This window comes from Kogia breviceps, chromosome 1 (genome assembly GCF_026419965.1).
Source record: "Kogia breviceps isolate mKogBre1 chromosome 1, mKogBre1 haplotype 1, whole genome shotgun sequence".
Classification (NCBI taxonomy): Eukaryota; Metazoa; Chordata; class Mammalia; order Artiodactyla; family Physeteridae; genus Kogia; species Kogia breviceps.
Window position 1 is genome coordinate 186,971,699 of NC_081310.1, and position 71,074 is coordinate 187,042,772.

The 71,074-nt window shown below is 51.8% G+C and overlaps 1 protein-coding gene across 1 annotated transcript; it reads right to left on the reverse strand.

The window, feature by feature from the left end:
* Window positions 1-7,650: 7,650 nt before the first annotated feature.
* VWA5B1 (von Willebrand factor A domain containing 5B1) lies at window positions 7,651-47,495 on the reverse strand. Its single transcript, XM_059074285.1, is given in 24 exon segments — window positions 7,651-8,145; window positions 9,669-9,786; window positions 10,525-10,594; window positions 11,226-11,300; window positions 13,476-13,589; window positions 16,740-16,877; window positions 18,435-18,749; window positions 19,183-19,384; window positions 23,006-23,190; window positions 24,057-24,190; window positions 24,192-24,238; window positions 26,139-26,314; window positions 27,771-27,776; window positions 28,250-28,368; window positions 28,822-29,021; window positions 30,452-30,454; window positions 30,911-31,021; window positions 34,881-35,057; window positions 38,531-38,655; window positions 39,281-39,412; window positions 40,516-40,661; window positions 43,870-44,126; window positions 45,375-45,547; window positions 47,357-47,495. Coding segments are annotated over 24 exon segments (3,657 nt in total).
* Window positions 47,496-71,074: the final 23,579 nt, after the last annotated feature.

Here is a 71,074-nt window from a genome sequence, read left to right on the forward strand (position 1 = left end):
TTCCTGAAAGAAGTGGGTTTAGTTGGGGGAAGGAAGGGCGGGGGGTTCTACATGGTGCCGGGAGAGGAGGCAGGAAGGGGCCAAGTAGCTATCTCTCCTTTCCAGTCCCAGGTGAGCTGGCCTGGTATCTGGACACACGGGTGAATACGTGCCTGGCACAGCCTTTCAGTGGGCTTCCTAGCCATCACGAATCACCCATTTTTAGGAGAGAAAAAGGACTGTTGACAGGGGACGGGAATAGCTTCTAAAGCCTCCCTTTATCCCTGCTGCTCTTGTTTTTCCAAATGTTGTCTCCCCAGGCCCTGGATCTGGAAGGCCGTGCATGCCCACAGCGCCCTCTGCTGGACGGCGTCAGAACAGGCTCTGAGTGCCAAGGCATTTGTGTAGGCAGCCCCCTGGTTTCCTGCCAGGGAAAAGAGATTCTGAAGTCAGGAATGAAGGATAGACAGGCCCTGGGTCAGTGTCTGGGAGGGTCCATATCTGCAACCTGGAGGATTTGGAGCTTAAGAGTAGTGTAGGGGAAGGTTAGTTCTGCTTGTGGTGACTGAGGGAGCCATGATAGTTAACTTGCCCCCCAAGATCTTATCAAGGGCTCAGGAGCTGGGGGCGGCCATCACCCTGGGTAACCAGGAACCCTCCTCCACCCCAGCGCATGGGAGGACCCCATCCTAGCAGATTACCAATGTCTCATTATATCCTAGAGGATGTGTGTCCCTTTCTTCCTCCAACCTGGAATCTGGGGTGGCTGGAATTTGGGTGGGTGGGTGGTCTGGATGCTTCCAAGAGGGATTGATGGCTGAGAGACTCTAGGTGATGCTCAGATGGGAATGAGGGCCACTGTGCTGGATGGCAGACGAAGAGAGCTTGGCAGAGCTAGGCTGGGTCTCAACTTAGTATTTTCTTCCCTTTTTCAGACCAGGATGAAGATGAATTGAGTCCAAGGGAGCTCAGGGGGCCAGCAGTGCCTTGGAGTGGGCAGGCAACCATAGCACAGAGGACCCAGGAGGCCCAGAGACCCACTGGGCTCACCTCATTCTCTCCTTCTACAGAGTTCCTGGGGAGAACCCGAGTCCCTGCTTTCCTGCGCACGTTTTTCATGGTGTGAGGGACTAGGAGACCCTCACTGCCATGCCAGCAGGGTGCGCACGCGCACACCACCCCAACCCCAGCTTTTTTTTTTTTTACGGTACGCGGGCCTCTCACTGTTGTGGCCTCTCCCGTTGAGGAGCACAGGCTCCGGACGCGCAGGCTCAGCGGCCATGGCTCACGGAACCGGGGCACGAACCCGTGTCCTCTGCATGGCAGGCTGACTCTCAACCACTGCGCCACCAGGGAAGCCCCCCAGCTTTTGCAGGATGCACGATGGGAGAAGAGGACAAAAGCAGCAGGTTGGAAGTTTCTTAGAAAGGTGGAGGTAGTGCCCAGTTCATGTAAGTCAGTGAGATGCTAAAGGGACCTTGGGTCCCCCGGCAGCTTGGAGCTGTGGTGAAGATCAGAGAAAAGGGCTTGTCTATCTTAGGGAAGGCCATTACCTGGCTGAAAATCACCAGTGAAGGCTGCCCGCGAACAGTATTTCTGTTGACATTTAATCTCAGCTTGTTGGCTCCTGGAATTTTTTCTATTAGGGGCTGTTAGCACGTTGTGGTGATGCTTTTGGCCTGTTGGGAATTCCTGCTTTAGTCACTGTTTTCCCTGACTGCTGCAAAGGGATGAATGATTTTTGAGGAAACAAGGCAGGCTGCTAGAGGATTTCCAGATGAACCTTGTGCTTTGTTTTGGGGTCAGTCTGTGTAGATTCCAAGACGAAATGGTGGCTGGTGACAACAATTTCAAAGAAAGATATTTTGTGGGAGCACTAAAGGCTTCTGAGAGAAATCTGAAACGGGGAAGACAGCTCTGCAGAGATATTGCAGCAGGTGCTGTCAGTGCCTGGCTGTATCCCCTCAGCTCCATTCAGCTCAGTGCACAGGGGCTGAACACCTGCTGGCACCTGTCCTTTGCCAGTGGCTTTCTCTAGCTGCAGAAGTCAGCGTGGCTGGTGCACCTGTGGCCAGCCACAAGTAATGCCCTTGGGAGGGAGGGACCCTCAACCAGTGGCTGAATGGAGCTGATGCACATACACTGCATTCCTTCCCTGTGAGCTTTGAGGTGTGCATCTACTCTTGTTCCTAGAGTTCCCCACGGGGATGAGGGTCCACACCCACAGTAGTAACCAGGTTAGTAACATTCCCTTTCTGGGTGTCCTTCCTGCAGCTATTTCAATTCCTCACTTGCCTAGGGTGTTTCCTAGAATTACACAAATACATTATTTGCACTGAATCCTTATCTCAGGCTCTGCTTCTGGGGGAACTACTGTGACCAACTTGTCCCAATTTTCCTGGGATTGTCCCAGTTTTAAAACTCAAAGTCCCACATCCTGGGACCCCTTCCCCCACCAAGTTGCAGGCAAACTGGGGGACAGTTGCTCACCTGAGAGAGACAAAGGTAAGACAGATGCAATCACACTAAGTGAGGCAAGAGGATCACTGAACCACTATTTTGAAAGCCAAGCACTGGCTTCGAGAACAAAAGAGCAGACACAAGTATAATTTCTTCATATCATCAGGTTCACCAGTTTTTATGAGCTAAAAGCCTTTAAGAGAACAGTAGCCACCATTTACAAAGAAGCCACTCCTCTGAGAACAGGCACACGCATACAACCCCAGGGTATGCTTTGCTAATTATGGGTGAACATTAGACGCTGGTGTCTAGGATTCCACAATGTCTACATTACTGGCTACCAGGCAGAAAGGTGATGTGTATTCCAAGAATAAGAAGTGTCACAGGCACCACGGGGACATTACAGGTGAGCAGGCAAGGGGATCGGGTAGCCCGTTGTAGGCACTTGAGGCTGTGAGGGGGACAAGCACCGGCCATGCCACTTGAGCCAAAGCCATCTGGGCAAATAGTGAAACTATGCCGCCGGTGTGCCCACATTCGGCCACAGTGAGACGAGGCGCTTTGCCTTGGAAAGCCGCTGTAAGCTCAAGGCCGCTGGCTCTGAGCCAAGGAGATTCGCAGCATGAACAGGAGAAATCCCACTTTGTCAGGTTACCTGGGCGGCAGTGCTGTTGAGAGGCTGGGGGCCGGGTGAACACATGGGTCAGGGAGCTCCACAGTGGGGACTGGAGGCCTGGCCAGGAGATGCCGCCGAGCTCCTGACCTTGGGACGGATCTCTGCGGATCAGAGCATCCAGCTGCGAAACGCCGCACGCGCCCCTGCCCTGTTTATTTTTACACTGGCACTGCCGAGCGTGCTACAGCTGAGGAATGTGCCCATTTTCGTTGTTTTCTCTAGTCCTTGCTAGATTGGTGGGGAATAAAAGATCTTCCAAATGCCGTGGCAGTGAACCCACAACCTATTTCCTGGGGGTAGCAGAGCCCTTCTCTTTCCCTTCCCAGGGCACTAAGGATGCAGAATGCATTTGTGTCTGGGCACCACCTGTATTCCAATATGAAAGTAGCGAAGGCAGCATTTGGACCCGTCACGGCAGGTGCTGCAGTGTCACAAAGGTTCCAGCCAGGCAGGTGAAGGAGGTGACTAGTCCCTTGGGGTAGGCTGCACACAGATCTCAGGAGACTCCTCCAAATCAGGGTAGGGGCCAACGGGGACAAGTCAGGATTTAAAGGAAACTTGAGAGGTCTTTTCTGACCGCTGTTCCACGTGAACAGCTGGAAGGGAAGAAGAGCAACCCTTGCTTTCTCAAATGTCTGAGGAGCTGTTGAAAACCCAGCAGCAGCAGCTAGTCTTGGGACCAGCTACTCCATTCACAGCCCTAGCAGTGGAGGACAGGAGATGCCATTGGTTTGGTCCACAGGCAAGGGACAGGGTGAGAAAACAACAGTGCTGGCTGGAAACTTATGCTGCTTATTTCCACGTCCAGTGTAAGTCTGCCTACGTGTGGGGTCCAGTTTTCCTGGGATCTGGAGTTGGTCTCCTCAGCCGAGGGGTCTGAGAGCGAGGGCTTTGCCTCTGGGTGTAGCCTCAGGTTGGACCCTTGAGGCAGGGACTCCCCCGCCCCTGCCCCGCTTCACTGGACAAGGAGGCCCACAGCTACCTCCGCCCTGGCTGCAGTGGTCAGTTTTATTCACACACCACTGAGTGTCAGAAAGCTTAGGGCGGTCTTCAGTGCCAGGGGTGCCTGAGGCCACACCCACAGAGGGCAGGACCACAGGGTGGGGGTGTGGCCAGTCAAGACACACCCACCTGGGTGGCCAGGAAGTGAGGAAACGGTTCATGGAGCAGACATCCTTCAAATGCTTCTCACCAAGCTCCAGAAAACACAGGAACACCACCTAATATGTTCACTATGCTGCCCCAGTGTGCCTGGCCTACAGTAGGCTCTCAGTAATGGATTTTTGAATGTCAGTGCCTGAAGAACCCAAAGGGCGATCTAGACCAGCATTTTCCCTACTGAATAACCCGGGGAGAGAGACCTGAATCACCCGATGGAGACTGACAATGCATATTTATATATTCATGGCACTGAGTTGTCCTGACTTCAAGAAATCTGTTTTCCTAGTGTTTTCCCAACATATTTGCCCGCCAGACAGTTTCTCATGAATTGCTAATTCACATATCAACCAAGAAATAGTGCTGAAAATGCTGATCTAGTGTCACCTCATCCTTCTACAAAATATGAAATGGGGCCCAGAGAAAGCAAGCAACTTGCCAGGAGTCGCACAGCAAACTAGTGGTGGAGTTTAGACCAACATTTAAATTCCCCAGCTTTTAGCTCCCCGTTCTTTCCACTAAAGGCTGGGTTCTTTTGGACAGCGCCATTAAGCATTTGTACCCTCCTGATTCTTCAGCCAGGCAGGGCATAAACGTCCTTCTGCATGACCTAGAAAGCAAGGGCTAGGTTAACAAAGAATCCAGATTAATCCAAATCAATCCCGATTGCTGGGGCATCGGTTCACCTACTCAAGAACCCTTGGAACCACATCAGCGCCAATGTATGTGCTAATTACCTAAGGTTCTTCTCTCTTCCTTAAAGCAAGTCCCTTTGGTCCTCTACTTGGCAATCCTGGGGACAGATTCCTGAGACCCATGTCCTCTCAATACCACTGGAGTTTTTAAACAATGTCTCTTACCCAGATGTCCCCCAAAGCCCTTGCGTTGTCTGAAATCAAGGAGCATTTGTTCCTCTGCACCTCTGGGTGCTGGGTGGGGGAATCAGGGAGTGCACAACTTGCACACAAGCAAGTCAGCAACTTGCTTGTGCATCAGAGCCGTTCAGGGCTCCAGCGACCGCTCCTGGGCCAGGGGCTGAGACAGTTCGCTGCAGAAGGGGATGGTGTGCCCTTCTCAGTTCCTCCTTCCAGGGGTCTTGCAGCACTGCTTTTACACTGGGCAGGTACTGGACCACCTGAGCTCTGGTCATTGTCCACACTGAGCTTGGAGACCCAGAAGCAGGTTAAGCAAGAGGCTGGCCAGCCCAGTCCCACCTGGTCACCTTAAGGAGGAAAGAGGCCCAGACAGCACATGGGACTTGTTCAAGGTCACACAGACAATCAAGCAAGTCCATGGTCACTAAGAGGGAAACACCTCAGAGGCAGAGAATCTGGGAATATCAAAGCAGGGGGACCCCCCCCCCCGCCCGCCAACCCTGGCTCCAGGGCACCCAGAGAGGGATAGCCACTTGTCCAAACTAGTGCCAGGCATTTCAGCTCTCAGCTTGACAATATTTCCTTTCCTGGGGGGCCACGGAAAGGGGATGCCACGCCCCTTTCTCCTTCCCCTGAAGCTGGGGCTGCTGGCTGCATAGCTGCACAAGTGTTATTTTGTGGGGGAGGACGCATGCAGGGAGATGACAAGGTCTGGAGCCAGAGCCTCCAGCCCTCATCCCTCTGCGTGGGCGACGGCGCGGTTGGGTTCCTCCCCAGGGCGAGGGGGGGAGGTCTGAAGCAGAACAGTCAGCCAAGCAGCAGATGGGACTTGATCTAAAGCCTCCAGCCCCTTCTCCTCCGTGCGGGATGGGTGACCGGCTTTTCGAGGAGAGCCTCAGAAGGGCTGGGGATGTGAAATCCCCTCGTGGGAGATTTTGCAGCACGGCAGGAGGGTTGGGCAGGGCTGTGCATTGGGGGGCGGGGGGCGGGCGGGGCAGGGTACCGCATCCTGGTGGGGCTGCCTTTTCTCCATAAGTGATGCGTGTTCTGCTGAAACACCCCTCTCTCTCACCCGCTGCTGAAGACTGGGCATTTGTTGAGTTTTCATGAGGCTTCATGAAGGTGTTTGATCCATGGGGTCCTCCACATATCCCCGAAGGGGGACATCTAGGGGGAGGGTGCTTCTCGCCAGGGCCCTGGGGCCAGAAGGGAATCCTTTCCTTGGTTAGGAAAGGTTAGGGCCCTGGAGAGGGGGCTGGGCAAGGGCATGGATTCAGTGTGGAGGCCGAAGCTGATGGGCTGCCTTGGTGACGTCCAGACCCACCTCCAAGGGAGTCTGCAGGACAGAGGTGATGGGGCCCCAGCCACGAGGGAATCTGAGGTTGGGACACACCTGTCCCCACATGGTACACATGGTGGGCCTGAGAGAGGGACGTCCCCAGGGGCTCTCTGCTTTGAAGCTTCGAGAGCCTTTCATTTCATTGAATAAATCACAGCTCCCAGTGGAAGCTGCCATCCCCAGATGCACTGCAGCCAAGCAAGGTTCTCTGCTGCAAAAAAAGCCCGTCTCACAGTGTGCTCTGGCAAGGGAGGGCCCCCACTATCCCCAAATGCAGCTGACACAGGGTGGCTCTCTAGCCCTTCAACACAAGGGGTTGAAAGTGTGTAAAATTACTGAAAGTGTGTAAAATTACTTCAGGTGTCCTCTGGTTTCTCCACTGACTTCTGTGACCATGGCTCTTCTTTGGGGACTGGTTTTGCACAGACTGTGGCTTAATGCTAACACCTTGGCTTGCAGGGTGCCTCCCCTTGTCCCACCCATCTCCTCTTTTTAGATAGGAAGTCACAAATAGTCTGCAAACCAACACTAAAATATATGAAGGGCTTCCAAGCCAAAATAAAAGTTCCCCGGGTGAGTCTTTTAAAGTGCTGGGAAGGATGGTTCTCCAGGCAGTTTGTAAGTGGGATTTAGGGTCCTGGACTGTCGCCATGGAGACGTGCTCATCCCACAACGCAGCTGGCAGCGGTGGTCTCCCTCTGCCTGGATGCAGGCTTGCGGGTCTGGTTACTTTCAGGCTTTGGGGCCGCTCATCCACCCTTTATTTGAGGGGGGCATTGCCCATGTGATCCTCCTCCAGAGAGGAGAACTCAGGCTTAACCTGTATGCTCTCTTTCCCCACGCCCCAGTGGCAGTAAATTCCACGGCTCCCCGGATGTCGGGGCAGAAAGGAACCTCTGAACGTTCTGGGGTTCTAGTCCAACTCCCTCACCTCACCCACTATTTTACAGGTGGTGAAACTGAGGCCCAGAAGGGAGGGAGGGGCTGGCCTAAAGTTGCACGGTTAGGTGGTAGCAAAGTTGGCATTGGACTCAGGCCTCCTGATCGCCAATCCAGGGCTCTTTCTAGCAACCAGTATACTGGCTACAGTTTCAAGAGTCCCCCTACCAGGCACACGTGGTCTCCTCCCTCTCCCCCACTGCCCCAACCCCCCTTCCCCCCCACTACACATAATTCGGGTTATAGCAGAGCATATTGAACTCCAGGTTCTCATCCCAGGGCCGCAGGAGCAAGAACAGCTGGCGGGCGGCAGCCTTGAGCGTGCCCCGTGTGCGGCCCTCGGGCACCTCCTGCTGCTCCAGCCACGAGTTGGCCTTGGCGGCCACCAGCTCCCACTCAACGAAGTAGGAGGCGGAGCTGTGCTCCGGCCACGCCAGCGCCACCACTGTGGCCCACAGCTTCCCTGTGCGCTCTACCGCAGCCCTGGGCTCCCAGCCCGGCTTGCCCTCAGCCAGAGGCTCCAGGGAGAAGCTGTCACAGGAGGGGTGCCGAGGTGAGGGGCTGGTGCACGTCTGGGGACTCGGGGGCTGGCGGGAGGTGAGGGACACTCGGTGGCAGGTGAAGGGTGAGGTCCACTTGAGCTTCTCCATGGGGATGTGGATGGCCTTGCAGAAGGCTTGGTTGAGCGGGAAGGCTCCGGAGGCCAGCCGCAGGGATACCTGTGTGGGGGGGAGCCCCTCAGTGGGCCTCAAAGTTTTTAGCCCATGGAGCCCCAGGCCATGCCCAAGTCTGGGTGCACACAGCCCGCTGGTTCACACCTCCCCCAGCCAGCTCGCCCCACCTACCCGGGGGATTTGCAGGATACCCAGCCCAGCCGAGCACCGCCATGCTTTAGCCCCCTGGTACTTCAAGTTGATGACTTTCCAAGCCCAGCTCAACATCCTCACTCCAGACCTGCCTCTCGTCCTGGGCACATGGGCCCAGCTCGGCCACTGGGACCATCCACTGCCATCCAACAGACCCCGGGCAGCTAACCACCCTCTTCCTCCCTCCATGTCAATCGGTTACCAAGTCCCAACGGGTCCCACTTTCTGAACAGCTCTGCAGTCCGCCATCTGCCACTTCACGCTGTCCCTGCCTCTACTTCCCTCCCCTGTCCCCCCACCTTCACCCCATCTTTCCTGCAGCCTGAGGGGTCTTTGTAAGGCAGAGGCCTTGTCACTTTTTGGAGGCCACCGGCTCAGTAGTTTCAATTTCCTCCTAGAATAAATCCAAGCTATGATTTCCAAAGAGCTGTTTTGTCCTTGTCTCTTTCCCCTCCACCCATTCTCCAGCCCCCAAGCTCGCCCTCTCACGTGTAAACTGTCGGCTTAACCATGTAACTTCAGCACGTAAACTATGGGCTTAACCATTACATTCTTCTGGAAGTCATGTGTCATTCCTCCCTGACCTCAAGCCTGGAGTAGGTTTCCCCCTCCCTCCCATCCCCCCCACCAAGCCCAACTGCTCCCATCACAGCACCTAACGATCAGAATTGCCCGGTTTCCTTGGCAGTGCCGTGATTGCAGCACCATCTTCACCTAGTTCAAGGTTGTCTCCCAGGGCTAGCGCTGGGCCTGGCTCAACAAATCCTTGCTGAGTGAATACATGCCTCCTGCTCTATTGCCCGGGATATGTGGGAACTCCAAGTGACACTAAGCACTTGGGTATGCAGGGGCTGCAGCGGGGCAGTGAAGCTCAAACCGTGTCCCTCCTTTCAGCACCTCTTGATCCCCAGCCTTGCTGAGCCCCAGATGTGGCAGGACCAGGCTCCCTTGCTCCTCGATTCAGAGACACCCACTCCCGACCTGGGTTTCTCTCCCTGCCCGTCATGCTGGGGCATCTGCAGAGCCACTTGCTAAACACGTTGCATGTCCCTGGGGTGTTCATTTTACTTGCATGTGAGTCATTTCAAGGCTTATTTTTATGTATTGAAAAACAGACGCACAGAGGTGGTGGAGTAGAGTGCAAGATTCCCGTGAATTTTTAAAGCGAAGGTGGCAGATTGCAAAGACTTTTCACGGTGCTGGCGCTGGCTTTTAGCATCACTCCTAAACCCCAGATGGGGGGACTCAGGCAAACTCCCTCTGCGCGGCTGCTACGTGGGCGGGAAGGTCTAGGTCTTCCTCCCTTGGTGGAGGGGGAGCAGGGGGCAGCCCCTCTGCTGAGTGCAGGCCTGAGGTCTGGGGTCTGGGGCACTCACCAGCGGGACGTAGTCCAAGCTCTGGCTCCCTGGGGCTGCCTCTGGAGCCTTGGTCAGTGGTTTGCCCAGGAAGCCCTTGGCCGCTCGCGTCAGCAGCCTGGACTTGTTGAGATTCAGCCTGTGTGGGTGGAGCCGGGGAAGAGTGACCACCGCTGCCCCCGTGGTGTCCCTGGTCATCCCCCCCGACCCCCGAGCCCACTCAACAGCTTCTGAAAGTCAGGGCTGGAAAGGGATCTGACAGATGACCTCCTCATTTGACAGTGCATTTCCCCGGAGGCACTCAGTCAGTTAGCAGCTGCCCGGGGCGAGAGGAGAGGTAGTTAGGACCCTCTTTTTTATTTTTTTTTTTTTTGGCGGTACGCAGGCCTCTCACTGTTGTGGCCTCTCCCGCTGCGGAGCACAGGCTCCGGACGCGCGGGCTCAGCGGCCATGGCTCACGGGCCCAGCCGCTCCGCGGCATGTGGGATCCTCCCGGACCAGGGCACGAACCCGCGTCCCCTGCATCGGCAGGCGGACTCTCAACCACTGCGCCACCAGGGAAGCCCAGGACCCTCTTTTGATAGCGTGTTCTTGTTCAGCCCAGTGGTCAGAGAGTCTCATGCTGGCCCTCTCAGGGAGACTTGCATTTGCAAAGACACTGTGAACCCGTGAGAAGTGAACTTGGGGCGGAGGTGGTTTCAGCAGGGTGATACCTGAAGACAGTGCTATCTCTGGGCAGGGGTCCTTCTTGGCATCCTTCAGGTTGTTGATTTTTGTGTAAGTGTCAGCCTGGACCTGCCTTTGGCCTTCCAAGCTAGGGACAGTCCTGGGAAAACGGGTGGCGGTAGAGTGAACCCCCCGTGGAAATCCCATGTACCTGGATCCAAAGAGAGTCTCTGAGGCCTTCAAGGAAGAAAGGGTGTTGGTGGCCAGACTGCGCAGGGGACCTGGAGAGCCACAGAATGACAGTTAGGTCTTGACAGATGACCCTGTGCAGCTGTTCACTACCCAGATGGGGAAACAGAGGCCCAGAGAGGGGCAGGGGCTTGCCTACACCCCTAGGGATCTGAGCTAATGATCGGGCTGCAGGGCTGTTCCTGACCCAGTTGGTATGGGGAGGGGAGAAATATGTGGGTCCATGTGTAAAGAGGCAGACCTCCAAGTTCCCTTGGCTGGTGGCCCCTGGCATCTTCTGGAAGGTTACCTGTGGGGACAGTGACAATTTCACAACAACCCCCTTCAGCCCCAAGTAGGGACATTGAGTTTCCTCAATGGGCACATTGCTTGAAGATTCTCGGCAGAGGGAGGTGGTAGAATGGTCCCTCAGCTGGGAATTGGGGGGCCTGATTCCTGGCCTAGCTCTGTCACCAACTTGCTGTGTGACCTTGGGCAAGTCACTTCACCTCTCTGGGTCTCAGTTTTCTTCCTTTAAAGTGTGGATACTCCTATTTATCGTACATGGACCTGTTTTGAGGAATAAAAGAACCAACAAGGACTTTGTTGGGTTAAGACACTCTCTTGGCCCAAAGATCTATCACTATTTTAATTAAAGGGAGAGCTGGCAGACTGCCCGCTCACCTTCAGGAGCAGCGTACTTCTCGCCGCCCAGGGATGTGTTCTCACGGAAGGGCGCAGTGGGGCTTTCCTCCACATCTACAATAGAGGAAGCCAGCGAGGCCTGAGCTTCCCCAGCCCTCCCCATTGCCTCCGATCCTCCCAAGGAGAGTGCTGGTCTGAATTCACAGTACCTGGGGATGGGCTGGGAGAGCAAGGTCAGGGTTCCACCCCTGCCTGGATGGGCCTTCATCTCCCAAAGATCCCACCTGTGCTCCACTGTAAGGGTCCGACATGCCTGGGTTCAAATCCCGACTCTCCCAATGATTAGCTGTGTGATCCCAGGGCAAGTTACTTGCTTTATAAGTTTCAATTGCAAATCGGGGATAATAGTATTGATCTGTGTTGTTGTGAAGGTTAAATGAGATAATACACAGATAGTGCTTAGTGCCTGGTCCATGATAAGTGCTCAATAAAGCCGCAAGCTACAGACCCAGCAGGGAAGCAGGAGCAGGTCGGAGGCCCGAGCATGGTGTTTGGAGGTGGGCGGAAAGGTGGGTTCATGCCAGCTCTCCAGGAGGCATCAGAACATGGCATTGACATGTCAGAGGGCTCTGAGCCTCAGTTTCCCCATCTGTAAAATGGGGATAATACTTGCACATCGTTCGTTCAAAATATATAATCAGGATGATTATTCTTATGACTGTTATACTATTTCAATGGCTGGAGAGTGACGGGCATATACACTATATAGGAATGATCCAAATTATGGAGAAAGCTTCATGAACAGATTTGTTCTGCAAAGCCTCTGTCTCCTTTATGAGACCGTTAGTAGCTCTGTGAGGGCAAGAAACTCTGATTATCACTGGGTGCTCTGGGGGCAGCACAAGAGTGAACCAGTGACTGAATGAATGAGGCAACCAGCAGGCAGAGAGCATGGTGGTTAATTAACCTCATGGACTCTGGAGCCAGACACGGCTTGTTCAAATCTCGGTTCTATTGTGCATCTGCGGTGTGACCTTGTGTAAGTCAATTAATCTCTCTGAGCCTCGGTTTCCTCATCTCTTAATGCGGAAAATAAAAGAAACCCTCTCCGATGGGTGTGAGGAGTCGCGGATAATTAAAGCAGCGCCCAGCACACAGAAAACCCTCGGTGAGTGTTAGCCATTGTCACCCTTGGGGAGGGAAAGGGCTTGGGATAGACTAAGAGTTTAGAAGTCCTACACACTGTGTATGAATCAATTCAAAGAAGGGATTCAAAAGAAGGGATTTGTGATTTTGATGGAAGCCATGGGCCACCAATTGCTGAGCTACAGAGAAAAGAAAGGGTAGACCAGAAGTTTCCTCTAGACTGGTAACCCAGCTTGACTCAGGGGTAGAGCAGGTTCCGCTTGGTTTTGGAGGCTCTGAGGGACCAAGGAGCTGGCAGAACTCCTTAATTCTGAAGAGATCCTCATCGGGATTTTCACCTCCTTACAAACTGTTCCTTTTTTAACCCATCAAAGTCTGTGAGCACTTTCTAATCCCTCAGACAAAACATTGTTATGATCTGGGGGTCGGGGCTAGTGGCCAGGTGGGACCTCTGATGTCCTTCCCACGCACAGAAGAAGGCAGGAGATGCTCATTGTACACGTGAGGGCACGTAGGAAGGGGTTAGGACTAGTGCAGCAGTTAGGCTGTCTTTAGTGGGACAAAAAAGACATACAGACATCCAAGACACAGAGGATTAAGGCAATCCTGTGAATTAGTGCAAGGTCACCAAATGGTCAAATCATGGGTCTTCAAGGACCCAAGCTGCAGGCACAATGAAATCAGGTGAAGGTGGAAAGGATGCTTTTGGGAATCCTGGAAGAAGCAGAAGGTGGGATGGAACCGCCTCTTTGCTTTTTCCTTTATTAGGTTTCCTGGCATTCAGTGCCTGGGAGGACTCCGAGGTTGGAGGTGGGAAACAGCCATTGGGGTTGGTGGACCTTGAAAAGGGAGAGGTGGGGGATGGTGTGGGCACGTGGGCAGGGAGGCCAGGCTGCTCTCTGGCTCCCGGTGGCTCTCTCAGCAAAGCTGTGTAAACGATGCATGCCTGGGCCATGCTGAGCCCCCCTGCCCATCTCAGGCCTCAGAGAATCCAGGAAACCTGGCCTTGCTCTCACCCCATAAGGCCCAGAGTGAAGTCTCAGAGAGAGTCCTTCAGGGCCTCGGCCATGAGGGTGCAGTGGCTCAGGGGGCCAGGCTTCAGAGTACACCAGAGGCAGCTCTTACTTAGGCTCTGAAATTTGCCATCTCCTGCAGCTGAGTCTTCCCCAAGCATCGTCTGGGACCGCCTGAAACCAGCAGAAGTGCCCCTCGACTGTCGGGTCAGCACCCGAGAGCTGACCATCCGCAACACAGCACCTTTATGGGGACAAGGAGAAGGGGTCAGATGGGTACAACTGTGCCAGTCTTTTTCCTCTTCCCCAAGGCTGGCAGGAATGATTCTGGCTTCACTCTGTCAATTATCTAAAGGCAGGGAGGCATTGCAGAAGGTAAGACCATGAGCTCTGAGCCAGAATGACCTGGGTTTGAACCCCAGCCCCATCTCTGACTAACTGGATGGGGTACTGACCACTCTGAGCCTCAGTTTCTTTACCTGGAAAATGGGGAGAATAATACTGACCTTGCCAGGTAAATTCTATTGCTGAGATAATGTTCAGAAAGCACCAATGTTTTCGAGTTAGTTAAAAGGCTGGTTTTCTCAGAAACACCCCATTTCCCTTCTCTCTCAGTTTGCTGTCTCAGAAACGGAGGTCCCAGATTCCTCTCCCACAGGGCAGGGCCCTGAGTCCCAGAGCATCACTATCAGGGTATGAAGATGAAGCTACAGCACCCAACAGTGTGTTTTGGGAAACTCCATTCTCGGAGAACACTAGTTTGGAAGTTGTTCCTTAAAAAATGAAGAGTTCCATTGGAAAATAAGTCTTGAAGAAGCTTCATACTGTAGTCCATTCTCTGAGCCTCCTGATGTATACTAACACCCTAAAGGCTCTGAGAAGTCCTGCAGTAAAGAAAGCTTTTAAGTTTTATTTAATCCAGTCATTCAGAAATGTTTTTTCCTAATCTGGTATTTCCTATTTTTGTGCTGAATGGCCATTAACAAGACACGGAACCGGGGTTCTCGTTTCCTGGAACACACTTTGGGAAGTGCTGATCCAAATCTTAGGGGGCTGTGGGACTTGGGTTAAGATATGTGCCTGGTCCTTAAAACTCCCAGACTGCGGCTACAGAAGCTAAAAAAAAAATGGTCCGAGATGAGTGGGAGGGGGTGACATCATTCAGGGTGACAGTGCCCAGTGGGTGAGAAGACCCAGTGGAGTGACAGCCTGAGCTGCTGGCCAGAACCTGAAATCGGAGGAACTGAGGCAGAGAGGGAGGGAGGGAGTGGGTCGTTGAATATTTTGGTACCAGATTTTTAAAAAGCAGGGTGGGGGGAGGGCAGAGGAATCAGAAAAGGCATATTTTGTTTCCAAACACAATTATTTCAGGAGGTCTGCTTTAGAAAGAAAAAAGAAAAAGCTGCTGCAAAGAACAGAAAATGAATTGATAATTCAGGAAAGAAAAAGTACATATGGTCCATAAACATGCGAAAAGTTTTCAACAAAGAAGCTAAAGAAATTCCCCGAAGATACTTTTCTCCCCTCTCAGTTTAGTAGGTTTAGAAAGATAAACAATTTTCAGTGGTGGTGAGGGTAGAAAACCTCCCTCATGATAAACTTTGGGGGCAGGGTCAGTTTGATAACATACATCACAGTAATTTAAAATGGGCCAAACTCCTTGATATGCAATCTTAGTTCTGAATGTCAGCCCTGAAGAGATTACCAGACAGGTGCACAGAGATGTTCTTTGCAGCACAATTTACAATAATCAAAAGGGGAATAAACAAAAGGTCTAATAATAGGGGGCTACATTCTGATAAACCTTAAGAGGCGGTGGAGGGACATCCCTGGTGGTCCAGTGGTAAAGAATCCTCCTTCCAATGCAGGGAATGTGGGTTCGATCCCTGGTTGGGGAACTAAGATCCCACGTGCCGCGGGGCACAACTACTGAGCCCACGCGCCTCGGCTAGAGAGCCCGCCTGCCGCAAACTACAGAGCCCATGCGCTCTGGAGCCTGCGCAACACAACTAGAGAGAAGCCTGCACGCCACAACAGAGCCCGCGTGCTGCAACTAAGTACTGATGCAGCCAAAAATAATAAATAAATAAATTAATTAATTAATTAAACATTAAAAAAATAAGAGGCAGTGGAGAGAAGTAGGAGGGAGCACAGACTCTGAAACCAGGCGACTGGGAGTCAAAGCCTGACTCGGCCCTTCACTGCTGTGTGACCGTGGGCAAGTTACTTAGCCCCTCTGCCTCTGCTTCCCCACCTGTAAAATGGGGGAAACAGTATCTTCTTTGCAGAGCTGTTTTGAGGATCAAATGATTTAATGTATATAAAGGACTTTGGAACAGTGTCTAACTGGCTGTTATGATGATGATCGCTCCCTGCAGTGGGGTACCTGCTGCTATTAAAATGAAAAGACGGAAAGATATTTCCCACACCCAGAGTTCGTAAGATATAGCACATATTGGTATGATCCAATTTATGCAAAATGATCTGTCTTTTGATTTCTCTACATGTAGACACCTGTAGAAAGAAGTCTGGCAGGATGGTCACACCAAGGGATTAATTAGTACTCATTTCTGGATGACTGTCAGTGCCAGTCACTTTGGTTTATTTTATGTCTTTCTATATTTAATTTTAATTTTTGTTTATTTTTTTAATTGAAGTGTAGTTGAGTTACAATAGTGTGTTAGTTTCAGGTATACAGCAAAGTGATTCAGATTTATATATATATATATATATATATACACACACACCCATGTATATATTCTTTTTCAGATTCTTTTCCCTTATATTTTGTTATTACAAAATGTTGAGTAGCGTTCCCTGTGCTATACAGTAGGTCCTTCTTGGTTACCTGTTTTATATATGTGTGTATATGTTGATCCCAGACTCCTAATTTATCTCTCTCCCCCTTTCCCCTTTGGTAACCATAAGTTTGTTTTCTATGTCTGTGGGTCTATTTCTGTTTTGTAAATAAGTTCATTTGTATCTTTTGGTTTTAGATTCTACATATAAGTGGTATCATATGATATTTGTCTTCCTCTGGCTTATTTCACTTCATATGATAATCTCGAGGTCCATCCACATCTTTCTATATTTTAGACTTTTCTACAGTGAGCACATACCAATTGGAAAAATACAGTCAAGTCGTATTCATTTAGTGGGAAAAGGGGACTGAGATGGTTTCACAGCCCTCTGTGAAAGAGTAGTGGGATGGGGGTTCATCTGCCCCCTACCCCCTGGTGGCCAAGCCATTCTGCTGGGGGGCCTTTTAGCTTCAAGGCCCTTCCCTGACCCCCTCCCCACCAGTCTAGGCTCCTTTGTATCCCAGTCCCCCTCCTCTGGCCCACTTGGGAGTTGCTTGGCCCTCAGAAGAGCCCTGGCCATGCACCTGCCTTACCAGAGTCGGGGTATCCCACGACGGTGGGCAGGTAACGGCTCTCGCTTCTGTCCACAGGCACGAAGGCTGTGTACTTGCTGACGATGTTGCAGGCTTTGCTGGTGTGCACGGCGCTCACTTGGTAGCGGCGGCTGGACCCTGCAGAGGGAGAAGGGGGGGCCACTGTGTGGAGTCGAAAAGTCCGCCCTGACATGGAAGCTCTGGAAGCTAAAAGGAGGGCTAGATCCATGGTCCCATCTTTGGAATTAAATAAGCCCTTAAAATTAAGGAGCTACCAACTTGCCATTAAGGTCATTTAAAAGAAACCCTCAAGATTATTAAATCCTCCACCATCACTTCATAAAATAAGGATATTTTAATGTAAAAGAGGTAAGACATCTAATAAAAAATGACAGTTACTTTCCTTAAATAACTTTACTGCTATTAAAAAAACCCCCCAAATCTCTGTTGTCAGTGTCTTCTATTTTCAGTTTGCAGCTCTCTGATGAGAATCTTGCTGTAGGATTTCACAGGTCCCCTGGCCGTGTGGGGACCATTGGTCTGGCCCATTGGGACAACCTTGCAGAGACGAACCAGAGAGGGAGAGTGGTGAGCGTAGGGTCACACAGCAAGTTAGGAATGGACCTGAGATGGACCTGAATGGACCCAGGATGGTCCCCAAAGCCCAGGCTCTCCCTACTGAGCGGGTGAGTGGTCTCCTTGGTATGAAGGATGGACAAATGTCCTGTGAACTGTAAGGTAAAGTGCTCATGGGAAGAAAACAAAATAACATTTACAAAAATACAAATAATATAAAATATAAACCATGTAGTATTGTTATATAAATAAAGCATAAACTATAACAAATAACAGAAATATTCTCTGTATCTCTATTTATCTGTTCTCCAGGTGTGTTCCATCAAGATCCCAGGGATCACTGTCTTGAAAGTTTGCCCCAATTCCTGAACTAGATTAGCCTCCCCAGCATCCCTTTTATACAATTTCTTGGATCCCTGTGTTTCTTCTTAATAGCATTAGGACAAACGCACTCGATTAATTGTGTGCATTTGATTAATGTCGGCTGGCTTCCCTGCTAATCTGTGTCAAGCACTCATAAGTTAGGACGGGGATGGTGGTGGCCACTGCACTGCTCAGCCCTGAGCCTGGCCCCCAGCTGATCCGTACTCAGTAAATGGCCTTGACTGGTTACTGGGTGGACCGATGAGATCTAGGGGTTCTGTGGGAAGATAGGTGTGCTCCCAGAGGAGCAAGGCAGGTGGAATAGGGCGATCTCCACGCTTCTGTCTCGGGAGCCCTACAGGGGCGCTGCAGGGAGATGCCCTGAGAAGTGAGGAGGAGTGAGGGCCCTGTAGCAGAGGAAAAGGAGGGAGGAGAGGACTGGTCACCGGGTGGGTGTGGGAGGTGTGGAGGAGCGTGGGGCTGGGAGGGGGCAGATTAAGCAGGGGGTGGAGCCCTGGTACGCTGTGTGTGTGTGTGTGTGTGTGTGTGTGTGTGTGTGTGTGGAGGGGGACTGTGGGGGTCAAGGGAGGCACTTGGGGGCAGCGATGGGGGCGGGGAGACGGAGCACTGGGCGGTGGCAGGGCAGTGGGGAGAAGGAAGGGGGTGGAGCCAGGGCAGGAGGGCAGTCCCTGGGGGAGAGGCAGGGGAGGGACATGGAGCGGGGCTGCGAGGAGCGGGCGCGCCCGCGGCTCTCACCTTGCTCGATCTCTCCCTCGCGCTCCGCCAGCTGCTCGAAGTCGCAGATGATGGCGCGGGCTGCCAGGTGGTGGAAGGTCTCGCTCCACAGGTCGGGCTCGCGCGCGCCGCCCCTCTTGGGGCCGGGAGGCCCCAGATCAAAGCTCACCTCCCACTGCAAAGGCTGGCTGTCGCGCAGGCCCTTGACCACGGCCTTGCCCAGCACGGGTCCTGGGGTGGGGGGCCTGCGGGGACTGGCCTGCTCCTCGGACTCAGCTAGGGGCTCCCAGTCAGAGGACATCTCGGTCTCCAAGGCGGAGGGGTGATGGGACAGCTCTGGGGGCGGAGGGACAAGCGGGCTGTGATCTGAGCTGCAGGACAAGGGGTCCATTCCCAGGCGACATCATCCCTCCCCAGGATGCAGACACCCCTAAGCAAGGACAGTCCCCCTCCCCCCTCCCGCCCCCAGGGAACACACAACTCTTTCCTTAGGAGAGCAGGGGTGGCACTGGCTTGTCCCCAAGAATAGGGCAGACCCACCTCTCAGGAAGCCAGGACCTGAGGGGGCCAGATAGGGTGGCGGGTCACTCCACAGGTGGGACAGCTAGGAGCCTCACAGGCAGCCCAAGGGCCAGGGTGGTTGGGGGAGAGGGATTGGTGAGGTCCTCCGGGAGGGATGGGCCACAGCAGGTGCCCCCCTCCCAGGCTGGGCTACAGCCTAGGATTCCTCCCTGTCCCCAGTCAGGTCTTGGACCCTGTGGGCACTCACCCAGGTCCCCAGGGCTGCAGCTGTCTGAGGCAGGCTTCAGGCCAGACCCAAGATCCAGCTCTTTCATGGGGCTCCAAGCCCGGGTCTCCTGGCCAGAGGGCAGGAAGGGCTGGCAGCCTTGGGGCAGCAGAGAGGGCCTGAGGGCCCCTGGACGCCAGAGTCTGGGGCCCCGGCTCAGGTCCGCGCCACTGTTCAGCAAGGGCTAAGAATGCAAGAGGAAGGGGAGGTGGCTGAGCTCCTGGTGGCGGGCCCCCTTCCCTCCACTCCCAGCCACAACTCTTTCCCTGGCTACTCCAGCTCCTCCTGGGGGACTGCCCCTGTAGTATCCAAGGACACACGACCTGCTCTCCATTACCCATGAGAAACATCAACACGAATAATCCCACACCATGGATAAAGTCCAAACCAGGAAAACCGTGGAAAATCACATACCATGGATAACATTCTAAACCCACCTTTTTTGGTTTTGGCCATAAAGTTTAAAACTCTGTGTGTGTGTGTTTGTGGTTATAATTATCAGCCTTTTCCCTTATGTCTTCTCATTTGTCATGCTTAAAACGTCTTTCCTACTAAAAAAAATTCTAGAATTTTTGTGATTCTATTTTTGTTTGTTTAAATCTTTGATTCACAAAAAAATTTATTTTGAGGTAAGGAAATAGAAAACAGCCTTTTCTTTGATTTTATGAAGAGTACAGACGTCATCACCACTTACTGAATACAGTTCATACATTGAGTCCCTACAGCTTGTCAGTTCTCTACCTCTATCCTGACAAAGCTGTCATGTATATTTGGTTTTACTTCTGGACTTTCTGTTCTGTTTTGTGGAGTTAATCTGTTTAGTGCTAGTACAAAACACTTCAAAAGGCAAGGAATAAACTGAGAAACATATTTGCAACACGCATGACAAAGATCATTTTCAAGAAAATGCTCTTATAAATCACTGGGGTGGAGGAGAAGGGAGATAAACTCAATAGAATAATGGGTTAAGGGCATCTGCAGGCGGTTCATAGGAAGAGGATTCTATAAGCCCATGAAAAAATGCTCAATCTCATGAGCATTGCTCTAAATTGAAATAAGTTATGATTTTTTTAAATCTTCTGGATTAGCAAATATTTAAATGTTTGATTAACAACCAGAGTTGTCAACAAGGAGACAGTTTCTCATGGACTGTTGGTGGGACTCTGCACTGAAGCACACTTGTAAAAGAATGATTTAGCAGTGCGCTATCTCTCAACAAAATGCACAATCTCCTTTGACCCAGCGATGCCACTTTTAGGAATTTAATTCTGTGGTAATACACAAGGATGCCAATATCCGTGTGCCCGTATTGTATATTTATTACGGTACTGTTTGTAAAAGTGAAAATCTGGAAACTGTGTAAATGTCCATCGCTAGGGGTTGGTAAATACGTTATGGTACATCCATGCAATGGAACACCATACAACAGTGAAATGAAAGAGGTGGATATTTTCCAAACCAATACGGGAAGATGTCCAAGATAAAGTTTATTTCAAAAAAGTAAATTGCAACTGTTCTATATTTTGATTGTGGAGAGAGTTACACGACTACATGCATTTGTCAAAACACATAGAGCTGTTCACTGAGAAGAATAATGTTACTGCATATAAAAAGGGAATTAAAAAGACATTTAAAAAGTAAATTGGAGAGTTTATATATGTGATTGTTCAAAACATATATGTGTGTCGCATATGTGTGTTTTTTAGTGTGTGTAATATTTCTGGAAGGAAACACCCAAAACCAAGTGGGTCAGGGCACGGGGGAGGGGGACTTTTATTTTTACTTTATATTCAACTGAACAGTTTGAGAGTTTTTCTATTGAAAACCCCGAGTACGTATTACTTTTGTAATTAAAGAATATTAAATTAGTTAAAAATAAATTTTGTGCCTCTGGGAACACATACATCTGCCTGGAAGGAGGAGGGGATGGGGGGACGAAGGCACTTATTAGGTGTATCCGAGAGAAAAAGTGCCTCTCAGTTTTTAGGCTAACAGTTAACCATGGGGTCTTTTTCATCTCTATCAAATATTTACTGGAAAGAGGACTGTGTCTCCCCATTAGATGGGGTCTCCTTGGGGCAGGGGCTAGATTCATCCTTCCTGTTTCCTCTGGGCCTGAGGTCCTGGGATGGTACAAGGGTGTGGGAGATGAAAGGGACTGCTCCTTCTTAGGACGGCCTCAGTGGGAACTGGTACCCAGCCAAGGCTGCTGGGTCCCAGGGCATCCCTAACCTCTTCACCACAACAGAGACTGGGACTCCCCCTAACCCTACCCCACCATCACCAGCACATTGAGAAACAGAAGCTGCTACAGTTTCCATAGCAACAAGTTAGTCTAAGATACAGCCCCCTTCACCCAGCCATAGGCTGCAGGGAGTGTATGTGTGTGTGTGTGTGTGTGTGTGTGTGTGCATATACATTCACACAAGTGTATTGGAGATAGATTGTGGAAGAAGCCAAGCAGCGAATGGGGAGAGATGAACAAAGATGGGCCAGAAGTGAGGAGGAGAGCTGCCAAGCTACCCAGAGCTCTCACCAAGTAGAGTTGCATTTAAAGGACACCTACTGTGTGCCAGGTGCCGCACTAGGCACTTCGTCTTTTATCAGCCAATGCTGCAAGAGTCCTCCACCTACAGTGGGCTCCAAGTAAACATCTGTTGATGACTGTTAGCTCAATCATCTGACAAGCCATTCTCGTCATGTCATAGATGAAGAAATTGGGGGCCCAAAGAGGTTAAGCAACATGCTAGAGGAGCAGAGTCTGCCTGACTCCAAGGTCAGTCAGTCTCTTCCAACTGCATCGAGTGGTTCCTGGCTAAGCACAGAGAAGAGCCTTCAGGGGCAAAGTGGCAGTGTCCCCGCCGTTGGGGAGCCTAGGGGGCTTATGTGTATTTGGAGGCGGGGAGGGATGGGGGTTATGGGTGGGACTGGGAGAGCGAGAGGCTACTTTTACGGAGCCACAGACTCACAATGACAAAGCTACATAAAGCCCATTCTTAAGAAAATGGGATAAGGCATACAGATAATAGCAAATAGCAATTTGGTGTAGGACAGTGATTCTCAACCTGGTGATTTTGCACCCCTCCCCTGGGGACATCTAGCAGTGTCTGCAGACATCTTGGGCTGTCCTGACTGGGGATGGTATTGTTCCTGGAATCCAGTGGATAGAGGCCAGGGAGGCTGCCCAACATTCCACGGTGCACAGGACCGCCTCCACAGCAAAGAATTCCCGTGTCGATAGTGTGGGAGCTGAGAAACCCTGGTCTGGCCGGACACTGGATGACTGGTCCTGCTGTGCTTCTAACTCTGAGATGATCTCTGCCCTGGGTGAATGTACAGCCTTGGGATTTTCAGAAGGTGCAGAAGGTGACAGAGAGGGGAAAGGAAGGGCTTTTCAGGAAGAAGGTCCTTCGCTGCAATCCCCTGACTGGCTGTGTGACCCTGGGTAAGTCACTTTACCTCTCTGACCCTCAATTTCCACATCTGTACAGAGCGGGGGTAGCTGGCCCCCACATTCCCTCCTTTCCAAGGGGTGCTGTAAAATCAAGTGAGAGTGTAGATGGGGGTGCTCCTTGCCAACTGGGAAGTCCTATGAGCAGAGAATGGGTGATGTCATTGACCAATGGGTATCATTATTAGGAAGTTGTCATTGGAGGTCAGGCAAGTGAAGATCCAGAAAAAGGAGGAAGAAGTGACTCATTTCACTGTAAATTGTGGTCAAGCTCCATCCTCATGGCTGAAGCAGGAGACAGAGCTCTTCCCCATCCACGGCCACCCCCAACTCCAATATGCCCTACTTGGGTACCTGCAAATCAATCTGCCACCGTGGAGCATCCAGGCTGGTCTGCTTGGTGAGTTCCTGCAGCTTGCTTTTCCTCAGTGAGTATCTCCTGGCAGCTGTTGTGGGGTCGCTGGCCGTGAGGGCCCTTGGAGAGGGCTTGTGGCTGGTGATCTGGTTGGTGCTGTATGCCCGCCGTCGCTGGGAGAAGTCTACACTTAGGCAGGAGTGGTGACAGGGAAGCCATCAGGGTGCAGGACAGTGGGGAGAGAGAGAGGGGCTTGCATACCCCTTTCTCGCTTGGAAACTTCTTGAGTTTTCCACTGCTTACCTATTGAAATATGTGCAGATGCCTCACCTCACCTGGCATTCAAGGCCTTGCCTAACCGAGCTCTAATCTATCCACCCAGCTACTCTCCTTTCTGCTCATTTTTCAAGGTATTATGTGCTCCAAATATACCAGCTGTGTATGCGTTTTGTAGGTATGACCCCTCCACATCTTTGCTCAGTTTCTGCTGCCTGGAATCTCCTCTCCCTTCCCACTTCTAAGAACCAGTGCCCTCCTTATGTCTTTGTTAATATCCTCTCCCAGATGTTCCTTCCCCTGGGATCCTTACAGTTTGTTAAACTTTCTTGTGGCCCACGTCATTCTGCTTTCTAAGAGAGGTAAGGCCAGTTGTATCCCTCTCACTAGATGGAGAACTTCTGAGGGACAAGTGCCATGTTTGAGTCAGCTTTGCTTCCCACACTGTGCTCAGTACCTAGCCTTAGTAGGTCATCAGTAATTACCCTCTGAATGGAAACTAAAACCATAAAGAGGTTTTGGAGGAAGACACGTCTCAACTCTTTATCTGTACTCTACCTCTCTCAAGTTCCATGAGCTCAGTCACGTTGCTAAAATTCTCCAAGTTTCAGTTTCCTCATCTGTAAAGTCTGTATGATAGTACCCACCTCCACAGCTGCTAACTGTTCAGTGAGATTGTAAAAAGTGCTTAACACATGATAAGTGTTCAGTAGAAATGTAGCAATCATGGCCTCCCTGGAGAGGGGAGTGAAGCGCAAAGAGCAACTGACTGACCAGGATTGGTGGCGGAGTGTCCGCTGGCCAGCTGGGCATCTTTGGCCTGCCTCGGGTCGAAGGGTGTCCCCAAGCTCTTGGCACAGTCTCCACTGTCTGGACTAGGCCCCTCATCCTGGCAGTGGTAGAAGACAGCTGCCGGACTCCTGAGAGTATAGTATGCTGTATCATCTTCTCTTGTCCTGGAGGGAGGGAGAGAAACGAGGGCTTAGAGTGAGGCTGGATGTCAGGAAGGACATCCAAAGGGCAGAAAGGGGTGTGAGAGGAGATGGTGGAGGTTCTACCTTTGAAGAACCGAATTTTTTTGCTTGCTTGGGGAATTTCGGCAGACTTCTGCCTAAATTTAAGAGATGGTGAATGGAGGAGGTTTTTCATATCACATATGTTGTTTATATTTTAAATTATATTCTTTATTAAATGTTAAAAAAAGTGTAATTCTAAATGCTACTGCTGTCTCCAAATAGATAACCGAAAATAACAGCATGAACCATCTGTTCCTTTCGTTCCATTCTCCATGATATAAACATATATAAAAACATAAGGGCTTTGGGGGGTGACCTTGTGTTACAAAAGCTGGACCGTATTACTTACATTTATCAGTAGCTTGAACTTCGCACTTAAAACATTTTGGAAATCTTTCACATCAACTATTCTTTTAAACATTGGCTGTACGATATTCTACCACCCCTTTTTATTGAGCATTCGCTTTGTGGCCATTTATTTTTTGCCACTGTAAAAAATGCTACAATAAATCCTTGACCATGAATCTATTACATCACTTTTATTTCTATGTGTTTGATTCTTAGGAAGTTTTTCTGGGTTGAAAAGGTATATATTTCTAATTGTAGTAGTTATTTCTAGATCACCTTCCGGGAGGGTAAGTCACAATTATACCCTTACCCAACAACTCTTCTAGTAGTAGGAGAAAGCACTGCCAGTCTCATGGGTAAGGAGAGGAGAATAGATTTGACCTTACTACCTGCTAGTAGTAAGGTCTGTGGATGATCTGCTACCTCTCAGACCTCCAAGAAAGGCCTGGACTGTGCAAAGTCTTGACCAGCGTTTTGTTTAGCATGTTCTCCCTGCAGTTGAACACTCTTCTCTCCAAAACACTTTTACCATTACTGACCATGGTTCTTAAGAGATCCCATGACATTTTAAAATCTGGAAATTTCAAATAAAATTCTAACTTCTCTTGAAAGATTGGAAACACATTTAACACAGGGCCCACATTCTTGCATGGTAACTGTGTGTTAGGGCCGAGTAGGGGCTGAGCATTTAGACAGAGTGTGTGCTCTCCAGTTTTCTGTATTCCTCAGCACCCCTTCTTTCCTGTATATGGGGAATGTCTGCTGTCTCTCATGACATTTGTCCCTTTAATTTTTACAACAAGCCCATTTCGTTCATTTTATACCTGCCCAATCCCTCTAGGCATTGAGTTTGTGACTCCTGCTTAGAAACAAAACAAGACAACAAATCCTTTAAAGGGGAGTGGAGAGACTTACTAACGAGGGAAGCTAGATGAGGAAATAGCATCTCAGGCAGTCTTCTACATTTTAGCATGGATTCCACCTCCCTTTGAGAAGTTCCTCACTTTTATTCCACTTCTGCCACCGCATACAAGAGAATTATCCATGTAAATAAATAAAACACAAATTCATCTAAGGAGATAGGATCTTTCTAGAGTGTTCAGGGAAAGAAATCTGAGTGCGATTGTTCTGAATTGAACTATTTATCAAAATCCCTTGGAGTAGATTATGCAAAATGCAGGTTCCTGGGCCTTCTCTTCAGAGATGTTTATTCAGGGGACCTGGGTTGGAGCTAGGGCTCTGCATTTGAAACACGTTCCCCAAGTTCTCCTCTTGCAGGGGATCTTGAGAACCACATATTGAGATGGTAGCATTTACCCAAGCAGCGTCACCATGACTGAATGCCCATGGCCTGACGACTATACCCCACAAGAGTAAACCCAGATCCCACTGGCTCCTAGCTGCCACAGATAAATTGTCTTTCCAGCCAAGGATGGCTTTGTGGGAAGGGTTCTGGACCCCCACTGACCCCTGGAATTTCTAAAGTACTTACAGTTCTGGGATTGGAGATGTATAAGGAGGCATCACATACAACGCCATACCCCACCAGCCGTTCTCCAGGGAAAAGGGAGCTGGTGCTGACAGGTGAGATCAGGACCTCGGTGGTCTCAGGGAAGACCCACTCCACGGTCACGTCACTCAGGACTGGGGCCATGGCCTTCTTCAGGGCTTTTTTTTTTTTTTTTTTTGCGGTACGCGGGCCTCTCGCTGGTGTGGCCTCTCCTGGTGTGGCCTCTCCCGTCGCGGAGCACAGGCTCCGGACGCGCAGGCTCAGCGGCCATGGCTCACGGGCCCAGCCGTTCCGTGGCATGTGGGATCTTCCCGGATCGGGGCACGAACCCGTGTCCCCTGCATCGGCAGGCAGACTCTCAACCGCTGCGCCACCAGGGAAGCCCCTTCTTCAGGGCTTTGAGCATCTGTTGGACAGGGTTGGAACACAGGCTGGGGGGACGTGTGGATGGAGACATGCACAGATGAGGAACGTGAAGACTATGTAGGTGTGAGCACGAGAAGCGGCATCAGGGAAGAAGTGACAGTCGACTCCGGGCGGCTTACTCAGCAGCAGACATGCCTCTGACTTTCTTAGACTCCTAGAACATCAGAGTTGGAGCAGATCTTTGCTTTCACCTTCTCTAAGCTTAGCACTTTATAAATGAGAAAAACCCAAGACTCTGAGTAGGGCTGTGATGAGCCTGTGACACACAGAAAGTTTGTCTCAAAACATGGACTGAATAGTGATCTGGAGCAAGTCAATTTACCTTCCCGGGCCACCGTGTCCCCTGCTGTTAAAGGGAGTTAGTGATTCTCAACTTTCAGCGTAGCTGGGAAGATTACCTGTAGTTGGGAAGATACTGCATTTGAAGTATCTGCCACATGATAGGCATTCAATAAATGACAGCTGGTTTAGCACTTCGACAGTGGTTTAACATCCCCTAGGATGATTTCCTCAAATGTACTGCAAAGCTGGAGAAAAAGGATTTGAGGATAGTGGCAGCCATAGAGGTGCACTCTCAAATTTCCCTTCAGGAAAGACTGTTCAAGGGCTTCCCTGGTGGCGCAGTGGTTGAGAGTCCGCCTGCTGATGCAGGGGACGAGGGTTCGTGCCCCAGTCCGGGAGGATCCCACGTGCTGCGGAGCGGCTGGGCCCGTGAGCCGTGGCCGCTGAGCCTGCACATCCAGAGCCTGTGCTCCGCAACGGGAGAGGCCACAGCAGTGAGAGGCCCGCGTACCACCAAAAAAAAAAAAAAAAAAGAAAGACTGTTCTTTTGCTGCAAGGAATGCAGTTAGATGACAGTCTCCAAGTGCAGTGCCTCAGCTTTCAAACCAAGTTCACACCTCTCCCTGGAAGCCCCCAGGCAACAAATGAGCACGGCAGGGATATTAGTGCCCGGTCTTTCCACCCAAAAGAGACGACCTAATGGGCAGTTCTTGCTCCAGAGATCCCTGGTGGGTTGGTTGAGACCCTTTCAGACCTGCACTGCAGTCTGAGGCCCTCCCTGACCAATCCTGCTTCCCTCCTTCCCTTTCACAAGTGTTGCATCTGCACGTGGACTAAAAAGTCTTCCCTCCTGTTTCCTCCTCTTTTCCCTTCTAGAGATGTTATCCCTCAAGAAACCTCTTGCACTCTTAACTTCAGCTCTGTTTCTTGTTCCTGGAAGATCTGGACTGACACAGGGATTTTCTCACTGTTGGATCATTTGTGCCGATTATGCAAGACATGGAGAGAAGACTATAACTGCCTTGAGTTCTGGGTCCTTCAGATTCTTCTGAGCCATCATTTGTCATCATCAGGAACATGGCCAGAAATGTCCCCAAGTGCAACTCCTATCCATAGAGGCAGTGACTCCTTTGGGAACCCCAGTCCTGCCCAGCCAGAGGATGGAGCATATGAGCCAGTGGCTGGAGACCAGGGCATCTAGTGTCCTGTACTAGCTCCAGGAAATGTCCACTCTGTGGCCTCCAACTTTGATTTTCACTGGGGTGCAGTGTAGCCTAGTGGGGTGCTCAGACTTGGGGTGAAATCCCAGCTCCACCACTGAGTTGCTGTGTGGCCAGTGTGGGCCTCTGAGGTCCCAGCACCAGAAGAGATGGACGCCCTTCTGCCTAGCTTGGGTTGCAGCTGCTCCCCCTCCACCAGGAACTCAGCACTGCCCTCGGACACAGTTGCCAGCCCTTTCACCAGTCTGTGGCAGACGTTGGGTCCAATTCCAAAGCTATAGCACCTGGAGGAGGGGGACAAGAGAGGCTGCTACTTCCCATCCTCTCTGCCATTTTTGTCCCCTCATGGGGACAGGGGTGGATCATGACCCAGCAGAGCTACCTCAGAGTTGGCCCCCGTTTCAGGTAGAGGGTGAGGGATCAGGGGGCACCCACATTCGCACACGGACAGCCCATCACCTCCCACCGCAGCACAGAGTCGAAGCAGGTAGGACTTCCTCTGCCTAGACTGCTCTCTGAGACCTGGATGCAGAGGTGTGGGCATCTTATCCCTCCTGAACCACTGTGGGGGAAAAGGCGAACTTTGAAGTTGCCCACACCATCCCGGAAGCAAAGCGCTGTGGGAATTGTGGGTCCCCTCTTCTCCTCCTGGCATTTTCCACGTTGCCCCAGTTCTGACATCCCCAGCCCAGGGCAGCCCAGAATAACCGAGCCCTAAACCTTCAGCCTGTGCCCACCTGGTGGAGAAGGCGTGGCTTCGCACCAGCTCCAGCACCTTCCCGGTATTGTTGACGGCACCATCTGTGATCAGGAAGAGGAGGCTCGGGTGGCCTCGGAGCACTGGCTGCCGGATGATCCACTTGAGCGGGGAGAGAATGTTGGTGCCGCCCATGTCAGCTTGCATTCTCTGGATGTTGTCACAGGCCTTGGCCAAACTCTCGTGCAGAGAAGGGTCACGGGCAGGGAGATCATCTCCAGGGTCATTATGTGGTGTGGAGACTCTAAGCCCCTGAGAGGATGAATCCTTTGTTTCCCTGGATCTTAGTTCAGCCTCACTGGAGCTGATTCATGTTCCCAGTTTCATCTCGGCCCCACGCACAGGAAGAAGAGGTGGCCACTTTTCGGTGTGAGTCTGCACAATAACACCACCTACCAATGTCCCAAATGCCACCATTCATGATGTATTCACTTCCTGTTGTCCTTTCTTTCTTCCTCTTTAAACATATAAACAGCCCTGGAAAAGGTAAGCGCATCAAGCCCTAACTGCCCAGCACAAATGAGGTTCCCTTTTCTGATGAGTGAGGCAGGAGGTATGGTGGAAAGACCACTAGAATAGAAATCTTAAGGCTTGAGTCCTGGCCTGACTGTGGCACTAAATCCCTATGATACTCTGAGGAAACCATTTCCCCAATCTAGGGTTCAGATTTCCTCCCTCCTGGACCAACGCTGTGAAACCCAACTGGCCAAGTATTCCTGACACTGGATGGATGTCACCGTAGCAAGGACCGATCCTCACTGGATATCAGATGTTTTCCTGCTCCTGACTCAGGAAGATGCCCTACCAACATCCACACTTGCAGTAATGGAATATAATAAAAGTCTTAAAATGTATATGTACCTTTGGAGCCAGCAAGACTAGGCATTTATTCCAAGCAAATCATTAAGGATGTATGCAAAGTATTTGTCGCAAAGATAACTAAATAGAAAAACATGGAGGCAACTTAAATGCCCACCTGTAGAGGTTTAGTTAAATAAGTCGCAGCCTATCTGTGTCGTGAAATAGTAGGCAGCTATTGAAAATTATGTTGCAGACGAATACTTACTAGCATGGACATATGCTCATGATAGGCTGTTTTGTTAGAAAAATAGGTTACAGAAAGTATGGGAGGTCTAATCCTACCTTTATTGAAAATGTATGTAAATGCTCAGAGCAAGAAGGGATTTATACTAAGCTCTTAACAGTGGTTTTTCTTTTTTTCTGACTGATCATGGGAGATTTTCAAATTTTTCATTTTGATTATCTAGATTTAAAAATTGTGGGACAATCAATATATATTATTTCTGTATTTAAAAAACCGACAAATCTGTTATTTTTAATGGAAAAGTGGCTCCTATGCCCTTCTTTCCTCCCTTCCCACCCACCGACTCTCTCTCCCTCCCTTCCGTCCCTCCCTCCCTTCCTTCCTTCCTGTTCCTAGACCTGGGTAGGATGTCCGCCAGTCTCCTGCCTTTTTTTTTGGCTGTGCTTCATGGCTTGTAGGATCTCAGTTCCCCAACCAGGGATTGAACCTGGGCCACAACAGTGAAAGCCCGGAATCCTAACCACTAGGCCACCAGGGAACTCCCTAGGATGCTCCCATTTTGAACATCCTATTGGGGCCAAGGGTCCTCTTGTTACAGACTGTTACCTTGAGCCGTGTGAGCGCCGTTCTTAGTCCACTCGCCCACCTATTCCCTCCTCTATCCCTTGCTATTCACTCTTTTAGCTCCATCTTGCATGAGTCTATCATTCTAATGAGATGGAGGCTTCAGTGAGTGGGAGGCCTAAGATATATCCTCTCCCTATCCCTTCCCTCTACCCGCTCCCAGTGTACATCCATACTTTGCCCCACCTGATCTTTATTTTAAGGAGGGGGGAGGCCAGAAGACTGCCTACATGGAGATAGCCTCCCTTTGGTTCTCTGCTCCTGGCATCATCTAGGTTCTATACGGGTGAACAGGTTCTATGAGGGCAGGCCTCGGGGTTACCTCCTCTTTCCTTTTCCTTCCTTGCCTCTGTTTCTCACCACCTGACCCCCTCTGGTCCCAGCCATGGCCCCTCCTTACCTCATTGTAGGTCTGACTGGAAGGGAAGAGGGTCTTAAACGTGGATCCAAACCCAATGACATTGAAGAGACAGGCTGGCATGAGGCTCTTAGGAGCCACCAGCATGGCATCCTGCCAGGTAAGAGAGGAATTTTTAGGACTCAGGAAGGAGTTCTTACCTTGGCCACCACACAGCATTGTTTCTCATACCAGCACGGAAGCAGCCTCCAAGTGGACCTTTCACCCTCTGTCTGCACCCAACATCACTTTCTCCCCCAGATAAAGACACGTGCTGATGTTGACCAGAGTCTGAGCCAAAGCCATCATCATAAAACTCCTCATCTGTGTAGCGAGTCTGGTTTCTCAAAGCCATCCTATTACAGTTTTCCAGTTTCGTTTCACCTCCTACTGACCCTGAGCGGTAAGGAGAGCAGGGAGGGGAGGGCCCGCCCCTACCCCCTTCCACCAAAACAAAACTGACGTCTAAGGGAGGCACGTGGCCTGGTCCAGGTCCCACTGGTGATGAAGCAGCCTTCTGCTTCAAGGTCTGTGAGCATTAAAGAGTCTTAACCTATTTAATTATGCGACACCAGGAGACTTTGGTCAAGGTATATTCTAAAAAATAATGACAATGAGAGAAGGTGGAGGAGATGACAAGAGGGAAAATGATATTGATGATAATGATGTTACGATGCAATGATAAATGTCAAGCAACTACTATATGCTAAGCACTTTATCTTCATTATCTCATTTAACCTCTGTAACATGTATTATAGCATAGTGGTTAAGGAGATACACTTTGAAGTTAAACATATCTGGGTTTCAATCTCACCTTTGCTATTACTAACCTGACATTGGGCTAGTTATATCACTCCCCTGAACCTCAGTGGGGCACACAATAAACAATCAGTAAATGGTTATTATTACCAACTCCATGAGATACGTATTAGTGTCCATGCCTCTGTTTTACAGATAAGGAAACTGAGGCTCAGAGGGTTAAGGAATTGCACTGGATCATAAAACCTGAGAATAGGACTGAGGCTTTCAAAGCATAGCTCCGAGATCTTTATTTATGTTGGCTCTGCCTTGGCACAGAACTCAGGAATGAGTGGTCTTCCCTCATCCCTATAGAGTTCATTGATGGCACCCCAGAGATCTCAGCATAGTTTCAGAGAAACAAACTGTTATACTCCAAAATCTTGAAGGAAACAGCAGCAAGTAGATCCTGGCAACTTTTACACCATATGGTCTTCCAGGCTCCACAGCCCTGAAGCCCCTCTTCCGTTCCCCTCTGTAAATATTGACATTAATGTTCTGTCCATCTCCTTGTGTTGTTTGTGTCAATAGGTTTTGTTGTTCTGCAAAAGAAGTCTCAATATCTGTTTATTTTTTCGTTAGTTACTGATGTGTATTGCTGCTAGGAGGAGACTGCTGACCCCTACGGATTGTCTCTGCTCACACCTATGAGAATTTTCAAGCCATGTTTTTGGCAGCAAGTGGCAGCTGAAGAATGAGACCAGCTGCAGGAAATTAAATTGGCTGAACTTTCCCCTTTGGCATGGCTGTTTGGATTTCTATTCTCTCCTACCTCCCTAAGCCTAGTTTTTCCTAAAACGTCAACCTAATGAGCCACCTAATGACTCAAGCAACCCCTCAATGGCCTCATTGTCAGTGGGGAAAGGGACGTGTGCCCTGAGTAATTTCTGCAACTTTTTCTAAAAGGGGCGTGTTTAGCAGGATGGACCGTGCCAATGCAAAGCCATTTGTGAAAGGATGACCTCGAGCTCACTGAGCTGAACTGGAAAAGAAAGCAGGAGCGACTCCAAGGGGAAAGGGACTGAGACGTGAACCAAGTTCTTGCCAGAGAATTCTGACAATGGGTCTCTAGTGCAGGAACTGGATTTCTACTCATAAACCAGCTCCATTTAACTGGTAGTAAGTGCCTGGAACACCAAGATGAGAAGGAGGTAGAGACTGAATCCAGGCTCAGCACTGAAAAAAAAGTGCCATGGTCAATTATTGATGTCTGTCTGGGCTTGGAGGAGGGGAACAGAGCGATGTGTGACATATGTTTGCCCTCCCTGAATGAATCCTTCTTTCTTATTTCACAGAAAGAATAAATGAAGCCAGAGTTGAGAATCAACTTGTCCAAAGCCACATAGCGAGTCAGTGCTAGAATTGACCCTGGAACCCAGGAATTGTTTTTCTCAGAGCCGTGTAGCAGGAATGACAATCAGAGAAGAGAGGTTTTCTCAGTGGAAGAGTCTGTATAATTCCCTCTTGGCAACGTAAGGAAAAGGAGCACTGAATTAAAATACAGAAGGTTCAGGTTCCCGCACCCGCTCTGTGATGTTGAGAAGAACATTTAACGTCCTGGAGACTGAGTTTCCTTACCTGGAAAATGGCAGGGAAAATGGATTAAATGCTCTCTGAGAGATGTTTTAGGTCTGCGATCCTATGATACGTTAGAGTAACTGAAGAGATGTCTTACAGATTGGTACAGCTGTGGAATGGAATACACATGGCCACACAGTCCTGGAGCAGCTTCAGCCCTCCAGCACTGTGGATAGCTCCTCACTGCAATGCCTGCCTTTGGTGGTGGGCAGGGGTGGGGAAAAGGTACCAACCAGTCCTGCAGCCCAATGTCAAAAGGCTCAAACAAGAACTTGGATGTCATATATGACTGCTCTGTCATACTTCAAGACCAAACCCAGTCATAGCAAGGCTTAGGAGATAGCCGCCATCACGGATCCCACTTAACCCCATTCCTCCTGGCTCATTCTTTTGCTCTGGAAATAAGAGGGACAAGGTAGGGAGAGGGACAAAATTTCAGGTGACAGCAGAGCCCTCTCCTTGTTCTCTCATCCCTTGTCCTCTTGAACTGTGATCCTTTACTCAGTTCAATAAACAGCAACCAAGGGCTTTTTATGCATAAACACAGAGCTAGACCCCATGGGGAGAGACAAATGAGAAAGATCTGGTCCTCTTCCTTAATGAGTGGATAATTCCAGAGGAGGAGAGAGACATCTGCACAACTAAAAATACAAGGAAGTGTTGGATAATGCCATCATTGTGGTGAATAAACTCCTCATGGAGATGGAATGCTTCTGGATGTGGGGGGAGGGTTTTATCACTCTTTCCCCTGCGCTCCTTCAGAACCTTCCAAAGCATCCAGACCATGCTCCCAGGTGGGCTTGGTTAACAGGGCTATGCCCCTCACTTGACTGGGAACTCCTTGAGGGCAGGAACTATGTTTACAAACTACTGTCTTTCCAGGTGGCCACGCACAGGGCTTTGCACATATCAGGCATTTGAAAAAAGAGAAAAAAGGATGAACCAAGTCATTTCTACTGGATTCTACATATCCCTTGATGGCAGGGGCCATGTCCAATGAATCTCCAATGTCACGTGGTAGAAACAGTCAGACAGACAGATATGGGTTTAATTTTAGACCATGATCTTGGGTACGTTACTGAAACTCTCAGGATGGGTTTTCCTGTTTGGAAAATGGTGACAATTTGACCAACCTCATAGGATTATTATCTGGATTAAACACCAAGCTGTGCATTAACTGGCTGCACAGTATCTGACCCACAGTAGGCCCTCAGCAAATGTTAGTTCCCTTCCTTTTTTCTCTGTATCCCTCTCCACTTAGTACCTAGTGAGGTGCTTTAGCCAGAACAGGGACACAACAAAGGTGTGTAGAATGCCAAGGGAAGCTACGGACCACTTCTTCATCCCTTGTAAATGGACAGCAGTTAACCTCTGCTCAGATCACTTCAGGGCTTTATTTTGGGAGCAAGTTGAGTTTGGGTGGGGTTTCTGTTTAAACTGACATGCAGAAAAGTTGTTTGTCATTTCTCTTAGCCATGGATAGTCATTGAAGGAACTGGTTCAGGTGTGGAAGGAGGGATGCTTGGGACAGAAAGTGCTGAGAAGCTGTGTACCCTGGGACCCTAGATCCTGGGGGTACGGGTTCTCTTAGGGGTACCTGGACTCGGTGGAGGCTGGTCCCATTCATGCCGCCACTCCTGTCGATGAGGAAGATAAACTTGCCATGGGTCTTCCTTAGGTTCGGCTGGACTGACTGGAGGTCAGGACAGAGGTTGAGCGTGATGACAGAATGGTGGGGAATGTCCTCGTGGAGACGTTTCCGGATGATTTCTGTCTGGAAGAGAAAGGGAAACTCTCTCACTTGGGCGTTCAAGGGGTCCAGAGCTACTCCTGGGGGTCGTGCTGGTCCCCCATTACTCTCCAAGTCTTGTCAGGTTCCCACTCACCCTCTGTGTGAAAGACTTCCAGGTTGACCCTACCTGGCTCTTCTGCTAGACCTTCACAGGTCGCAACAACAGAAAGGCCTAGGTCTGGATCCCAGCTCTGTCACCGTCCAGCTGTGACAAGATCTTGGGCAAGACCCTCCTCTGGGTCTGACTCTTCTTTGTAAAACGGGGCAGATAATGTCCATTTCTCAGGGTGGTTCTGAGGATGAACTGCGCTGGCATGCAAACGGGAAGGTCCTGGCACACATGCAGGTCCTCGGTTGAATAGTGGTTTCTTTCCCTTTCACACCCAGGGGATAAGCCACTCTGGCTCGTTTTGGCTGTGAACTTGGATTCTCTGGTTTGTTGATTCTCTCCCACTGATAACTTCTTACTCACGCTTCAAATTTTACCTCTTTGCAAAACCTGCCCCCATCTTCCTGGTGGACTTAATTACTTAGTTTCCTCATCCATGAAATGAGGCCAAGAGTACATACCTCACTGAGTTGTATGGACTAAACGCAATGCCTGTGAGACGGCTTCCCAGCAGAGGAATTGTCTGCACAGCAACCATCTACGCTCTTGCTGCTGCTGTTGCTATTTGTCACGGGGACCCAAGCATTTCTCACACCGTGAGTTCTTGCTCATCTCTCTGTCTCCCCTCTAGCTTGGGGGCTACTTGAAGGCAGATCATGCTTGAGTCTCTTGCATCTCCAGGGCTTAACATAGAGCTTGGTGCAGAGATGGGTTCAGTAAACATTAAAGGAAGGACAGCACCAGAGTTCTGTATCTTTCCACGTGTTCTCTTAGTTGGCCTTGTCACACCACTACTGAACTGTCCTTGACTCTCCAGTCACTTTGCACCAGATCTCATTTCCTCTCTCCTCACTGTGCCACCCTCTCTCTACTTTCTCTGTCTCTGTATCTGACTGTCTCTGCGTGTACATACCTCTCTTTGTCTATTTCTCAATTTCTGTCTATTTGGGTCCCTTCCTCAATTCAGTAGATGACATCATCACCCGCTCAGGTGTTCAAACCAAAGACCTAAGAGTTGTCCTTGATTCCTCTCTTTTCCTCACCCCACGCATCCACTCCTTCAGCAGAGGGCTGCCTGTTCTGCAGCTAAAATACATTCTGAACTTGTCCTCTTCTCTCTGTCTCCACTGCAATCACCCAAGCGCAGGACGGTACCATCTCTTGCCTGGATCTTTGCAATAGCTTCTTCTTGGCCTCATTCTTCTACTTTTATTTCCCCGTGGTCCCTTCCATAGAGAGCAGGCAGTGTGATCTTTCTTGTTACTCTCTTGCTTAAGCAATAGTTTCCCCTCACACCTTCTACCAGGGCTCATGAAGCCCCCCTAAGGACTGACCCCTGTCTACCTGTCCACCTCACGTTTGCCCTACATTTCAGCCATTCTGGGGATCTTTCTGTTTTCCAAACACATCATCATTATTCTGCTTCCAGTTATTTGCACGTTCTTCCAATGCGTCACAATCCACCGGGTCTCATATTCAGACAGGCTTTCTCTAAACACCTGGCTAAACAGCACCCGGTACTCATCACTCATTATCATATCGTCCTGTTTTGTGTTTCACAGTCCCCAGCGCTCACCTAAACTGATCTCGCTCATGCGTTTGCTTCCTGTCTGTTTCCCTGTGCTAGAATATAAGCCCCACGAGGAAAGGATGTGTCAATTTCAGGGCTTTCTTCCTAGTGCCTAGAACCTATTGGGCACTTAGTGTTTGTTGAATGAATAAATGACAGGATGAATCTGTGTGGGTCTTTCTGTCTGCTACTGACCTACGTGCATCCGTTTTTTTTGTCTCTGTCTCTATTTGTCTCTGCTTCTCTCTGCATCTCCATCTCTCATACATAGTGTTTCCCCCGTGTCATTTGCCCCCTCTTTGCTAAATTGCAGTTTTTGACAGCTTGTCTCACTCACTCTACCTGATTGATGCCTCCGGATGCCCTCCTCCCTCCAACCGGGGGAGCTCCTTTGCCAAAAGCCACTGCCCAGCCTGGCCCTTTTGACGACAGAGCCCAAGGCACCAACAGCCACATCTGGTAGTGACAGGAGCCCGATTTTTGCCTCTCCGAGGCGTGGGGTGGGGGTCCGGGCGCAGGATCCTCTGATGTGTCGAGCTCCCATTATCCAGTTACAATAAACTCATCACTTCTTAGCAGCTGTGGGTTGATGGCTGTCATTCCTGGAGTTCATGAGAATACAGGGTATTTGCATAACCAACCCAAGCTGGCAAATTCATTCTCATTTGCTTCAGTGGTCCCAGAGCTAACTGATTTAAGGCTTGGCAGGCAGGCCTGGGAGGCTCATTGCCGACACCCCTTGCCCACGTGCTGCAGTTCTCAGAGCTGAGTGACACCCCCGGCATTCCCACCAACATTCTGAGAGCCTGTCTCCAGCCTCTTCTCCCAGCTGACTCATCTGGGTGAGGAGGCACCTCTGGGAGGACAGGTGTTTCCAGTGGGGTCTCTACCAAAGGGAATGATGTCATCAGCTGTAAGTTATCTCCGCGTTCTTGTCTGTCCCTCTCTGCCAGTCAGGCCAGCGGGAGCGGGGGGCCCTTACATCCGGCACAATTGCCCCACATGAGCAAGGCAAAGTCCTTAGCCTCTTTGTCACCAAAGCCAACTCCCTTTTCCCAGCTCACCAGTTATTTTGGGTGCTAAACCTCAGTGTTCTCATCTCAAAAGGGGAGACGATAAAAAGAAGGATCCCGCGATTCTTAAGCCTGCCTTGGCTCGATGTGCAGGGTCACGAGCAGGAGGGAGACTGCGGGGGTGGCTTGTGGCCGTGGCTCCGCGTCCTCCTACCCCACTTCCCCACCCCCAGCCCCTTGCTGATGGCGCCCTTATCCTTGCACTTCGTGGGGGAGGGGCGGCCAGAGGGAAAGGATCTTTCTCGGGCTTTCCCTGCTCTGCCTTTATTCTTTACCTAATAGCAAGCAAGGATCCCAGAGGCAGGAAGAGCAAGAGACCCATTCAGCAGGTGGGAAAAGGGAGGCCCAGGAGTAGAGATGGAGCCGGGAGGGCACCCAGCTGTAGGGTCCTTGGTGCCTCTTGGGGGTGGATTAGCCTGGAGGAGACCAAGGTTGTTTCTGCCACCAGCCTAGAATTTTGCCTGGCTTAGGCACCTTGGTGGCACTAGGAGCAGGTGACCTGGCAGGAGACAGGAGGGCAGCGCCACGGTGACTGCCGCATCTGGACATCCACTTTCCCTCTGCCACCAGCTTGCTGTGTGACCTCGGGCAAGTCACACCCACCCCCAACCTCAGGTTCAGGCTCCTCATTGGTCCAGCGAAGACCAAGTCCCCAGTGCCCCCTCAGTTCTGCCACCACTGATGTTGCTTCAGTCACCCTCACCTTTCGCTCTGCACTGCTGTCCTTCTTCACCCCTTTAATGAAATCTGTTCTTCCCTTCAAGTGCTGGTCAAACTCTCCCAGGGTCATGTCCCCTTTCTCCATCAGGACGTGCGGCACGTAGGGCTCTGCAGAGATGAGATCAACTCTTGGCACTCGCCCGAGGGTGAGGGTGATGCTGGGGGCCTCGGGGCAGTGGCAGATCTTCACAGTGCCGAGGACTCCCAGTTGGAAGAGGGGGATGCCATCCCTGGCTGCTTGAGGCAGTGTGGGACCCTGAGAAGACTCCTTAGCTGGGAGGCAGGAGAGCCTAGTGGCTGTGAGAGATTCATTGCCCCTTCCCGGGCCTCAGTTTACCCATCTGTAAAATGGGAGTGATTCTGGGCTCTGATCTTTTTGCATCTAAACATTCGATGAATTCTTAAAGAGACAAAAGAGTTGCTCCCTGAGAGTTCAGAGCTGCCAGGGTATCATGGAGCTTAGGGTTTCAAAGATCTCTGCTCACTTGGCCTGGGGGCAAAGTGCACCCACCACTGGGTGGATGGGACCCTGGGGTCTCAGGAGCTAGAATGGGGCAGGAGACACTCAGTTCTGCCAGTTAGCGCTAAGTTTCCCAGGAGGCAAGTAGTTGGTCTCCTCTCCTCTGTCACGCGCCCCTGGCCACTGGGTGGGGGGCCACGTGTCTGTGCCCCATGGGATCAGCACCTCCTCCCTCCCACAGGCATCCCGGGGGCCCCGCCCGGTGCACAGTACCGCTGGGGTGGATGAGGATCTCCACGGGCCTGTCGAAGGTGTGCCTTTTGGCCAGGGTGATAATGATACTCTTGGCGGAGCGTGCGGACGGGGCTGCATCGGCTCGGATCTCGTGGGTGGGACTCTCCACCCCTGAGTGGCACAGAAAGGTGGGATAGGCTCAGGAGTCCCCGGAGAGAGAGGGGCTTGGTGGGGGACCCTAAGACTCAGGCCAGAGATGACTGGTACTCCAGCCCCCTCAGGGGCTCCTGACCTGCCGTGTAAAACCGTGGACAGGCCTTCCCAGTCTCCCCGTCTGCAAAAGGGGGGCTTAGCTAGATGGGGTCTAATGGCCTTTCCTGCCCTGACCTCAGGATCCAGTGGGGGTCAAAGGAATGGCTTCCTCACAGGGCACAGAAAGACAGAAAGAGCTCCATGCTCCATCGCCTCTTGTCTTGGGATGTCCTGTTGCTCTGGGAGAACCCTTGTTGACAAGAAACCACATCCTAGTGTCTCTTTAAAACCTTGACTGGGTGGGGGAGGGGAACCATGAGAACAATGGTACCCGCCTCTGGCTGCTCCGGAGAATCGCCTGGGAACTTTTTTTTTTTTTTTTTGCGGTACGCGGGCCTCTCACTGTCGTGGCCTCTCCCGTTGCGGAGCACAGGCTCCAGACGCACAGGCTCAGCGGCCATGGCTCACGGGCCCAGCCGCTCCGCGGCACGTGGGATCTTCCCGGACCGGGGCACGAACCCGCGTCCCCTGCATCGGCAGGCGGACTCGCAACCACTGCGCCACCAGGGAAGCGCCGCCTGGGAAGTTTTAAATGTTCCAATGCCCAGGACTCACCCCAGACCAATGTCATGGGAAGCTCTGGGCTGGGGTCTAGGTGGCGGCATTTGGAAAGTTCCCCAGCCGATTCTGTCACGCAAGGGGAAGAGCAGGAAGCAGCTTCGTGGCTGTGGCTTCCAGAAGAAGACCGAGGACCACGGACTTCGGACGGCCGTGCGCTCGTGGACATTTCCCCAGGGAAGCCATTGAGGTGAGGGTGGGGACAGCCTTGAAACCTGTCCTTGGGAAAGACTCACCTTGGGCCGCATGTTGCGGAGCAGGAAACGGGGGCGGAGGGGCATGCGCTTCGGGCTGTCTTCCATCTGGGCTGGCCAGCTTTCCCTCCTTCCCCTTCCTTTCCCCGCCCCTCCGTGGCCTCGAATCTTCCTTCCACCCCCATCCGGGTCTAGCCAGCTCCCTCTCACCTGCGAGCAGGCAGGGCCCACGGATCTCCAGCTGGAAGCTGAACTCGTATTCCCTGGGGTTGGACACATCGGTGTCCAGGAGAGTCGCCAGGCACAATTTGTTCCAGGAGTCCAGGGCCTGGGGGCCGAAGCAATGCTTGTCTTTGCTGGGAAGGGGGCCGAGAGGAGGAGGAGGCAGCCAGTCAGGGCTGAGGCAGGGGGCCAGCAAGAGAAGACATGGAGAAAACGGCAAGTCCCACTCAGCCTGACTGCAGGGAGAGCCTGGATTCAGACCTAAGGTACCACTACAGGCGATGGATGGGCCAGGCACCAGGCATGGGGGCTCACGCTGTTCTCACCACGCCCCCAGAGGAGGGCCTCAGAGCCCTCATCTCCCCCCCTCCCACGTGGGGAAAGCGAGGCTCAGCAAGATGAGGTCACTAGCCTAAGCTGCCACCACTGGGACTCAGCAGTGTGCATTCTCACCTGGGTCTCTCTGGCTCGGCCGTGAAACATTTTACACTATGTCACATCACTTCTGGAATACCTGCTCTGTCTCTGCAAGCTGGGAACCCTTGCATAAAGCCACTTCTCCGAGTCTTGGTTTTCTCATCATTGAATGGGGATAATAATGACACAGCTGTCTTGAGCAAGCGCTTAGCGAAGTGTCACCTGCTGAACGCTCAAGTCTCTGGCCCTCTATCTTTGTCATCCCTCACCCTGTCTCTGATCCTGCTCTATTTCCCTCCCCTCTATGGTCATGCCTTCTGAGGTCTTTGATACATGTTCTGAATATGGACATATTTTTGTAAAACACACCATGACTTTTGGTTGAAAAGAAAGCATTGTATTAGGAATCTCATTCAGTTGCTCCCCTTTTTTTCACCCAGCACTGTGTCTTTAAGCTCTGTCCAGGTGGCTGTCTGCAAAGCGAAGTCTTTGCTGCTGACGTGCTAATGGCTTGGGGCCATCTGCTATATTGTACTGATTTGTTCCTGCCTTCACCTCCCTGTGTTCACAGACGCCAGCACCACGAACATCCTCATCCACGTGCTATTTTTGGATGTATAAAAGGATTTCCCTGGGATCCCTGGGTCAAAGGGCACACACTGAGTATTGCCCGAGATTGCTTTCCAGGGTGGCTGGGCCAGTTTCCACTTCCACAAGCAATGAATGAGAGTTTCCTTCTCTCCTCATCCTCATGAACACTTGGTATTATCTATTTTTCTTATTTTTTCCCATGTCACTCTATGTAAGCAACTTTGAGGCTCAGCAGAATTTGATGCAGGTGTCTCCCAAGAGCATCTCTGTTAACTCTGCCTGCTGGAACAGGCAGGAATTAGCTTATCAGGGCCACCTCAGGGGCACCAGGGACTCCTTGGCCTCTTGTTCCCTGATCCACCGAGGTCTTGAATGTCCCCAGGTCTGCTAGGTCCTGCCTCTCCCATGCAGCTGGCTTGGCGCCTATGGCAGCATTTACATAGATGACACACGTTCCCTGGCCTGAGACTGGCTGGTGCCACCAGCTTCTCTGTTGTACCAACAAGTGTCGTCACTCTAGATTTCGAGGCCCTACACAGTCTGACTCTCCCACTTTGCTAGAGTCTTACTAGCCTTGCAGCTGCTCTTCCAACACACCAAGCCTGTTGCTGCCTCAGGGCCTTTGCACTTACTGCCCGCTCTGCCCCCTGCCCTGAATGTTCTTCCTCCAGTATACTTCCATGGCCAGCCCCCTTCATTCAGATCAGGACTCAAATCTTGCCTAAGCCCTGTCTATTCTAAGAAAACTAGCACCCACCCCATCCTGTCCCCCTCTAGCCTCTGTAGCATCTATCTCCATAGAGCTCATCACCCAACATATGACATTTTTGTGGGCTTATTACTTTATTGTATGTCTCCCCCCCTTAGAATGCTAGCCCCACAAGGGCAGGGACCTTGTCTGTCTAGTTTACTGCTGTATTCCCAGCACCCAAAACAGTACCTGCCCCACGGTAGGTGTTTAATTACTATTTGTGGTGTGGTTGAGGAGTGCCCTCTGGGCTGGCCCCACGCACGCGGGAGGCTAAAATAACCCCTCCCCATCAGGTCACCTTGAGGTCAGCACTTTAACTGGTGGTGTCCAGGGGTTTGCTGTCACTGTCCTCTGTGTCCCAGTGGGCACGTGCTCCCAGCTGTCCCCATAGCCCAACCAGGGTATGTATGAAACTCCTAGATACATATGGTACATCTTCCCAGATTTCAACTTGGCTCAAAGATTCAGGCTCAAAGCTGGGGAGGGGGAGTTAAGTAGTTTAACTGGTAATTAATTCAAGTGTTATTTTTCTACCACAGTGGTGCTAATATACTGTGGAACAGATTTTTTTTTTTTTTTATGACACGAATTGAATGATAAGGTACACGACTTCAAGAGACATCTCCTGTATGCATCAGGCTACTTTAAAACTGGCATCCTCTCTCTCCCTGCAAAGGAAACGCTAGTCCCCCTGGGCTTATAGGTGGGAAAATGGGAGGAGCCCCATCTCAGCTGCAGGTGCCTCAGGCCGTGACCCACCCCTTTTTCCCTCCTCCCCCACCGGGGGAGTACAGAGAAACTGTCCTGGAGTGTACCCTCCCGGCCCTGCTGAAAACCCTTTTTAATGACTCCTTGTTGCTTTGGGGAGAAATCCAAAGTCTGCCAGGGCCACAGGGTGTCCTGTATCTCTGCAGCCTCATCTCATGTCACCTGTCCTTCAATCCCCCTCTGTGGCCCTGTCCTTGCTGCCTCAGGGCCTTTGCCCCTGCTGTTCCCACCTATAGGAAAGCTTCTCTCTGTGCCTATATCCATCCCCCTCCTGGCTCAGGCCTCAGCTGAAATGCCACTCTTCAGAGAAGCCTGACCAGGCCCCCAGACCCCCCAGGTTGGGTCCCTCTTTTATACTCTTAGCCAAGGAACCTCTCCTTTACTGTCCTTTTCACATAATTAATTATGCATGCAGGTTCATAAACAGTTCACATTTGTTGTGTTATCTGTTGGATAATGATCTCTCCCACCAAGTTCCAAAAAGGCAAGGGACCATGTGGGTTTCATGTCCTCTGGGTCCCTAACACCCCCTCCCCAGTGTCTAGCACCTAGGTGCCCTGAAAATACCTCTTGAGTGCATTAAAGAAAAAAGCCTGGAAATTCTGATACCAAGCTGTCCAAATCCTAACACTCCTGACCAGTACCAACATAGAGCATTTCAGGGAGATTCTTAAGTGCTTGAAATGTGAGCAGGGGAGGGACAGTTACTGAGACGGGGGCAGCTACAGAGCTCAGCCTCACCTCCTATCCTTCCCACCCGCCCAACTCCCTGCTGCACCCGGGACTCTGGCCTTGTTTGCGCGGGGGCTCCTCACCCGTGGGTCTGTTGGTTGGAGGGCCCAGTGCTCTCGGTGCAGAACTGAGGCACGGTTGGGGCACAGACAGACGGCAGCAGGACCCTCACAGCCCCGCTGGGCAGCGTCGGAAGCTCCGAGGAGGTGCTGACAAAGATGGTGACGTTCTCCATAGGGGCGATGGTCCCCAGGTTGACCACAAAGAGGGTCCGCTCCAAATCCTCATCCAAAGCCACCTTTCCAGGTGTGCAGGAAGGAGGGGTGATGCAGAATGTTTCCTAAGTGCCAGTCCTGGAGTCAGGGACTGTGCATACATTCTCTCCCATCCCCTCTAAGCTTGCTGTGTGTTAACAGGTTAGAGCAGTCTGTTCTGCTGATGGGAAAACTGAGGCTCAGCGTGTGGGTGCAACTTGCTCAAGTTACTCAACAAATAACTAATTTATTGAACCAGGATCTGAACCTACGTGGGTCTGATGCCAGGCCTGTGTACTTTCCACCGTATCCTGCGGGGATTGGGAGACTGGGACCCACAAATCCCCGACAGAGGGTCACATCTCTATCCGCAGACTCTATGCACCCCCGAGAATCACGTTGGAGCATTCCCCCCCCGCCCCCAGGATCCATGCTCTCTCCTGTCAACTGAAAGGCCCATCCCTCATTCCTTCTTAGTCCATCCTACCCATCCATCCAACCCCTCCACAGAAACCTCCCTGGTCCCTTCTGGACCGCTCTTTCCCTCCTCTGACATTATCTGGACCGTTTTTGGCATAGCCACTGTCAACTACCTAGTGTGGTCACTACCGGGCATGTCCTAGCTATTCTTCCAGGCTGGGAGAAGTCCTAAAATCTTGGGGGAAACTTTGCATCTCACACTGTGAGTGTTCATTTAAAGATTCTTGAACATCTCAATGATCAGGTGAACAAACTTCACCTCCATCATAAATCTAATGGCAAGAATCTCGTATCATATGATCCTTGGTCTGGACTCAAGCCTTGGCTCTGCCACTAACATGCTGTGTGACCTTGGGCCAGTCACTCACCCTCTCTGAGACTCAGTATCCTTAATAGCAGGCATCAGTGGCCATGCTGTGAGTACTCACTCTGTACCAGGGACTGTGATGAGTGTTCTGCATGCTCTTTGTTGAGATTTGGATGCATAGGATTATTAGTTACAGTTTACAAATGAGGCTTAATTTCTTATCTAAGCTTGCAAGCAACAGGATAGCCAGTCAAATCCTGGTGTGACCCATTCTACAACCTCTGAGCTTAAATGACATGCTCTTCTGTTTTTTAGAGATATCTTAACAATCCTTCTGTGGCCTCCTTTGAGCCTTACCACTCTTTCCAGGTGAGAACAGAAAAAAATTACCTCTATTTTCAAGATAGTAAGGTGAGGTTCAGAGAGGTTAATTATTGGCCTGAGGTCACACAGGATTCCTGACTCTTAGTGTAGTGCTCTCTCTACCCTATCCCATTGCTGCCCTTTCAGTCTGCCTGAGACTCCAGCCACGCCCAGGTCCTGCCACAGCCTTTCTGGCCTTCTTACCTGTGACAGTTGCAGCTCGGAGGCCAGTGGCATCTAAGTGGCCACCCTCCATCTTGGCTTTGTCCTTGATCTGTACTGTCACGACTCGGTCGGCAATGACTGCCTCAAAGCCGATCACCGTGGTGTACTCATCCAGTGGGTATACAAAGAGACCTGCCAGAGCAGGGCCCAGCATTGCGGGGTGCCCCAGACCCACTCTGCATGCCCCACCCCGGAGAAGGGACTGGAGCCTTTGGTCTGCCATCCGAGTGGATGGTACTCACTGCCACTTGGAGGACTCCAGAGAGAACTTGGGCTGGGGCCTCCTGGTTCTGGGGGCTGGGCAGGAGGTGCACAGCAGCAGGGCAGCTGGAAAGGGACGGCTGCACCCCTGTCCCAGGCAACTCTTACTCTGCTGGCCTGTGAGGCCAGTGTGACCAGGGCTTCTGATTTTTCAAGAGAGAGTGGAAATCTGGATTTTTATGTGACCTGATATGTGGGACTAATAAGACACCTCTGTGTGGTGGTCCTGTGCGTGGCGCCCAGGAGCTGGGACTTTGGAGGAATAGGGCTAGGGTTCTAATCCTGGCCCTGCCCCCCTCCCCAGTCTGGTGACCTTAGATAAAAACGTTTAGCATCTCTACGCCTCACAGCCCCATCTGTGAAATGGGGATAATAGAGCCAAACTTAGGGTTGTTATGAAAATGGAAAAAACAGCCACCACTTATTAAACTGTATCTCTCATAGTGCGTGCCCTACATCTTTATATCTCAGTGCTTCTCGAACTTCAAGAGCACATGAATCACCTGGGGGTCTGGTTAAAATGCAGATTCTGATTTAGTGGTTCTGGGAAAGGGCCTGAGATTCTGCAATTCTAACCAGCTCTGGGTGATGCCGATGGCTGGGGTACCACCACGCTCAGAGGATCAAGGTCGTATCTCATTTTATCTGCCCACTAACATGAGGGCAGCACAGTGCTGGGCCCGTGGTGAACTCTCCACAAATCCCAGCTTCCCATCCCTCAGTTTCCTCATCTATAGAATGGGGAGACTGTTCTTTCTGCACGTGGAAAGCCAAAGGACTGTCCCAGAGCTGTTCAGTAATTTAGTCCCTGGGTTCCTCGTGGGTCTCACTTTAAGCCACCCTCTATAGGTGTCCTTAAACAGAGGAAAAGTGTCGTCTGCTCTGCCCGGGAGATTTCCGCAGGGAGGAGACGTTCCCTTGCAGGTTTCTTTTGGGAATTGAAAGAGTTTCAGAAGCTCAGGTCAGGCTGGAGGGTGGTGCCCCGAGACATGAAGTTTTGGGGGTTAGGAGGCCCCCATCACTGTGGATGAGAAGGGATGCTAATCATAACAAGCCTTTACGCAGAACCCTCCTGGCCAGCCTTCCCATAACTCCCTTCCTTAAGCGCAAGGAGAGGAGTGTAATTTACAAACACCTCTTGCAGGGGAACGCTGGTCCGCACTCCTGACTGCCTTGCACTGATGATTCATATTTGCAGGCTGTTTTCCATTCCACGCTGTCCTTCCTCATGTATTACCTCCTCTGTTCCTCCTGCAAACCCTGGCGTCCAAACAGGTGCAGGAGCACCCTGATGTCAAGAAGGACAGTGGCTTCCCCAAGGTCACGGGGACGAGAGCCACGCCTACGACTGGGAGCCCCTGGCTCCCACTGAGTCTGGACGCCTCTCCTACTGTGAGGCTCACTGGGGAAAGTGGAGGACTGACTATCTGACACAGGTGGGCATGTCTTGTGAACATAAATAGGGCTCGGACAGTGGGCTGGGGCCGAGCCCCAACCTGGGTTCGAATCCTGACCTGACTTGCTACCAGCTTTAAGACCTGCAGGGCAGAAGTGGTATTCCTATTTCGCAGATGAGGAAACTGAGACTCAGAGAGGTTGATATGACTTGTCCGGTGTCAATCAGGGGATTCTGCTTGGAGGAGCAGGTGGTCCCGGGGAAGCCCCAACAGGGATCCTTACCCTGGAAGGGCTGGGCTTCCAGGTTGCCATAGGTGAGGGAGGGGGTGAGACCCAGGGCGTAACCACTGACAAAGGAGGTGACATAGGATGCGGTGAGGGGCAGGGCTGCCCCTGTGATCTGGTTCAGCAGACCAGACATCTTGATGGCTACTCAGCCTTCAGGGCCTGTAAGAGACAGGAAGGCAGGAAGTGGGGAGAGGCCCCCCCATCCCTCCCCAACTCAGTTCTCCCACTTCCGCCCCCACAGGAAGTCAAAGCATTGTTCTCGTCATTTCCCCCGACTGCTTCCCATTCAGTGACCCACAGTGACACTTGACCACCCCTCAGAAGAGAAGGAGTGGTCATTCCATTTCGTTCCATTTCACAGTAGAGAGACTGAGGCCTAAAGCCATGTGACCTGCCCGGATTCACTCAGTGGGTGGAAGCGCAGGCAGGGTTAGGGCCCAGGCAGGCTCGTGTCCAACCTGAGCTCCCCCGTGGGCAGTGCTCTGCTAGCTCCGGATGGGAGTCCAGGGGCTCTGATTCCATCCCTTTGTCAGTCCTGTGACCTCTGAGCCTTAGATGCTTCCTCTGCAGAACGGGACAATTGGAATAGCTCACTAAGCCCCTCCTTTGCTGACTTCAGTGAATCTACCCACTACAGTCAACACTTGGGGTGTAAGGGAAGTGAGAAACACCCACGCCTCCAAAGATACTAAAGTGAAAAGAGCCACCATCCCTCCAGGTGTGCAGACCAAAAGCCTGGGGGCCGTTCTTGCACCTCTTTTTCCCACCCCCACACCTAAGCTCTTGCCAAAGATCATGATTTATCTCGGGGAAGACCCTGGCATCCATCTCTGCCTTTCCTCCTCTGCCACCGGCGTCCCTGTCCCACAGCCATCACCGTCTCCACCTGGGCCGCAGCTCCTAACAGGCCTCTTGAATACACTCCTCCCCCCCAACCCCAGAATCCATTCTCTACCCAGTGGCCAAAATGAACAGAGCAACACACAAGTTGGACAGATTTCCATCACCCCCGCCACCCTCTCTCACCCACCAATGGTTTCCTATTTCTCCTAGAATAGAGACCAAAACCCTTTGTGTGTGTGTGTGTGTGTGTGTGTGTGTGTGTGTGTGTGTGTGTGTGTGTTACGCGGGCCTCTCACCGTTGTGGTCTCTCCCTTTGCGGAGCACAGGCTCCGGACGCGCAGGCCCAGAGACCATGGCTCATAGGCCCAGCCGCTCCACGGCATGTGGGATCTTCCCGGACCGGGGCACGAACCCGTGTCCCCTGCATCGGCAGGCGGACTCTCAACCACTGCGCCACCAGGGAAGCCCACAAAACCCTTTTAAAATTTTGGCCTGGGGCCCTGTGTGATCTGGCCCTGCCTGCCTCTCTAGCTGATCTGTCATGTTCCCAACCACACTTTGTGTGTCTCCCAGCTTCTGTGCCATCCCTCAGATGCATCCTGTGCTCTCTCCACCTCTGTACTTGCCACAGGCTACCTGGAAGGCTTACCCCATGACCCCCTGTAAACTAGTGACCTCCTCTTGTCCTTCAGTGTCAACTCAGGGCCCCCCGTTGCCGGGAAGCCAGTCCACGCATGCCCAGCATCCTTTCTCTGCCTCTTACAGAGCCGAGCTTCTCTCCCTCTTACAGAGCCGAGCTTCTCTCCCTCTGAGCACTTCCATTAGCTTGTAGGGATGCATCTTGTTGCCGTGAGATTACTTTATTCATGTCCGTCCTCCCATTTGGAGTGCACGCCCCTGGAAGCCAGGTCCATTTTTGCTGCCCATGGCATCCTCAGTGCTGACTGAATACATAAAAGAATGTATGACTGTCGTCATTCCAACGCCAAAGACTGCGGAGCGCTTCTCAGGGCAGGGTATCGATTCTCTATGAGGTTCCTGAGACCCTCCCAGGCAATCACCTGCCTTCATGAGGTGGGGTGGGAGTGGGAAGCAAAGTCTAACAAAGGGTGTGGAATACGAATTTGAGATTCTTTCTGGGTCTTCCTCTCGGTGATGTACGTGCCGGGCAAAGCTGCTGCGGGCTGGTAGCCTGCTGCCATTTATTTGCAAGGCTGTTCAGTGAGTGTCGGTTACTGTGCCTTTTCTCTGAGAGGGGAACTCTTTGCTTCTATGTCCTCCTTGTGTCCCCGGGCAAGGATCCTCGGGTGCGCCCTCCCTCGCTGCCAGGCCAGCAGTGTCTTTTTAATTATGTTCTCTCTGTGGCTGCGGCCCAGACAGCTCTCAGCCCTGGCTTATCTGCAGTGGACTGGCTGACAGCAGGAGGAAGATAAGGAGCTGGGAGGGAGCAGCTGTATCCCCAGCTGCCTTCTTTCAGGAGTTCTCTGTCTCAGGAGCCTGGCCAAGCCCAGAACAAGATGGTGGAGGTCATTTCCTGACAGAGCCTCATCCCCTGCCACCCACGCTTCCGCCCCCCTCCTCCTCCTCCTCCTGGTTCCCTCCTGTCCAGAATGCTGATTGGGAACCAGCACCCAGACGTGTGGTGGACTTGAACTTAAGCTTCAGTTCAACTCGAGGTAGAGTTTTGCCAAGGGCATCTCCGCCAACCCACTCATCCTCCGCTGCCCCTGTGCCCACCCACCCCAGCTTCCTGGGGTGACTCTCACCCAGAGAGTAGGGCTTGGGTGAGCGATGTTGATGACACAGGCAGACTCACTCAGCACTGACTCTGTAACAATGTCAGCCCTCTTGGGGAGAGTAAACTTGACATTCTGCAGGGCCTAATTCACGCAGTCTCCATCAATTCATCCAGCATTGATAAGCACCTACTGCGTTCCAGGCCCTGAATTAGCCCCTAGGCATACAAAGATAGGATACAACTCTGTCCTTAAGGAACTTACAATCCAGAGGCAGAGGAGTGGGGGAGTGGGGGAAGATAATGGTAAGAGCAGGTGGAATTTGTTGAAAATTGAAACTGTGCCAGGCACACATATTATCTCATTTAATTCTCACAACCTTATAAAGTGTATTGTTTTGCTGGTGAGGACATCGAGGTCTCAGATGTGTTTGGTTTTGCGCATGCGTTTGGGGTGCCCCGAGGACATACTGGTACCCAGGGCGCGTGTGTGGGACTTTCTCCTGGAGGAGCCCAGGGTCATTCCTGCAAGAGATGGGGACCAGAGCAAGTGATGCTGACCGTTCTCCCTCCAACCATCCCAACCTGGGCCTCCAGTGGGCATCAGGCCACAGGAAACTCCTAGGAGAGACCTCACAGGGAGGAAGCCACCAGCATCATCCCCAAGACAGTGTGAGAAGCCAGGCTCGGCCTCAGGAACAGTGTGGTGTGAGCGGGGCTGAGGTGGTGACAGGGGCTGATCTTAGTGTGTCAGGGTCAATATTTCACTAGGCATTTACCCTCCTCACTTCCTTCCTGATTGACCAGACGACCTGTCTTTTCCCAGGTCTTTGACTTTTGGGATGCAGAATCTGGGCTGGTGAGGTGAGAGAAAAGAGAAAGGGGAGTGAATGGGCTGGGAGAAGGGATGGAAGGGGCCACTAGACCTTAGAGCAGCCGAGGGGAGAGTGAGGGGGAGGGCAGGAAAGAGGATTTCTAAGAAGTGAGTGAGCCACTGTAATCCCTGGGTATTCATCCCCTCCTTTATAAAACAAGGTGAGTGGGGGTGGGGGGCAATAGCTCCCATCTCATCAGCACTGTGAAGGTTAAATTGAATAATGTGTACAAAGTACCCAGCACAGTACCTGGCACATAGTAGGAGCTCAATAAATATTTGTAATGGGAAATGAATGAATGAATGCCGGCAGCCTCCCAGGGTCACTAACATTTAGCGGTCACCTAGGTGCTGGGAGACAGGAGAACAAGGCAGAAGTGACATATAAACTCATGGAGGTGACAGATATATTAAATGAAGCTGCGAGCCAACAGATTCAAAACCTGACTCCTTCCTGTCACCTCCACTGCTGCCACCCTCTTGTCCCTCTACTATTCCCAATGGAGCAGCCAGAGTGATCCTTTGAAGACGTGGATCCAGTCATGTGGTTCTAGAGTTCAAACCCTTGCCAGCTCGCCTCGCCGCTCAAGACCCCCTGGTCTGGGCCCCATGCCCTTTCCTTTCTGATCTCCTCATTGGTGACTCTGCTCTGATTCTTATGCCACAGGGCTTTTGCACTGGCTGCTCTCACTTCCTGGAATGCTTTTCCCCTCACTATCCACGTGGCTCTCACCCCCACTCCTTCAAGTCTTTGCTCAGATGGCAGCTGCTCAGGGCAGCCTGGATTTCAACTTGCAACCTGTTCCCCCAGCTTCACTTCCAATCCCTCATCCTGCTTTTTAATTTTTCCCAGAGCACATATTACTAACATACTCTATCTAAAGCATTTATTATGTTTATTGCTTATCACCTGTCTCCCCTTCACAAGGGCAAGGATTTGGGACCTGTTTTTCTCAAGATGTATCCCAAGTGCCTTGAGGAGTGCTTGCATTATTAGCAGGTGGTGAATAAATATTGTTGAATGAATGAATGGATCAATACATATAATCAGAGTGCAAAGCTGGCCATTTCTGGGTTTCCCATTTTTCCAGCTGAGGGCAGCTCCCCAGGGAAGGTGTCGGAGTTAAATCCATCATTTAGGTTTTCAGCCCAGTTTTTATCAGTCAGCAGCCCAGACACACCCTCTCCGCCAGCACGGAGGTCCCACCCATCTTCGAACAGACCATCCGTCCATAGGGGATGCTCTGTGGTTCTGCGCCCCTGAGCCAGCCCCTGGCCCCCTTCCTCCTCTTCTAACCTCCCACTATGCCTTCTGCAACCACCGCTCGGTAGCCAGCGGGCTCCCTGAGAGGCTCTCTGTGTCCTTGCCTGAGGATCTGCTTCCCCTTCTTCCAGGAGGGGCTGCTATTCCTTGCACCCTTCAGGTTGGGAGGCTGATATCTTTTAGCTACACCCCACCCCCGCTTTGTTGCTTGCCATCTTCAAGGTCCCAACCACACCCTCCTTTTAGCAAACATTTGGCACCTGACTCCTGGCTTCCCTGCTCCCCAAGCCCCGCCATCACCTGGGGTGACTTCAGCGTCCATGGGAAGGGTGCACCCAACACACTGAGCTGTTATCCCCAAACTCCCGCATCTCAGTAACCTCTGCTACCCTCCAGCTCAGCCTCCAATTTCCACTCATTCCTTGAACTTGAGATGCCATTCATGATTGCTCCATCTCCAAAACCTGAGTCACTCAGGCACTTAGGTCGCTCTTAAAAATTGCAACCTCTCAACAGTTCGTAGCTCTCTTTTCCTGCTTTTTCCTTACCAGTTACCACCATCTGATAGACTGTATATTCTGCTTATGTATCTTGTTTAATGTGTCTCCCCAACTCTCTAGATAGAGTAATAAACCCCAGTGAAGGCAAGAATTTTTAGCTTGTTTCTCAGCTATATCTGCCACCCATAGAATAATACCGGGGTATAGTAGATGCTCAATAAATACTTGTCAAATAGATGAAACATCATTCCAAGTGCTTTACCTATAAAATTGGGTAGCACCCCTCAGAGGTAGGTACTCTTACTGTCCATGTACTACAGATGAAAACACCAAAGCTCAGAGAGGTGAGGTAACTTATCCAAGGCCACCCAGCCAGTAAGTGATGGGGCTGGGAGTTAACTCAAGCAGGAGGACCACAGAGCCCATGTCCTTAACCATGAGGCTACATTGCTTCCTGCATTAAGCTTCTCCCCAAGCCTTGACATTTCTGCCTGAATGCTCTCCCGAAATCCTCCTCTGCTCTCCATCCCCGTTGGGGCTGCTACATTGCTCTCTCCTGGGCCATCTCTACCAGCTCGTACCTGGTCCTTCAACCTCCAGGCTGTTTCCCTTCCCGTCCCCTCTGTCACCCCATGTGTAGGCACATGCGTGCACAGACACACACACAGACACACAGCAGTCTCCCTTTCCCCTGAGCTTAACGGCTCCCATTGTTTTTGTCCAACAGGGCAGGTTAAACTCCTAGCATGGCATTCAAGGTTCTTCCCCATCGGTTCCTTATCACCGTTCCGTGTCACCTCTTGCCATGTCCTACATGTTCACTTTGCTCCAAACACATCGACCTCACTATGCCTTTCCCACACTGGAGCCTTTTCCTGTAATGATTGTGGCCTTCTTCTCTGCTTTTCAAAGTCCTATTCACCACTTAAGACCCAGTTCCACTGTCACCTCCTCCACGAAGCCTTCCCTGATACCCCAGCCCATCAGACACGCCCTCCTCGGTACCTCCACAGCTTCTTGCCTGCCACATCACACATCACAAAGCTCCGTAACTGCCCTTCTGTGATGGCTTGTCTCCTCCGCAGGGCTGTGAGCGAGGTAAGGACAGGGGGTGCCCCTCCTCCTTTGCCTGTGCCCCAGCTCCCTGCCAAGGCTCAGTTCAGAGGAGGGATTCAAAATGAAGGCACCCACCAGGGTCTAGTGCTTGGCAGTCATTGCTAATGCTAACACTCCCTCACGTTACAGGTAGGGAAACTGAGGGGGACATCCGGAAGCCAGGATCATGTAACTGGTGAGTGGTCAGGCTGGCTGGGATAGGAAGCAGCCTTCCTCCAAAGCCTGTACTTTCCCTCCCCCAGCTGCTTCCTGGTCCGTGCTGAGCACAGGAGAAAGGGAAAGAAGGGAGGGAGGGAGGGGGAGGGGGAGGGAGGACCAGGACCCTGGTGAACTAGGGCTGTGAGCCTCAGGGACCCTGGGTTTCCCCTGCTCTGATGCCTCTCAAGGTGGGGCTGCGGACCCGATTGCACCGTGAACCCTGCCAGCCCCCGTCCATCCTCCAGGCTCCAGAGATGCCTCTGGGGAAGCCCGGGGCCCAGGCCCTAGTTTGTCCTGGAACAGCCTGGGGTGCAGTGTTCCAGGCTGAGCACAGAGGCTGGGGGCCAGGTGCCTGCAGCAGGCGCGGTGTGACCGGATTTAGATGCGATGAGGGAAGGATGTGCAGAGAAAGAGCAAGGAAAAGGGTGCTGGGCCCTGCCTGGCTTCAGTCTTCCTGGCAGCAGTATAGAACTCCTGCGCTGCGGTCCTGGGGTCAAGGACCTCACGCTTCCCTTGCCAGGGGATATTTGCTTTTCAGAAAGGGATTTAGAACGGGAGAAACTTGCTTGTGGGGTAGCAGCTATGTCCCAGGTTCTAGAGTACTGCCTGAGGATAGATTCTCCAGACAGCCACTTCCTGGTAGCCTTGGACCAATTACTCGGCTGTGCCGTGCCACGTACGTACTGTGTAACCTGGAGCAAGTTATTAACTTCTTTGTGCCTTAGCTTCCACATCTGTAAAATGGGACCTTGACGGCACCTGGAAACTGCACGGGAAGCGGGCAAGTCCTGATGGGGCTGGGGTCTTCTCCCCTCTGCCCTCCTCCGTTGGCCGTCCCTGTGAGGGCCACTTCCAGGGTTGGGTTGACCCCTGTGCAGACCACCCAGCTGGGAAGGTGCTTAGGTCTCTGCCCAAGTGCCCGTCTCAGTAACTCCTCTGATTCTGCCCTTGGAGCTGAAGTTCCCCATCTCCTTTCATCCCCAGGTCATTTTTGCCCCAGAGACATTATAGCAGGGACAAGCGAGGCCTGGAAAGCCATTTCTCTGCCTGGAAAGCCATTCTGGAGGCCTCTCACCCTCACGCTGGTCAGATCTCCCCCAGATTGTATCCACAGAGTTGGAGACCCCCAGCCGCTCAGCCAGGCCTGGTCAAGATGCAGACGGTGAGCCGGCCAAGCAGTTCTGGCCTTGCCCCCCTCCCACTCACCTCGGGCTGGGGGGTCCTCATTCTCTTCCCTGTCACTGACACTTCTAGGAAGTCCATGCTTTCATGCCCTCACTGGGAGCCTATCGTCCAAGGACCACCCCACCCGCAGACCAACACGGACGCTCCCATCAAGTGGGGGCCGAGTCAATGGGTTCCCTGGATCCCAGCTGATTGTTCTGAGCTTCTAGAATTCTGGGGCTCTCCAATTCTGGTCTGCTTCCTCTAAACCTCTCCACTTTGGGCTCCTATCCAGCCGACGTGGGTAAACAAACCCGCGCTTGTGACACCCCCTCTCTCCCCTCATTCACCCCATGCTCCAACCAGGTAAGATCACTTGAATTCCTCCAATCAGGCCTGATTTTTCCTGCTTCCACATCTCTTCTGATGATGCTGGTGCTGCTGGGAACACCATCCCCTCCTCCAGAGGAGATCTGACTCATTCTTTAAGGCGCAGCTCAAATGCCACCACCTCCATGAAGACTTCTCGCGGGTCCTATGCTGAACAGGACTGCTCCACACCCACCCAGCAGCACAATTCGCACCTGTCACCTTAGCCATCTCATTACCCGCATGTTGTGTGTCCTCTCAACAAGTGTGGACCCGCAGACAAGGACTCTGCCCCGAGGAAGGGATTCCACCCACCCCAGCTGGGAGGCTGTCAGCTCCTAGAACTCAAAGCAAGAGCTCTCTCTCCCCAGTGTCCGGCATCTAGTGGGCGCTCAGCAATGAACTCGATGAATGACGGCATGTGCTCCATTTGTGGAATAAATGAATGAGTGGGTGAATGAATGCCGGGATGGATGCGGCAGGAGTGGGAAGGGGTCCTGGCAATGGGTTCATTTAAAGAATCGAATAGTAGAGGAAATCCCTCTGTTTCAACCCAAAGCCTGGAGGATTCCATCCCACAGACAGCTGCAGTCTCCCTTTGGGTGGGGATCTGGGGGGACAATCAGAACAGGACGGGAGCAGGCCTCTCAGCACCCAGCGCGCCTGTGATGCCCGAGGGACCTGGAGCGTAGCCAGTCCGGGCGTCCAGGACGGTCAGCCCCGCGCGTGGCTGAGGCGGAAGCCGCCCACGCCTTCTGAGGCTTCCAGCTAAGAGGCTGCGTCTGGACCTGCTGAAGGAGAGAGAAAGAGGCACATCTGGATTCAAAAACTCCAGGTCCATGCGGGCTGTCAGTAGAGTTACTGATAAGAGTCTTTGTTGTACGACATTGGGGAGAGGATGCTTTAGATACACATGCGTGGTGCTGGTCGGCAGGTGGACGGATGCCTGTTCTCTGGGGGTCCAGCAAGCTTCCAGCATTGCAGTCTCTACCCGCTGAGGCGAGGGGTCACTCAGAAATGAGCTCCCACACCGCTGGGAAAACTAGACTCCATTTCCAGAAATTCAGTTTATACCCATCCTTCCAGGGGCACATTTGCAAGATGAGCACCCCTGGCTCATCTGCCAGCATCCTTGTGGCCCCATTGAAAGGCACCGAATGGATTCTCCATGTGGCTTCGGCCTCATGCATGTATCTCCAGGCCATTGTTCCCTGTCTGCTGAGGAGCTCATGGGATGATGGCACGGAGGGAAGGCTATTTTAGAAGCCGCCCTGTAAACCTTTCTCTTCTGGAGCTGCTCCCTTGCCGTAGGGAACTGTACCTAGGCGTCCTTGTGGTGTGCCCTCCCCAAACACCTCTAAGTGGTGAATGACAAACAGGGAAGCTAATTCCTGCTCCCGGAACCTGCCTTTCCTCCTCTGGATCCAACACTTTCTCATTGGTAACATCTTTGAAACTCAGTTTCACCCTCTGTATAATGGGCATGTAAAATGGTAGTTTATTCTCCAGGGTTATTGTGAGGATTACAAGTGAGATATTACGTATACAGTGCTTGTTCCAGTGTATGTCCTTGTCTCTTTGGGATTTCCTCCTAGCCTTACTTTCCCACCAACTTAGACTGCGTCTGGGCACCTGTGTTTTTTGGCATTCCCCCATGGTGGCCATGGCCACCCATAGCCCCCAGATCTGCCATCCAGCCACCCCAGGGACCCCCTTTTCCAGGGCGCCTAGGTATTGGCTGAAGAACTGCCTCACTGCCTTAGCCTCCCTCTGAGGTCCCAGGTCGGTTTACGCCGAGCTGCGAGGCTGCAGCCACACACACGCTGTCCCCTCAGATGGCACAGAGACGCTATGTAGGCTGAGGCCACTGGACAGGAGGTCAAGCCCCCCAGGCCTGAGTGCCAGCTCTGCCACCCACTCCACGTGGGCCCCAGACTGGACCCTGCTGTCACACGTACAGCCTGTGCCCACCTCTCAGGCCTGGCACACAGCACAGCCGGTGGGACGGAAAGACTGGTGGTTGCTGGCTTAGTGTCTGTCTTTGTCCAACACCCTGAGGGTGGATGCCCCGGGGATAGGGACCAAAGCCATCTGGTTCCTTGTTATATTCCCCAGCACACAGAACGGTGGCTGAAACAGTTCTTTAAAAAGAATAACAAGTAACATATATTGAACCATGAACACCTACCAGGTAAGTTATTCTAAATGCTTTTCATTATTCGCTCAGGTAACCCTCGGGACAGCCCTGTGAAGTAGGCAAGATTATCATCCCCATTTTGCAGATGAGGAAACTGAGGCCAGAGTGGTATATCCCTTGCCCAAGGTGATATACTCATAAGTGGTAGAGCTGGGATTTGGACTCTAGCTTCAGAGATTAATGTCTTAACCATGAGGCTTTATCACCCCCTCAATATTTTTTTTTGCAGAGTGAAATAAGAAGTCACCTCCCAACTCTACCTGGGTCTTGGGGTCTTCATCTAACAGCATGAAGAAGTGAGGCTAGAGATTTAATCCTGTACCCCTTTCCCAAATTGACAGTCCACAGTCCATTCCGGAAGGACTCAAGTACTCGTGGCTGTTCTAAGGCGACTGAAGCTGGTCATTGGTTCCTCATTTGAAGGAGGCCACATGTCTGACTGTTGAGTCCACGCCCAGAGGCAGCACTGAGAGTTTCTGGAGTGCCTGGGAGGATTATCTCATTGAATTCCCATAAAGACCCTATGAAGCAGGTCATCTTCACTTTACAGCGGAGGAAACCAAAGCCCAGAGAGGTTAAGTAAATCTCAAGGTCACACAGCAAGTCATAGTACAGTCAGGATTTGAACCCAAGCAGTCTGGTTCCAAAACCTGGGTTGTTAACAGAGTCCCCCTGCTGCCTGCTAGCCAGGTCCATGTGCCAAGGCCCCGTCAGTGCCGCTAGGGACTTGCTTGCTCTTACACAGGGTCTGTGTTCCCCCTGCATGGATTGGGGCAAAACTCCCAGGTTCCACATCCCACTGGCTCCTGCTCTTCTGATGTTCCTTCCAGGAGTGGAGGGTGGGGATGGGGCACATCCTTCCCCGTGCTTGGAGCACAGATGATGGATCTGCCCCATGGCTCTTCTCCTGCAGAGTCAGCACAATTGAGGCGACTCCCACCGGAAATCTCTGAACCAAGAGGCAAATGGACCATAGTGGATACACACAGAGGCCTCCAAATGGATCTCAAGGGGCAACTTACTGCAGGGGAACCTCGGAAGAGGTCTGCAGTGTCTCTTTTTTTTGTTGGTGGTAAAGAGCTTGCTGACAGTTAACAGGGAGCAGGGAGACAGCTGAAGAAGATGGGTCTGGGATACAGAGTTCCCCACTGCCAACCAGGTTTAAGGAGAGAGAATTTAGAGGTTCCTGACACCTGTAGCAAGCTGTCACTGAGTCAGGCACTGTGCTAAGTAACTTATGTCAATTATCACACTGATTCCTCCTAACCCTATAAGTTTTTATTTTTATTTTTAAATTTTTAAACAGATGATCTGGGTGAACCTAAGAGAGGTTAAGAAACTTGCCCAAAGTCACAAAGCTAGTAAGTGATAGGTCTGGGGCTTGAACCGTGGCAGTCTTGTTCTGGTGTCTCCGCATTTACCACGCTGCCTTAGCCAAGTCCACAGAAACAAGAGAAAAGCCCATCCAAGGTACAAAGTGGGATTGTCAGCAGCAGAGATGAAACCAACCAGAGGCAAGTAAGCAGGAGTCCCCCAGCCTGAGGGTCAAGAGCTCAGGCTCTGGAGTCCCAGCAGAGTTAGGTTTGAAGCCAGCCTCTGACTTGCATCTCTGAGTAACGTGGACAAGTGACTTCACCTCTCTGAGCCTCAGTTTTCTGATTTGTAAAACGGACACATTCGAGGCCTACCTCCTATTGTCATTATGACAAAACGAAGCCATGGGTGTGAGATGCCAAGCACAGTGCCTGGCCTGGAGTAAGGGCTTCTCGAGTCTGGACAGTGTGTCTGACTCAGCGAGGGGGTCAGAGGCCAAGCTAAAGCTGTGTGAATGAAACGGGGCTGCCTATTAAAGGTGAGTGGGCGGCTTTGTCCTGTGTTGGGGAAGATGGGATGAGGGACAAAGCTGGTCGAGGCCGGACCTCCCAATAGGCTTGTGAGAAATCTCTTAGAAAGGGGATATCTTAGAAAACGCTTCAAGGTTCGAAGAATTGAAATGATAGAATTAAAAGTAGTGAGGGGGTTCTGATCCCTGACCAGCTTACCCTCTCAAATCCACCACCAAGCCTTAAAAGTAATAATAAAGAGCATTCGTGCCCCGTATGAAGCGATTTATAATCAAAGCACGTTCACCTCCATGAATTAGTTGGAGTTCTCTAAGTAGGGACAAAATAAAGATTATTATCCCCATTTTAAGGATCAGGCAACTGAGGCTCAGAGGGGAAGTAACAGAGCAGAATTGGAACTCCTGTAGCAGAGCTTCCTCTATACTATGGACTGAATGCCTCCCCTTTAAGTTCGTATTTTGAGGCCCTAATCCTCAAGGTGGTGGTGTTTGGAGGTGGGGCCTTCCCTAATTAGATTCAGATGAGGTCATGAGGGTGGATCCCCCATGATGGGATTATACAAGAAGAGGAATAAACCAGAGCTCTCTTTCTCCACCCTGTTAGCACACAGCAAGAAAGTGCCCAGCTGTCTGTAAAGCAGGAAGAAGTCCTTTCCCAAGAACTTGACCTTGCTGGCATCCTGATCTCAGACAAGCAGCCTCCAGGGCTATGAGAAGTAAATTGTTTAAGCCACTCAGTCTATGGTAATTCCCCCCACCCCCACCGGTACGGGGCCTCTCACCGTTGTGGCCTCTCCGTTGGGGAGCGCAGGCTCCGGACGCGCAGGCTCAGTGGCCACGGCTCACGGGCCCAGCCGCTCCGCGGCACGTGGGATCTTCCCGGACCGGGGCACGAACCCGTGTCCCTTGCATCGGCAGGCGGACTCCCAACCACTGCGCCACAGGGGAAGCCCAGTCTATGGTATTTTAGTTACAGCAGCGCCAGCTAAGACCCTGTGAAAACCAACCTCCTGCTTTGCTAAACCGGGGCTTGAGGGCGACAGAGGCTCTGCTGGCCACAGGGTATTGGTATCTGCTGATCAGAGCTAGCGGCCAGGACTGGGAGCTACGATGCTCAAAGGGATCCAACCCAAGATAGCCTTTCCTCTTCCCCCAATTTCCCGTTAACATCCTCCTAAAGGCTACGCCGTCCCTCTCTTGGAGAAGCCAGAGTGTGATCTTCGTGCTGTTGGGCAGACCTTTCTGGTTCTCCTCCTCTGGGCACACGGCAGGCTGAACTTCCCTGCCCTTCTGAAGGCGTGGCTGTGTGTCTTGCTTCCGCCAATGCACTGAGTGGAAGTGAAGTGGGTCACTTCCAGGTGGAAGCTGTGAAAGCCAGTGTGTAACTGGCCCTGACTTGTCCCCGCCACGGTGATCATGGAGACACGCGTCCGCCAGGAGCCTCTGTTATCCTGGACCGAAAAGTGCCTGAGTTCTATGACAACGAGCATGACCCCAGGACATGCGGCACAACCAAGAATGAAAACACTGCTGCTTGTTACTGTAGCGTCACCTCATCTAACTCATCGAGTCGATCCATACGTGGGTCTCTGAGCAAGTATGGTCCCAGGGACAGTAGCCGCACTATTGGGACGGGAGTAAGAGGTGGGGGAAGGGGAGATTTGCCAGTGAATCTTCTAGAATATAAGCTCCACGGAGGCAGAGATTTTTGTATATTTTGTAGACAGTTATATGCCTAGTGCCTGGCAATCGGCAGGAGCTCATTAAATGTTGAGTAAATGAAGGAATGACCTAAGGTGAGGCGGGCAATGCAGAAGCAAGAGACTTGAAAAGCTACGTGCATGGCGTTCACTCACTCGTTCATTCATAAACTTTACAAATATTAAACACTGGCCACATAAGGTCTCCATATTTCCGCAACAATTGGACCAGAAAGGGGCCAAGGGAATCCACTTAAGACAGGGTAGAAAATTTCATAGGAAATGGTGAGTGGAAAAAAGTTTTCAACTGGGGTTTTATTGTAAGAAATGAAACAAAAATATGAAAATAAAAACTAACATTATCAAAATAAGATTGTAAGTACAACCACATGCTAAAATTTCCAATGAACAGAGAACAAAGCAGGTATTGATCGGGTTGGGGTTGGTAATATTTTTGCACGTTATAGGCTAGCATGACATGACGCTTTTTCATTTCATATTTCACTGTCACGGCATAATGATTAAAGTTTCCTATCATGAACTCATTGTGGCCAATTTTCTCTCCTTGTGTTATTAACTGGCCTACCTCTGCCAGGTTCTCGTTTGTCTCTGACTTTGTGTGGGATTAGAAGAGTCCTCCATTATCCCCTTCCGTTGATGTCATTAAAATCCACAACTTTCACAGGATTGCAGTTTCAACGTTCAGTCCATTGGCGTCATATGGTCAACCGCTGACCCCACCCAACTACCAAAGAGGACCTGATGGACATGGAAGTTAAGTGACGGGCAGGGATTGATGCTGGCATTGAGCAAGGAGAGCTGTTCACGTAGGGACTACTTTTTAAGTGGTCAGTTCATTAACATTCTTCTAATATGGTGACTTTTTTTTTTAACTTACAGCCTCACATTTGCGGGGTCTCAGATAGTGATTACTCAGATTCCAGAATGAGGTCTGTACAAGCAGAGCAGGTGGACCGATCCCTCACCCACGGCCCCCTTCGCGGCTGTGCTGGGAGCATCCCCTCCTGCTGCCCGCGCTGACCCTGTGTCTTTCCCTATCGCCAGAGTGGCACTTGCTGAAAGAACCACTGAACCAGTGTCCCGGGTCCGACAGTTTGATCCCTAGCGTGGTTGTACGAAGAGGGAGAAGAATCCAGCGAAGGGTTTGCAAACTAGGGACTGGGATCCCCCTAGATCCCGGCGAGGATTCGAGCAGTGAAATTTCAGCTCCTCAGTTTGTCCGTTTGTCTCCCTGAGGTTCAGACCTGTGCTCTCTGCTCCATGCTGTCAACAGCCTTAACTGGAGGCCAACTGCATGTCAAATCCAGCCTCCCTGATGGTCACCCCCAGCCCACCTCTGAAACCTGGTCCCATATCACTCCTTCACTCTTACCCTATGTTCCTGAAAAAACAGAATATTTGCTCTCCCTTCCCCTACTCCACGCCCTGGCTATGCTCCCCCCTCAACCCAGAGCACCCTTGTGCCATCGATGTATTTCTAAACCTACTTATCCTCCTGGCCCTGTCAAGCCCCACCTCTTCCCTGAAGCCTTTCCTGACCCCTTTATCTGGGAGTGACTGCTCTCTCCTCTGAGCCCCCTAGGACACTGCCTCACTCCGTCACATCCTGCTATGATAATCACCATCTGAGGGGTGGTCCTAACATCTCTTCTAAAGGAGGGCACGAGGCCCTTCTCATGTCACTTCCTCTCAGGGCACCCAGGACGTAGCACATACTCAGAAACTGTCTGCTGGACCTGCCCACATCTCTCACTTCATTTCTGGTGAAATGACTCCATCATTTGCTATGTGACCTCAAACTGAGAGCTCTTTGAGCTCTCCAAGACTCAGTTTCATCATCTGTAAAGTGGAGATGAAATAAAATACCATAGGGAAGGTACCTGGTAAGGGGACGTCACAAGGCAGGGAGGACACTCAGTACTGGTCCCCGCCGTCCAGCTGCCTCCTCTCTGTTCCTTTGGGAGGCTCATCCCTCAGGGCCAGGGCTAAAGTCAGGCAAGTGACTGGTCATTGGAGGCCAAAATTCCTCAAGGTCCAATCTCAGGCCTTCTCCTCTGCTCTCTGCTCCCTCCCAAAGTGGTTGACCCCTGCCCTGCTCCAGTGTGTGAGTGGATGACTCCTAGCTGCCTCTCTCCACCTGGCCCTCACCTCTGGGCTTCGGGCTCTTGTGAGGCCCCTAGGCATTCTCCTCGTGGCAGGCTTGAAGAGACCTCAAATCAAAGAGCTCTTGTCATGGGAACTCTTTTATATCATCTTGGGTAATTGATTAATCTTGCTCCCCCCACTTGAGACCGCAATGCCCAGCACAGAGCCTGGCATAAAGTGGGCACCCAGTGATGAGTGATTTTTATTCCTTTCCCTCTTTCCACCTTAGGTTGTTTAGTCCATGCCAACCGGCTTACTTGACACCAGCTGACCAAGACCTCCTGCCTCTGCCAATGCTGCCTGTCCTCACACCTCTGGCCGAGTGTGAAAGCTCTGATGCTCCTCTTTATCCATCCATGTATCCACATCCCTCTATCGCTTCCTCCGGGTCCCCACTGTAACATCACCTCCTCCAGGAAGCCTTCTGAGCTCCACACTGAACACCCCTAGCCCCAGCCCCCTCTTCCAGAGGGTTTCATGGGTCAGCCGTTCTGCTGGGTGAGTAACCCCAGAGAGCACAGGTTAGGGAAGGGTTCCAGCTGGATTTTCACTAGGCAGTGCCCGATGGGCACATGCTCTTAAAGGAGTTTAATGGGATGAAAAGATTTGTGCACTCCTGGTGACCTGGAGCCACATTTTGTCCACTGATCCCACTGGACTGTTCCCCATGCCTCAAGGGAAGTCTGTTGACTTCTTGTTTATGTTGACGCTCTGCTTGGCATGGCCCAAGCCCCCTTCCCAGTCTGGCTGGACTGGGAACATCCATGAGACCACAAGAAACCTAAGTCAGCTTGGCCACTGGTTATGTAGTTGGAGGGAATGGGCCAGGGCGTGCCAAGAGAGACCCACTCACCCAGCAGAGAGGACAATTTGCATCTGAGCAGGGGCCCAAGGCGAGGGTCCCGAAGGAGCAGCTGACCTGGAGCACATGGGTGCCTCTTCCACTGTCCCCGTTCCCCCAGGAGTGTCCATTTTCCCCATGGGGCAGCCTCCCCCAGAACCGCAAGCAGCATCATATGTTTGGTAAAGAGAGGCAGCCAGCGAATGAGCCCAGTTCAGTGAGGGAAAAGCTGTTCTTCCCTCTGGGTCCAGGACCACTTTACTAGCAGCCCATTCACCAGGTAGCAAACGAATGGCCAATGACTGGAGTCCCTTAGAGCTTTAACTAGCCCGGATTTGGGGCTGGTCTCCTACAGACCCCAAGTTACCTAAGGCCGGAGAGGATGCTTAGCAGCCCAGCCCCCCCTCCTAGCTCGGGACCCTTGGCCCGTCTCATGTCAGAAAAGCAGTGGGGTCTGCAGGCCACCCATCGGGGCACAGTGCCCACCTCACCTGGGGCCCTGGATCATCACCTGGGGTGGGGAGCTGGATTGGAAATGGCAGGAGCACTGTCCCCGGGGAGAGATGCTAAGCAAGGCTGGGTGACAGGTGCTGCATGCGGCCAACATGGCAGGCCTCGGGGATCCCGGCCGCCAACCTCTGCGTCAAGTGCCATCCACGACTGCCGGCATGCGTACATGTGTGTGCACGCGCACACACGCACGGCCCACACTCTTCGATCCTGGCACACCAGCAGACACAGGACATGCCATCCATGTACCCCTACACGCGTTGGCACATTTACCCACGCACCATGGCCCCCCCTTACCAACTCCTGAGGCTCACTCCCTACCCTGCACACCCTCCAGGGACACACAGTGCAGGTACTCTTCTGGAGCACGCATCCCACGGTCACCACACCCCCAGGCGCTCAGGTCCCCTGCCCCCAAGCACCCCCCCCCCCAATTCCAGCGAAAGGAGGCAGCCTTGGTGCCCTCCACCCCTGAGTAGGAAGGTGGGATTCATCCAGGGCCCTCCGAGCCTCTGCCCAGATCCCAGGTCAGGCGAACGCAGGGAACAGGCTTCTATGCCAGCAGAGGGGGAGAGGAAGGGCGCTCTGCCTGCTCTTAAGTCTTCTTCTTCAAAAAAGAAAGGAAGACAGGGCGGTAGGAACAGAGACAGGAAGGTGCCTGTGGCTCTAGGAGTGGAGGTGGGGAAGGGGGAGATTCGGCCCCTCCCCCCAGCCCCCGCCAAGCCCAGGTCTGCGCCTCTGCTGGGCGGGCGTTGCGGCGGGGGCCCCTCCCCGGCTGGGACCGTTGGCGCTGCTGCGGGAGATGTTATGACGGGACTTCCAGCCCGGGATTGACGTGTTCGCAGACGCCACCGCGGCGCGCGGGTGCCAGCTCCCCCCACCCGCATCCCCAGCCTGCCCGCCTCCCACCCGCCCGCCGACCCCTTCTCCCTCCTGCAGCTCCGCTTACCTGGCAGGAGCCGGGGGGCGCGGGGCCCTGAGAAGGGCGCACGATCAGCTAGCGGCTGGCTTTGGGGACAGTCACACGCCCGGCACCCGGAGGGCAGCGGGCACGAGCCCGGCAGCCAGGGGAGGAAGGCCCGAAGCGCTCCTGATGGCCCCGGGGTCCCGGAGGACAGACAGACAGACAGGAGACTATGGGGGACAGGGAGATGGTGAAACAGGTGTCAGGGAAGGGGGGAGGGGGCAGAGACACACAGGGAGCGGAAGATACAGAGAGAGTCACACACAGAAAAAAGACAGAGAACTAGACACAGAGAGAGAGAGCCAGCTCTAGAAAGAGGAAGAGAGAGGGGAAGGAGTGGGGGGCGGGGAGAAGGGGGGGAGAAAGAGAGAGAGAGAGGGAATGCGGGCAGCAACATGTGGTCGTGTGATCTCTCACTTCTATTGCTGGAGCATCCTAAGCCCTGTGTCTGGCGGATCCCGCATCCCGCTAGTGCAAACACACAATGTACACATGCAGATGTATGCACATGCTCACACACACACACGCACACACACACACACACACTCAGGACAGCCCAGCTGCCGGGTCCCCACCCTCACACAAGCTGGACCAGCCCTTACCTTGCCCCAGAAACCACACCATCCGGGCAAACACTCCCTCTGTGCACAGCCCCAGCAGCTGCCTCCCTGTGTCCAGAGCTGCTGGAGGGGGCGCCCAGGGCAGGGCTCCAGTGCCAAGCCCAGCGTCCGAGGCCCCAGCAGCCGGCTTGGTGATGCCCACATTGCGATGGCTGTTTAGGTGGCCTGCAGCAAGCAGAGCCATTTGTTTTGTCAGAGCGTAACCACGATAATCACCCGATGCACACCCCCCGATGCTGCCCCCCCTCCCCCTTTCCCTCCCCCCATTCTCCAGAGCACGGGGGAAAGCAGGAGGCCACTTAGCAGCCTCTGCTAATTCCTGCTGGGGCCGATGGAAAGGGCCTGGCCAGCGATGACAGACAGGCCTGCGGCAGCCCCTCCCTGGGGAACGGGGCTGCCACCAGGAGAGTCAGCTGGACAGGGCCTGCTTGGGGCCTGGGCCCTTCTGCCTGAAACCAGGGCCACACCCAAGAACAGGGACTTTATTCCAGTTTTATAGAGAAACTGCGATCAGAGAGGTGGAGTGATTTACCCAAGGCCACACTGTTAGGAGATGGTAGAGTAGGGATTCCGATGCCTGCCTGTCAGATTCCAATGTCTGGGCACTTTCCATCACACCCCACTGGCCTTCTGTAGCTCTCACTGTGTGCCAGGCACTCGCAGGCAAGGCCCGGAAGAGGTGCATGCTCTTATTCTATACCAGACTCTGGGAGGAAGTTGCTACGCTCCTCATTTCAAAATGATTGACGTACCCACAACTACATTTAAAATAGATAACCAACAAGGACCTACTGTATAGCACAGGGACCTTTGCTCAATATTCTAAAATAATCTAAATGAGAAAAGAATTTGAAAAATAACAGATACACCCATGCGTATAACTGAATCACTCTGCTGTACACCTGAAACTAACACAACATTGTACATCAACTCTACTCCAATATAAAATAAAAACTAAAAAAAATGAGCTCAGAGAGGTGAAGTAATTTGCCCAAGACCACACAGCAAGTAGAAGAGTCAAAATTCAAGGCCAGGTCTGTCTGACTCCATCTTTCCACCCTGCCTCCTTCACCACACATCGGGTTACATCCAGGGCAGATGACCCATCCCTTTTCTGGACTCACTGCCTAAGTAGGGTGGCATCTGAGAGTGGGATGGGGGCGGTGGGTAGATGCCGTGAGGTAGAAAGTTGTGAAGGGAGCAGAGACACCGTGTTGGGTGCAGGAGCTCCCTGCCAGGGTAACAGATGACACGGGATCTCAGCCAGGAGTCTGAGAATCAATGATTCCACCATTAGGGAGTCATATCTTAGGATCCTTGAGGGCTTTAAGTCCCACCAGACCTTCATTAAATGTCTGCCTGAAACCCCGGTAGACATCACTGCAGGTGTCAGACAGCTGAGAGGGAAGTCCCAGCAAGAGAATTTTGGAGAAACGTCTGGAGGGAGGGATTTTGTGGGTGTGTGTGGGGGGGGCGGGGTGGGTATTGCTGGACAGAGGGAATGGAAGGGGGGTGGAGAGGAAGGGGAGCTAGCTTGTGGGCAAACGGACTTCTCTGAGTGGGTCATTTTGCCTGGGTCACCTCTGAATGTCTGCTGGGGTGTGAGATCAGTCACCAGTAGAAATGATGATGGGGGATGGAATGCTGCCTTTGTCGAAATGGAGAACAACCAAGATACAAGGCATAATTCACTTCAGTTTGAAACTATGATCACCCACGATGAGCTAGGCTTTGGGTCCAGGGCTTAAAGAAGGGGACGTCATGAGCAAGACTCAAGAGTCCAGGAACTCGGTCGGGTGGGAAGAGGCACAAGGGTCCCCAAGCAGCTTTTGTTCTACTCAACCGTCCTCTAAAGCCTTTCCACATGCACTGTCTTATTTCATCCTCACCATCACCGGTGCAGTGGGCAGAATCAGCCTTGCTCTAGACCAGCTGGGAGACTGAGGTGGAGAGGTGACGTCACTGGCGCCTGTAGTGGCTTTGAGCCACTTTTCAGCTCAGAGAGTTCCAGTTTCCTGGAGGTAAGGGACTTGGGCTTAAGGGGCATGGCCACTGAGAATTCCAAGCCTCCGCACCCCCAAGGTTCCCCAAACCCAATTCTCAGCCCCCACGAAGTTCAGAATCTCTGTCCCCGCACCATTCAGTTTCCATATCCACTGGTCATCCTTTCTCCTCAGCCTTCCCCAGCCTGGAGTTTGCATTTCAGGACCAAAGTTCTCCAAGAATCAAGGTCAGCCAGGATGAGTGGCTACGTAAGAGGTGGCACGAGACAGAGGATCTGGGACATGACCTGGGAGGGTAGAGAAGCCTTCCAGCTTGGAGTTACTCTCCGGAGCTGTCTCTGCTTGGAACCTTCAAGACTTCCTTACCCATTGGATTGGTTTCCCAGGGCTTGCGGTAACAAACGACCACAAACTGGGTGACTTAAAAGAAAAGGCATCTATTCTCTCACAATTCTGGAGGCTAGAAGTCTGAAATCAAGGTCTCCACAGGGCCATGATCGCTCCGAAGGCTCTAGGGAACAATCCTTCCTTGCCCCTTCCAGATTCTGGGGGTGGCTATGATCCTTGGCGTTCCTATGTTTGTAGTTGCATCTCTCCAATCTCCAACTCCGTTTCCACACAGCTGGGTATCTCTGTGTCTTGATGCGTCTGTCTCCAAATCTCCCCCTCCCTTCTCCTGTAAAAACACCAGTCACTGATTAGGGCCCACTCTAATCCAGTATGACCTCAGCTAAACTTGATTTTATTTGCAAAGACCCTATTCCCAAAAGGTCATGTCCACATACCAGGAGTTAGGACTTGAATTATATTTTGGTTGGTGGGGGGCGGGACACAGTGCAGCCCATAAAACCTATTTAAAAGGAAATAAAGAAGGACATGGGACAGGCATGACTCCAAGAGGCAAGTTTTCTGGACTTCCAGAAATTTGGAGAGGAGAGTAAAGCAAGTGGCGGCGTAATATGGTGGTTACATGTGGACTCTGGGGCTGGACTGCCTGGCTTTAAGCCATTCCCTGGCTGTGTGCCCTTGGGGAAATTACTTAGCCTCTCTGTGCCTCAGTCTCCCGCAGTAAAATAGAGATGACTTGAAGTGTCATATGATAATTAAATGAGTAAATATTTGCAAAGCACTTAAGATAGCAGGGCACTTAGTAAGCATTGTATGAGTGTTTGTTCAACATTAAATGCCCACTAGACCAATGTTACTGTTTTATAGGTGTGAAAACTAAGATCCAGAAAAGAGAAATGACATCCCCCAGGTCACCCAATTGGGCCAGCCAGGGTACAGGCCACTTCTGCTTCCTTCCTTCAGGGTTACCCCTGGGAGAGATTAAATCTTCTTCTCATTTGTTGTGCAGCTGGAGAAGTCAGGTAGATGGTCTGGAGGGTCAACCAGAGAGGAGGACGTGTGTGCAGAGGGGGAGAGGAGATCCCAGTGAGACCAAGAACGGAAGCAGTAGATTCCACCCGCCCCCAACACACACATCTCTTTTCCCACCCACACCTCTGTTAGCAGGATTGAAGCAGTTGTGCAACTGTTTCTGCCCACATGGAGGAAAACAAGACGCCAGAATGTGTAATCAACACAGTCTGAGTGAGAAGGGAAGCTAATCTTCCAGGAGGCAAGCTGGGGAGCCCAGGCCAGGGCTGGCAGAAGGATCAGGGAAGGTCCGGGTGGGGTATGGTGCTGAGGGATCGGTTCTTTCCCTCGAACGTTCAGTGCAGGGTGGGTGGGCTGCATAGACATTGCATCTGAGACGACTCCTATCCCTGGCTTAATTCCTGATTGGGCTTTGAGGTCCAGAGTGGAACAGATCCAAACTTTGGAGGTAGTTGGGCTGATATGTATCCCATTCTTGGCAAGAAACTCATGAACTCCCTTCCACTCCTCCCAGCCTTGATCTGGTGCAGGAAATAGCTTGAATGACACCCCAGCTCTTCACCCCTCCCTGAATCCATGCCCTGTGCCATGTGACTTGGCAGTTCTTCCCCCAAAAAGGTGGAATATAGCTCCCACCACTTCACCTTGGGCTCCACCCTATGACTTACCCAATGGAATGTTAATGGGTATCACACAACTAAAGGCTTATAAAGTTCTTGCCTGATTAGCCTTGTTCTCTTGTGCCTCTGCCCTCGTTGCCATGAGAAGAGCATGCCCACTGGTGCCAGGAGGAAGAGGAGGGACTCACAGAGCAGGACCAAACTGTCCCGAGCAGGCCCAGCTGACATCAGCCAACAACAGATATTCGCTCAAGTCCAGCCAAGCCTGGCCGAGCCTAGGCAGGATCAACCAACTCTTAGCTGATCTGGGATCAATGTTGCTTTAAGACATTATTTGGAGTGGTTGGGTTTGCAGCATTTTCTGGCAATAACTAATTGACAAGCCGCCTCTTACAGATTTCACCTTCCTGAGGTCTTTTGACACGCCCCTCCTCTCCATCCCCCTGCCTCCTCCGCACGGGCCTCCTAACAGCTTCCTACGTGGGCTCCCTGTCTTGAGTGCCCTGTGTTCTCCTCCATTCCCCCTGCTGCAGCCAGATCTTTGTGATATCCGATGATGGTTGTCCCTACCTGTTACCCCCTTTCTCCACCCAGCCTAAGACGCTTCAGTGACTCTCTCATGGCTTTTAGTAAAAAGTTCCCCTTCTTGGCTTAGCATTCAAGGCCCTTTATGATCTGCCCCTGCCCTCTCTCTGGCCCTGTTCCTGCCTAGTGCCCCAGGTGGACCCTTCTTCCAGCCATGGAGAAGTACTCATGGTTCCCTGGACCTCAGGTTGTTTCATACCTCTGGGCTTTTACCAGTATT